The sequence below is a fragment of the Misgurnus anguillicaudatus genome, chromosome 23 (genome assembly GCF_027580225.2).
Source record: "Misgurnus anguillicaudatus chromosome 23, ASM2758022v2, whole genome shotgun sequence".
NCBI classification, from domain to species: domain Eukaryota; kingdom Metazoa; phylum Chordata; class Actinopteri; order Cypriniformes; family Cobitidae; genus Misgurnus; species Misgurnus anguillicaudatus.
This window is the reverse complement of record NC_073359.2, coordinates 12,967,182-13,039,270: the sequence shown is the minus strand read 5'-3', so window position 1 is coordinate 13,039,270 and position 72,089 is coordinate 12,967,182. Positions and strand designations below refer to the sequence as shown.

Sequence of the window (72,089 nt, the reverse complement as noted above, 5' to 3'; positions counted from 1 at the left end):
GTCAATATCTGTGCTCGGATTAAATGAAAATCATCATTGGGTAGCTGATTGTGTCAGCGTTCTGTGATAGGCTAGTAGTAACAGCGCCACCCCTCCCCTACACAAATACAGATGTATTGTGTTGCTGTGTGTCCCGCAGCTCCGCTCTGCTCATTCACACACAGAAAAGCTCTCTGTCTCTCTCCCTCAGTCACTCGGGGTGTGCGGTTCTTTTCTGTTAAAGTTTAGGGTTTCTTTAGCTTTTTACTTCGGGTTGTAACGTTCAAATACGTACTAACCAGCAGAGTTCTGGTAAACGTGGGTTCGTTCAGACGTGAATGGGACGCGCATCGCGTCTCTGCCTGTCGGAGATTTTTTTTTCTTTTTTTAAACCTTCAGCTGGGAGCTGTCTGTGTCCCGCTCTGCACACTCATACACAGAACAGCTTTCTGTCTCTCTCTCCCTCAGTCTCTCGGGTTCACGGTTCTTTTCCATGAATGTTTAGGGTTTCTTCAGCTTTTTACTTCGGGTTGTAACGTTAATACATACTAACCAGCAGAGTTCTGGTAAACGTGGGTTCGTTCAGACGTGAATGCAACTCGCATCGCGTCTCTGCCTGTCAGAGAATTTTTTTCTTTTTTAAACCTTCAGCTGTCTCTAACCAGTAACCAGACACTGAGTGTCTGACACGTATTTGCTGTATTTCATACAAAAATAAAGGTATTAAGCTATAATATAAATATTACAAATTAATTTAAGCTACTCTCTCTCTCTCTCTCTCTTCCGGTAGCGCCGCCATTTTAGAGTCATATGCATTCAGGATGAGCGCTTACGCAGCATAGACAGCGGTTTCTCTGTTGCTGCTCTGCCCCGTCCTCCGATTTGTCATACGTCACTAAGAAAAGTGCGTACACTACGTACACACTCTCTCCTGAGTCTAAGATGGCGGCGCTACCGGAAGCTAGTTAATAAAGTTAATAACATTTTAAATATGGATATTTCTACAACAACACCGCACGGATTACCCCCAGAAGACCTTTGTTTATCATCCTGGAGCCGTTTGGATTTAATTTGTGAAGGATGGACGCACTTTTTTTGGACTTGAAGGTCGTGGACTAATGCTGGACCCCGTAACATTACATTTAATCAAAAGAAAGATCTAAAATATTTTCTAAAATATCCGAAAATGTGTTTGTCTGAAAAACGATGGACATATGCAACTCGGACAGCTTGGGGGTGAGTAAATCATGGGTTTAATATCGTTTTTGGCCGAACTATCCCTTTAAGTTGATTTCAGCTCTTTAGTGTTTGTTCATTTTTATTTGCTTATAGAAAAAGATAAATTCCCACATATCTGCAATGCCTTTGATTATTTTATCAACTTCTCTGATGGCACACACACAGACGCACACACGCACACACACAGACAAGAAGTGTTTTAATGCAGTTACTTGCAATGGTCAAGTCAAGTCAAGTCAAATTTATTTATATAGCACAACATTAATACAACCACAGTTGATCCAAGGTGCTTTACAGAAGGTTGCATTAAAAGCAGCAAGTTTAAAGAGATAAAAGAACATTGAATAAAAAAATACAGATAAAATGTAAATATATATAGTAGCAAAAAAGAGAAAAGAAGGAGAAAAAAACACAATTAAAATATCAGTCAAAAGTAAGGGTATAGAAATAAGTCTTTAAATTAGATTTAAAAACACTTAGGGATGGAGAGGCTCTGATGGTAAAGGGTAAACTATTCCAAAGTTTAGGGGCAGCAACAGTAAAAGCTCTATCTCCTTTGGATTTACAGCGAGAGCGAGGAATCGACAGAAGAAGCTGGTTGCTAGATCTCAAAGACCTAGAAGCTGTGTATGGTTGGATGAGGTCACAAATGTATTGTGGAGCCGACTTATGCATGGCCTTATAGGCAAAAAGAAGTACCTTAAAATCTAACCTGAATTTGATCGGAAGCCAGTGCAATGGTCTTGGTCTTGTTTCGATCTCGGCCTGTCTTGGTCATGGCTTGGTCTCAGTTTAGGTGGTCTTGACTACAACACTATCAACACACACATTTCTGCTACAAATGAACTTTTAAAGTTTGTTTGTGGGACCTACCGTTATCTTACAATTACACCGAAAGTGACAGGAGTGAAAAGGTTACAACTTACCCCATAGGTGAGGTTCATTGTAACTAAAAATTTTGTTTAAACACAAATAATTTTATTATTTTATCATTTTAGGTAACAAGACCATGGGCGATTTGGCCATCTGGCAATTCTGGCAAATGCCAGAGGAGCTGGACCATTTTTTTATGTGGGCCGGTGAGATTTTATATAGACCATTTCAAAGGATGTGAACAACACTGGTCCAGAAGCACTTCCTGTTTCCGTTTTTAACACTAGATAAACGTTGGGATAAAATAAACCAACAGAACATATAAACCTGAATTAAATGAAGTTAAACAAACATCTTAAAGATAATAATATATGTGAAATAAAAAAATAACTGTCACAGACTGTGGCGGGAGGTGTTTCTGGACCAGTGTTGTTTACATCATTTGAACTGGTCTATATATATATACCTGATCAGAGCTTAAGCAGATGCAGGGGCGAACTGGTCATATGGAGCAATGTGGGACAGTTCGCTGTTATGGACGCAAGTTATAGAGAAATAATAATAACGATTACAATACTGTGTGTTTTATTTGGACCCACTTCGCTGCTGTCGTTGCTGCCTCCTTCAAAACACACACGGTCGCTGACTCGCTGTGCCATCTGGCATACCAGGCATTTTCCCAGTGGGCTGCGGAGTTATTTGGGCTGACAGTCCCGAGTCCGACACTTTTTAAATCTATATATTATTGTTTCTTACTGGCCCATAAATCCAGACAGTTGATCAGCGGCCCAATTGACATTAAGCTGGCCCAATCACATCAGTAAGCACGAGGCCCGGGTTCCTGCCGTCGTAATACATAAAAAAATAGCGCAAGAGTAACCACCAGCCCTTGACACATGATCTGCGGCCCATAGGCTATTTTCTTCAATGACAAATCAAGTTGACAAATAAAAATGAAAGAAGGCGGGAGTTTCTGTTCACAGAAGCCGTCATAAACGACTCCCAACCAATCAGATAACACGGCCGAGCAAGATTTTTTTTTTTAAGATAAACGTGAATTCCAACCAATCACATTACAGAGCTAAGCAGAATTCCAACCAATTAAATGAAAGTAGGCGGGAGTCTCTGTTCACTAAGTTTTAGCGTTTGTATAGTGCTTAATGTCACAGGGTGACTATGATGGGGCGGAACCAAAAGCAGAGGAGATTGGTTCCGCCTGAAGATAGTTTCCTGCCAGACCTTTTTTTTACAAACACCATTTTACTTCCTGGTCTCCTTGACAACACAAATGAGGAGTGAACGAGCTACAGATGTGGCAAATAAATGCAGCAGCCCATGATTGGAGGAGGAGTAGAGACAAGACACATAAAAAGGCCCAAAGAAGCACAATGAGAGAAGTTGTTTTCGGGCATGAGTCCCTTTTATGCCTAGGGCAAACCTAACCACACGCTCCGTCCCTGGAGGAGCCGAAGGGCGCCGTTGATCCGCGAATCACTTATAGTGTAAGGAAAGAGTGCGGCTGCCAAAAGAGGCAAAAAGGACGGGGCTGTGAAAATTAAAGGGGCACCACACCGGTGTGCTTTTTGTGTGCTTTGTTGCTGCTGTGCAGACCTGTTGCGTTGGCCCACACCGATCCCTTGGGGAAGACAGCGGAAGCCTGTTTACGTGTTTAGTGGAAGGAAAGAGGTTGGAAGTGACTGGGTGAAGAGAACAGCTGATGATTTACTTTTGACTGGGCTGAAGACAAGGTTATTATATACATTTGTGCATGGATGTACTTACATACACAACTGTTCTGAGGAATATCCACCAGGGCCGGCGCGGCTGAAAGTCGAGGATGCTGGGAGAACTGTGATAAGGAGAGAAGACCGACAGTGTGTGGACAAAGAAGTGTGAGTAACAGCTAATGTGTTGATACGAAATATTCAGAAGAAGAGTTACCTGGTGTGTATTGTGAGTGTGTTGAAGGGTATCGGCCCCACTGCGGAAGGAGACGTGGGCGAGCCGCGCAGAAACCGTGGAGCAAGAGCGAGGAAACCAGCTGGTAAAGCACCCTCTTTTTCACCGGTCTGGCCCCACTGACCAAGGAAACGTGGGTGAGCCGGGAAGGTACTTGGGGCATATAGGGGTCTGTTTACTATACCTACGTGCCAGTAATTTCTCTCTGTGGCAAGAACAACTCCCAACCAGCCTCACGAGGGGTCAGAGTCAAGCCGGCCAATCACGTGAAGTGTGTGCAGAGTGCTGTGGGTGAGTTGCGACTTTCATTGTGTGTTTACACTAAAGCTTGCTGTGTGATGCTGTGCTTGTAGTGACTGAAGCCGCCCCTGGCCCAGTGCAAATCGTGAGGAGGTAACAGCACGTTGAGGCCTGAACCACATGAGAGGAGGCAGTTAAAATTGAACCCCCTGTGTGCTAGTGAGAGCCCACGCCGATCCAGCGAACTGGCAGTGGTGAAGCCCCGCTGTGAGTATCTGAGTGAGTAGTGACTAGCGTGCACCGTATGGACCGAGGGTCCCTGTTGTGACTAAAACCCGCATAGGAGAACCATCTGTGTGTGTGCAGAGCCTCGTCGAGAGTTCGCCCCAGCTCAGGACCCCTGTCATTGAAAGGAGGGGGAGCCAGGGAAGCGTCCGGCTCCGCGCAGCCTGACCCAAAAGTCCCCACGACACCCAAGCAGTCTAGGTGGACGGGAAAGTACCCTTGTCGCCTGGAGGCCGATCGGGTGAAGGCATACCGTGCACAGCTGTCACTGTGAAAGCCCACTGCCTGGAGGAGTGTTGGGTGAGTCCAAGTCTTGTGAGTAACTTGCCTTTGTGGTGTGTAACCTACCTTTGCTTACAGCAATTACCTGGAAGAAGAACGAAAAGACTCAGTAGTGTGAATCACTTACCTCTGCTCTAGTACATGCCCTGAAGAGAACGAAAAGCCCCAGTCTTGTGAGTAACTTACCGTTGTGGTGTGAAACCTATCTTTGCTTACAGCAATACCCTGAGGAAGAACGAAGAGTCTCAGTAGTGTGAATAACTTACCTCTGTTCCAGTGACCGCCCCGAAGAGAACAAAAAGCCCAAGCCACTAATTGTGTTCTCCCTGTTCTGCCTCCATGAAGAAGCGGAGGGCGCCACGGGTTAAAGAAAGCCCTGGAAAGGAGTCCTAGCCCCCCGCTCCACAGTCGAAATAGTCCTGGAGGCGAGAAGAAGAAGCTTGTTTAAAACTGCCCTTCCCCCTTCCCCCTTGCTTTTAAATATTTAATAAAGCTGCATTTTAATTTATAGTATACTTGTCTGTCTGGTCATTGGGGTGGTCTTGGGAACCTCCTCGGGGTGGAAACTAGGAAGGGGCGTGACCCTTTTAGCTATCTCGGGTCCGCTCCGACCTGTGACACTTAACACATGAATGCATATTGTTTCAAAGCTGCATTACAGAAAATGCATCCTTATATTAAAAAATACAGACAGTTAGCAAATCCAGAGATGCAAAATACTTAACTTAAAAAAAAAATCTTTTTAAAGCTACTACCGTTTTTTTATTAGATTTTTTTATGTTTTTATTTTTGTTTGTTTATTTTTTTGAGAAATAGATTTTGTGTATGTTGTGGTTGGTATACGCATTCAAGAGACCAAAAAGACAGAAAATGTGTGCGTTATCGAATGAGGGGCCGGTCTGGTCCAAAATGCCAGGGCTGATTTTTTTGTCCCAGTCCACCCATGAACAAGACAGTGATTAAAATAACATAAGGTTGGATTTGTTGACTTACACACCAAACTCAGAAATAAACAAACATAAGATTAAGAAATGTACTTCCTCTTTGTTCAATATCATATCCAAAACACATCAAAACTTTTTAAAAATTCACAGTTGATCATCTTCTGACAGTAAGAGAAAAAAAACAAAAGTACAGATTGCTCAGCCCTGTATAAATATGTAAAGCAGCTGCTTACAATTAACCCTGCGTTAGCCCCGCTCACAACTAGTTTTCAATTTGATTGTTTGTTATTGAATAAGTATTAATAAGCTACATTCCCTCCAGTTGTTCTCTGGTGGTACAGCATGTACATACAGTTATGCCCCTAATAAGCTAAGTAGATTTTTCTGTTGGCAGGAAAACATAGTCATGTACAGTGGTATGACGCTAATAGCTAATGATCTAAACTGGGAATCTACTGTAACTCATAGTTCTTTGTTTTCAAGGGTTTTAAAATCAGATTTCCGCTTTGCCACAAACGGAATCTAATGATGCACATCAAATTAATAAATCAACATTACGCATGGTGTGTTCTGGTTACTGAAGTTACGTATAGCCTTTACAGAATGACACACACTTTAAAACACCCCTCCCTATAACACTGCTTCCTGCATTGTAATAAATTGGCGAATGTTCAGTGCGGCTCTCTGTTATCTCACAGGCAAAACCCTCTTTGAATAGCTGGCCGGGATTAACTAGCAAGCTGTACAGGAAAGATTATGGAGGAGGCGGACACTGGAGTACCATGTCACTTGAGTGGGTGGTGCACGGAGGAAACCCCTTTGCTTTAATGACCATGATTCAGAAAAAACTCAATTTGTCAGAAGAAAAAAATATCTGGGGCCACAAGCAGATACATAAAGTATTTGTAGTCCCTACATACCAGGGAACACACATACTGATAAATCAACGTATAGTCTGAATACAATGCAAGTCGCTTTGGATAAAAGTGCCTGCCAAATGCATAAATGTAAATGTTAAACACATAGTGCCAGTTTCCCGGACAGGGCTTACCCTAGTCTGAGACTAAAATGCATGTTTGAGCTGCCTTTGAATCTGAAACACCTTGTTCTGACATATCTTTACATATATCAGTGCCATTGATTTGTCTCAAGATGCATACCATTGTATAGGTACTGTCCAAAAAAAGAAAAGTACAAAACATACAAATGTACAAAAAGATAAACACTTATAATTCATTTGCAATCATTTACTCATTCGTATATTACATTTTGTTTTAGGATTTACTTGGACTCCTTCAATTTCCATACTTGTCAACACTGACCAGAATCATTAATCAATCAACTAGACTAGGGTGACCATACATGCCATTTTTCCTGGACACGTCCTGACCAGGATTTTGGGTGTGTCCTCTGGAAGTCGCATTGGTCCACCGCATACTGTAACGAACTCTGTCTGGTTCCCCTGTCCATGTATTTTATTTTGAAGTTGTGTCATTGTCTTCCATGTCTGTAGTCTTTTGTAGTTCTTTTGTTCATTGGTCCATGTGGTGATTGTTCCCCAGGTGTGTCCTGTTACCCTGATTACCTTGTGTATTTAAATCTAGGCTGTTTCTCAATATGAGTTCTTCAGCGATCTTGGGTCCTTGTGTTCTCGCTCTTCGTCAGCATTAACCGTCAAAGTTAAATTCCAATTCTCAAGAACGCAAGTATGAAATCGTGTTACGCCCCAGAAGTCATTGCGGCAAAACAATGGCTGAGGTCAGGTGATCGCACACATCTCAATTTTCACAAGTGCGTTCTGTGTTCTTGCGACCTTCTGAGTTCGTTCTTTCGAGGTCGCCTGGCAAGACCGATCTCCACGAGAACGCAAGTCCGTTCTTTGCGTTCTTGGAGAAACAGCCCTAGTGTCTCCAGTGTCTGATGTCGATTGTTGTATATGTACCATGTTTTATGTTCCTTGTTGGATTACCTTGCCATGTTCTTGCCTGTTTGTTTTCATTTTTAAAAAACTTTAACTGCATTTGAATCCGAATCCTGTCCAGTCTTACCTGGATTTACCCGTAACACATCCAGCCTTAATATTTCAGGTTCTATTTCAGAAGAGCAACGTTAAATTTCACAGAGGTGGAAAAAGTAATAAAATATTGTACTCAAGTAAAAGTAAAGTTACTTTAATAATATTTTCCTTAAGTAAAAGTAAAGTTACTTGTCTAAAAATCTACTCAAGTAAAAGTAAAATGTAAGTCATTTTAACTTTACTCAGAGTAAAAGTTACTTTTTTACAGTGGGAGAGGTGGAGGATTCGAGTATAGTTCAAAAACGACAAGGGAATATAAATCTCAAACTAGTTGTTTTTAATTGTAGGAACATCTTTACAATTAAAGTGCAATAACAAAAAGTTAATAAAATAAAAAGCTTTTTTAAACTAAGAAACATTAATGGAATTGTTTAATGATTTTTACATGTGAGTTATGCACTTTTGAAAATGGTCAGCAGATAGTAAATACAATCACTATAGCAAGGTTGTAATTGATGTATTGGTGGTAACATACATTATTTTATTAAACTATATATAGTTTAAATGAGCATATAATGAGATGAGTGCCATGTCTTACTTTTGAGACGTTTATTGTCTTCTAACTTCCCTAACCTGCTGTCAGACCTTTATTCTTCTTCTCTCTTTCTCTCTCTCTCTCTCTCTCGCTCTCTCTCTCTCTCTCTCTCTCTCTCTCTCTCTCTCTCTCTCTCTCTCTCTCATGACCTGCACATTCTCGAGGACGTTCTGAAGTTGTGTTTGACTTGCCCAAAGCTGCTAGACCTCAGAAGATATTGCGCATGGTATTAAAAACGTGTAGTGCAAATGAGCGGTAAAAATCCGGTCGGCAATTTCGTACTCAAAGCATGAATCCTACCTTTCATAGGAATGAAACACTCGCTTTGCGTCAGTGGAAAGTGGTCACTTAAATATAACCAGGGGTTTCTTTCATACGATTTGAACTGAGGCGGGTCTGCATTAGCGCGCGCCTGTCTCGTCCGTCTCCATGGTTCTTTTTGCGCGTTCCCCGGGCCCCGCCAATTTACATCCGTTTCGCGTCTTTATCACTTTGCTTTTTAAAATATTTTTTACTCAGTAACGGATATGATTTAAAATGTAGCGAAGTACAATACTTTAAATAAAACATACTTAAGTAAAAGTAAAAGTACAGATTTTAAAATCTACTTAAAAAGTAAAAGTACACAAAAAAACTACTCACAGTAACGTGAGTAAATGTAATTCGTTACTTTCCACCTCTGAAATTTCAAGATAAGAATAAAATTACAATGTATGTATGTCTTAAGAGAAATAAATATTAATTTTATGCAACTTCCGGGAGTCACACCCTAAATCAGGAAAAATGGCACGTATGGTCACCCTAAACTAGACAGTCAAAAGTTGATAATGCTAAATGAGTGTGGATTTAACAATATCTATTAAATGAGTGTGTTTACATGCACAGTCTTACGCCGATTATGCTTAATAAACTGATAACACGTGGGGTCATGTAAACGCGTAAAACGGTTTTCTTTTATCAGGGAAAGCCCAAGCAAAAAACGATCGGCACAGGTAGTTTTTTGATCATTACCCCGATTTCGCGTGGCATTTAACCGGCTTTCTCACGGTTTTGTCCATGTGTGCATGTCTCCGCGTATGAAAGATAAACGTCACATGCGCAAGTAGGTGCAAAGTAATGCATAAAAGTCTCCACTCGACTAAAGGAGTTGGCAGAGAAACTGTGAAAATAAATGCTCATGTTACATTTACAGGTTCTGCAGACACGAGAAGAGATTCAACAGTACATCTTAAGGGGCCAGTCACACCAAAAGCGTTTATGGCAGTTGCAGGCGCCTTTTTTGAATGATATTCTATGGGCAGGGCGCGTTTGTGCGCTGTTTATGCGCGCCGAGCGCCTTGCGTTTTTTTGCCGCCTGCTGCGCACGCGTTTTTGAATGAGCGCTGAGAGCGGAGAAGCGCCCAACGTCATTTGCGTCTTTCCATTGTCCAATCGAATGAGGGGAGAGGCGGGCCTTATGTTGTGGTGAGGGAAGTTTACAGTTGCTTTGAAGAACCGGACTCCACTCGCTCACGCTCTCCTGCGTGTTTGTGCACCTCTCACCCTAAAACAAGGTCAGAGCAAGCGCCCTCTTTTGAAAGTTTCTGCTAATATGACAGTTAACAGAAAAAGAGCGCTCACGCTTCAATATTTGATTGACAAGACAGCTGACTCGGTGGTTGATTAGCAATATGAAAAGCCGCGTCGCACTGCTCTTTTTTTTAAAAAGGCAGTGTGTCACGCTTTGCGTTTGCAAGCGTTTAAAGCGCTTTTGGTGTGACTGGCCCCGAAGACAGATATGCCGTTGACTTTTTGAACGACTATTATGTACTATAGGTGGTGACATCACTGCCTGCAAGAAAACTGATAATTATTCAAGTCCCATGTAAACGCAGTTGTCTGCATAGCCAGCTTGCTGATTTGCATGTAAACGCATGAAAACAGTTTTCTGTAATAAGCAGATTTTTGATAGTTATCCGCTTATTCTGTGCATGTAAACGTACTCAGTGTTAATCTGATAAAGTTGTGGACCATTACCAACTAAATGCTATACTATTTGATTTTTGGGTATACATGAAAAGTAACTAAATCATAAATATTAATTTTATTTAATTTTAGCTAGCTTTAGCAACCATAATATGAAAAGGGTACCATACAAGTCTCAATATTTAGTACACTAGCATAACATGCATATATTATATGGTCGATGACACTAACATAAATTATCTAAAGCTACAAAACTCCAGTTGTGTTTTTTTCTCCATTTTTATGCTTTCAACCATTGACATTATCTTACTTACTCAATATGAAAGATATCAAAGTTATATTTTCACTGTATGTTCTTCACATTATTTATAATGATTTTATGTAGAAAACAGTAAATCACAAAAATTGACTGAGTTTTCACAGACTGGGTCACCCACCACTTTCTTGGGTACGATGAAGGGGCTGTAAATCCCTGACCTTATATCGGCTGGAGGGACCAGCTCTATCACGTCCCTCGTCATTAGGACCACGATCTCTTCACGCCAGATGTGGGCATTTGCTACTTTCACCATAGTGAAGTGGATGTCAAAGATCTTGGGGGGGCACCGGGCAAACTGAGTAGCATAGCCGAATCTTATTGTGCCAATGGGCCAACGCGAGGGGCTGGGTAGCTCAAGCCAGGCTCTCAGAGACCGTGCAAGTGGGCGTAAAGGCACCCCAGATGTACCCAAAGTGACCAGCCGAGCGGAGCAAGATCCCGCCGTGGTGGGATGTTGGGTTCTCCGGACGTCAGGTCGTGTTTGCTGGCGACAGAGAAGAGGGAGGATATGTCGCCTCTGCACCACCCATAGCACCCAAGATCTTCTGAAGACCTGGAGAAGAAAGGAGAACTCCTCTTCATTAAAATAGGGTACTGTCCGCTGAAGGCCAGCAGCGGAACATAAATGGAACAAAAGATGTTTTTCATTGGTTTTGGCGGAGGCCTGGAGGGGCTGGGTGTCCTTACGTCCAGCACCTCGGTGCAATTTTTGGGTGACCGAGAAAAACAACAAGTCCTCAATCGCATCGCGGAAGACATTGCACGGCCCAGACTGCACATTGGCCTTCATCACTCATGGTGCAAGGTCCGTTGCAATACTCAGTTCTTGAAAACTGTTGGGCCATGACCACCCTCGTTCAGATGCTTCAGTGCCTTAGCCTGATTGACCTGCAGTACTGCTACAGTGTCCTGGGCAGAGGCGGGCAGCCAGTCAGGCTGGTATTGACAGTCTGTGAGAGGGAGACTGTCAGGTGGCAGCAGCAGACAGACACAGTTGCATCACAACTGACCACGCCCCCAGGGAGTGTTATGTATTTCCAGTCTTTCCGCTGTCAAGGGTGATGAGAGGGGGAGTAACTGGGTCTATTTCGTCACGACCTAGTTAAGTCCTCATGCACTTCCGGAAAGGCATCGGGGCAAGGTGCGGCATCTGCCAGCACGAGTATCCTGAGAATCCAATTTTCCCAGAAAGCACAGCCTACATCTCCGACTGAAAGGGAACTTGGATTGCAGAATGGTTAGTTGGTTCTTAGTATTCTTGGGACATTGCATGAGCAGGTATTTAACAGACCATTTATACTGTCATTTTCTTCATGTTTTTAGTTAACACCTACCAGTTCAAACTGGGTAGCCCACTAGTTTATCATGGTATCGCATTCCCTGCACATTTAACTCATTTCAAACTTTTAATAAACATGTTTCAGTCTATGCTAATAAATGTTCCCATCTTTAAGTGAAAAGTTCCTGTTTGGTAAAGCTTTGCTAGAGCAATGCAAAGGTCATGGGTTTGAACTCTGGGAACACATACTGATACTCTGAATAGCACTAAATGCAATATAAATCACTTTGGATTAAAATGTCTGCCAAATGCATAGTTTTGTTATAAACTGACTCCGCATGATGAACATGCATTTTGGAAATGCACCCTGGGGGAATTTTAGTTGGGAAGGATGGTGCCCAGATCATGTAATGAAAAATAAAAAAACCTGTTTGATAGTTTATCTGATTTCTAGATAAAAACCACAGATGACAAAGCAAGTCTGTAATTAAATTGTTGGGATTGTGTTAGATGAGAAAAAGCCCAGAAGCATATTGGCATCAAAGAACAACATTAAAAAGATATATATACATGTATATTATTGATTAAAAAGATTACAGCAAGAAAGCGTTGTGAGAAAGTCTCGGCAGTGTTGAAGAATTAGAGTACAGGTGTGAGATGCCCTTTGGGAGATCAGAAGATCAGACTGACATGATGCAACATGGGAATAGTACCCAGAGATTGTGGAAATTATCCAAGAACATTTTTTATGAACATCTCCATGATCCAATTACAAATGGACAGTGCTACTACAGGTGTGCACACGTTCATTTTGTTATTTTCTTTCTTTACTGAAATTAAATTATTGTTATGGATGAGGTTACCCATAAACATTTAATACTTTTTCCAAATATTTAATCGTTTGAACAGTTGTCATGTGAGTTAGTAAATCAAATACAGAAAAATGCATTTTTGCATTAAATCAAGTGCATAAAAGTCAAGTTGATTGACATGAAAGTTTATTACATTTTAAAAGCACTATCAAACATACATGGAGTTCCAAATTAGCCTCCGGTAAGAACCTATTGCACATACTTCAATTTAAGGTCTTAAAGAGAACTATGGTCTGATTCATGATTTAACATTTTCTTTGGTGTGTCAATGTGTTTTTAGTACATGTTAACGATATGCAAAAGGTACAAACCCCTAAGGAGAACAATGATGCAAGTTATCGGGGCCCTATCATACACCCGGCGCAATGCACAACACGAATGTCTTTTGCTAGTTTCAACCCAGCGCAATTATGCTTTTCACGTTTAGCGCCACGTTGTTTAAATAGCAAATGCATTTGCACCCAATGTTGCACCCATCGGCATTCTGGTCTGAAAACGAGGTGTGTGCAGCAGCACAAAAAAGCTTTTAAATATGAAAAATTAAAGGATTAAAATGTAAAAGATTATTATTGAGTCTCTTGGACACAAATGAGGACTGATTATGAGACGTTAGAAGGCGTAAAGAGCTGCTTCACCTGTAGCCTGGTAAGTAAATAAATGCTTTGCTTTAAACAAATGCATCTGTTTTAAAATGTTTATAAATGCTACCCCACTTAGTGTATCAGTTTACAAATTCCGCTTTCTAAATAGGGATTAGGCATGGCGCCAGGTGCAACTTGCTTTTAAAGGGGATGAGAGCTGAGACTCTCATTGGTTTATTGCACGTTATGCCCAAAACACACCCATTACTCATTAGGAGAATAGGAACAACCCTTTTAGGCCATGCGTTTGGTGCATAAACCATTTTTCCTGCCGTTAAATTAGCAAAAGTGGGTTCGGACACGTCCGTTTAGACTGGTACACTTAGATTATTAAAATAGGGCCCAACGTAAACCTCTTTTCTTGGACTACAACAAACACACGGATTGTAGGCAACTGTTAACTTCCTGGGCCTGTTGACATGGACACAACGGTCATTATCATAATTTCTCCCGCTTTGACTCACAGCCTGTAAGTTAACTCCAGTCAGCATTGCATTGTGAGCGTCCACATTGCATTGTGTTGCCAAACATGGCAAGGAGCGTAACATTTCGGCTGACATCGAAGGTATTCAGGCCAGTCACAATGTACAGATTAGCTGGCCAATCAGGGACACTTTGCTTTTCAGATGGATGAGTTTTGTACAAAATCAAAATGTTTGAGGAAGGCATGATATCTGGAAGTACAAAAATGTACAATATGTGGAAAATATTTTTAACCCTCAATCAACCCTACATTATCTATCTAAACATACACAAAACAACTGGGCTTGATTCTCGGTTGTTCTGAAGGTATGTAATGTTTTTTATTAATGTGGTCTCTAGGGTCAATATGACCCCAATTAAAAAAGGAATGGGAAATGCAAAAAAAAATAAATAAATCCAGCATAAATCTGAAAATGTCCACACAGAAATGAAGGCCTGGTACTTGTGCACAAATGCAATGTAGAAAACACATGCTCACACAAACACATACAGGTATGACTGCCACAGAGAGCATTTGTATAGAATTTGGCAATAAAATCAGCCACAGATGCAGAACAAAGATGTAAAGTGGTGGGCTTTAATGTTCACACAGGTACATGTACACACGCGCACACACACACACAAACAGACTCAGACACACACACAAAGACGCAGTACACTTACGGGCTCATTATAGTTGTGGGTACGTCCTACGGCGTAGCCGCGATGGCGTAGGATAAGCGTTGGTTTTCATATATACTTCTGCGTTGTCGTCTGTGTCGATGTGCAAACACACACAGACAGCTGGTAGATAGTATCCATGTGGTAACCACAGTAGCAGCGCGACCGTCAATGAAGAAGCTGCTTTGCCAGTTTAATTCACAGCAGCTTGTTATGTATGTACAGTATTATATCCCAAGGTGCTATTGTATAGGCTACCTTAATGCCCAATTTTGTACCAGTTAAATTTTAGGGGTACAAAACAATTAACTGTACCTTTAAAGGTTCTAATAGATACTTAAGGTGCAGTAATATACCCAAAAAAGGTACAACATTGTATGGCAGTAAAAGCTGACACTGATGATAACGTGGAAATGACGCCACTGACAAGTGACGCAATATGGAGGGACGTTACAGTGGATAAAATTGTGAATTGGGTAAAGTACACAAACAAAATATTTCCAAAATATATAACATTGTGCTAGTGTTTTTTTTAACATTTTAACATTAGTTTTATTGGGGCAGTTTCCCGGACAGGGTTTAGATTAATCCAGGACTAGGTCTTAGTTAAATTAGAACCAGTGCCGGCGCCAGCTGAGCGCTGATGAGGGGGCGTCTTAAATACCAGAGGGGGCGATCACGCAAAATGCATTTAATTCCCCAAGCTAGAAAATACATATAGCTTTGGTACGTCCCTTAAGCTTTAACGTGTTATAAACAAACATCTCTGTAATACAACCACAAAAACTACAGCTATAGTGAGCAACGTACATGATCTGAACACTTTTACTATATACAACAACAAAAAAGCATACATAACGTTACTTAACAGCACAACACTGCTCATTTGAAGTTCAGACCCAGACGTAGTCCGTAGTGCAAATAATTTTTACGTAATGGTGGGGGACAGTGTTTGCAAATGGTTTCTAGCGCAAAAATGGTCCAAACGCAACATTTTATCAAAATTTAGGTTCAATTTGACAATTTAACGTAGTTATTTTAACTGCCACAAGTAATGCACCATAAGCTAGCGATTAAACACCAGCAGATAGATAACCTCTATAGCAATATTTCAATAACTCGTTTACACATTTAGTTATGCTTTAGGATATGATAATTCAAATACCTATTCGTTAATTATTAATTCAATGTCTTTTTTTTATCTATTTATTTTAATAATAATACAAGTATTTTTGTTCTGATAAACCGGTGTGTGTGAGAGGGAGATCGTATGCTTACCTTTAACGTTAAATGCAGAACAATAATAGGTTGTACTTTAACTTGCAAGGATGCTGAAGAACAAACATCTGAACTTTTCGAAACTATGTACAGTCTGGCTGAAGTTCATGGTGCCAGAATTGACATGACAGCCGAACATTTGGTTCTGTGCACCTGAAATGCTCCGATAATAATCCACGCCACGGCATTAAATGATGTGTGGTAATCCGGAGTCCGGTTTTCAGAATTTGCAGCGCTATTTTACATATATATCCATTGCTACAGGGCAGGCCCGGGTCACTCTCCCACTCCTTTCTGTAACTTTTGATATACTTTCGCACTTCGACATCTTGATTTACAGCTGAGACTGAGAACGCGGGCTCATTGTCGACGTGCGTCAAGCCGTCAACACAATAGGCTTGTTCAACTCCATGCGGCGCTGCAGGAACCGACAGCCGGATGGCGTCAAAGTACCGCGAGAACGATTGGAGAAATCATGCAAAGTGTAATTTCGTCTCGCTCTCGCGGCGCTTTGACGTCATCGCCTCACAGTTCTAGTGGCGCCGTTTAAAGTGTAACAAGCCATGGAGTGGGCGTGTGTTTATGTCACGGTAGAATACATGCACACTTGATTTTTTTTGTTTTGTTAAATAATTAGACCGTAAAATTCACTTTAGGAAGACAATACACAAGGCAAATGTGATTTTTCAATAAAATATTATCATTAAAATCCCATTCAACATTAATGGTGATCTGAGGGGGCGAGAGAGTGCCGATGAGGGGGCGACGCCCCCTTACGCCCCCTCGTGGCGCCGGCCCTGATTAGAACAGTGGTTCTCAACTCCAGTCCTCCGGCCCCCCCCCTCTCAGAATGTTTTAGATGTCTTCATATATAAAACACCTCATTCAGTTCATCAGTTGTTAGTGTGTTAATTAAGGAAATCTTTCAAACATTCTGGAAGGAGCCTGATGAGTGGAATCAGGTGTTTCATATAAGGAGACATCTGAAACATTCTGGGAGGGGGGGCCCGAGGACTGGAGTTGAGAACCACTGCATTCGGACATTTAAGTCATTTAACAAACAAACCTTACAAAAAAATCAAGGCGGCACTGATATATGTTGAAATATGTCAAGGCAAGACGTTTTTAAATGAAGGCAAATCAAACATGCATTTTAGTCTGGGACTAGGATAAACCCTCACAACCCAGTCTCACCCCATGTCGTCAATATTTGACGACACTTGACCATTCGTCAATATGTGACGCGGAGGGTATACCTTTCGCGTCATTTTTTGACGAACTGGGGACTTCAATACTATTACGTCCGTTGCATTCTCTTCTCCTATTTTCTTACCATTTTCGCGTCGGTTTAGGGTTAGATTTACATAATGACATCCCTACCCAAACCTAACTCTAACCCCAACGCCAGGTGACAACTGTTTCTAACCCCAACGCCAGGTGACAACTGTTTAATTTCGCGTACACTGTTTAATTTCGCGTACACTGTTTAATTTCGCGTACACTGTTTAATTTTGCGTAATCTAACCCTAAACCGATGCGAAAATGGTAAGAAAATAGGAGAAGAGAATGCAACGGACGTAATAGTATTGAAGTCCCCAGTTCGTAAAAAAATGACGCGAAAGGTATACCCTCCGCGTCACATATTGACGAATGGTCAAGTGTCGTCAAATATTGACGACACGGGGTGAGACTGTGTTACCCCTCACTGTTAGACTTTTTATTGTATATATGCGGTAACTCACTGCCCCATTACAGTACCATAACTTTACATGTTTTTTACAGTGTGATGCCATTACCGCAGTTCCATTTTACAGTATAATACCCTTACTGTAACCTAGTTTAAAAAAAATATATTGCCTTGAAGGGGAATCAAACCCAGGGCGCCCGTATAGTAGGTCCATAACACTATCACAGTGCCACAGAGTCACAAAATAAAAGTTACTCGCTACACACCTCAAGTAGCCTCTTCTGTCACTCTTCCGACACTCCGATGAGCGAAATCTTGGTGTCGCTACTGTTTTGAAGTCTTGAGGTCAAATTCAAATCTGACGGTCAAGCATTATCAATAATCCCTTTCTTGTTTCTATCTACAATTCACAATAAATTATTTACACTGCTGAAAAACAATTTACATTTTGAAATTTGCATCCCTGCTAAAAGCATAACAAATAAAATGTATTTAATTTCATAGATATATTTTATTTTTCCATTTTATATGCTTTTATAACACAGTTTTATTCAACTACAGTAGCACTACTGCTGTTGTTTTACAGCAGTCTACCGCAAATTCAAAACATACAGTAAATCATGTAAATTAAATGTTAATACCCATAATGCAATGCATATTACAGTAATGAACTGGAAAATAAAATGATGGTATTTTACTGGGCATTTTGTGGTAAGTAACTGTAGAAATTACAGTTAAGTCTAACAGTGCTGTCCGGTAAACTGTCCCATTGTGTAGGTGCACATTATTCTGAAGATAACCTTAAGTTATAAGCCTTGTAACCTTAAGTTGCTTTAGGTTCTTACTATTCAAAAAAAGTTTCAGATTTCAGCTTTAATTTCACCTGAAAGTGTGATCATTATTTTATAAATCAGATATATTGTTGTGGGAGCAAATAATTTAATTTACCACAACTGCTTTCTATGTTTCTAGGGTTGCAAGGGTGTTACAAATAGTTTTTTTACAGGTCTGAATTAAAAATGCCCACATTAAGTATTCAAACACTGTAGATTAATCTGGTCTCTAGATATGGCTTAGATCTCTCTCCTGATATAAATCTATTCACCCATGAGGTTTTTATGAGGTAGTAAATAAAATGAAAGTATATACACTTAGGAGATTTCTCCTCAAAAAACTACATTTGGGGCATTGTAAGTTCATGAAAGCATCACCTGACACTCGCAATCTTGAGCTATTGGTCTTTTATACCCCCTATATATAAAGGCTCAAGATTGCGCATGCCAAGGGAATTCTGATTGTAAAAATGCTTTTTAAAAGTCAATTGCAGCCTCTCAGGATGGTAGCCAGTCGCTAATGTGATGACAAATTATTGTAATAATTTAGAAAAGAAAAACACTTCCAGAAGAGATGCTGGGCCTTAAGTCTTATAAAGTTGAAAGTTCTTAGTTTATTGCTGCCCACGTTCCCGGTCACTGCAAGGTCTTCCGCTCCTTCAAAATACTTTACTGGCTAAACATATAAAACATTAACCCAATTTTCCCTTTTTTTTCCTGCCTAAAAAGTGAATTTGAGCTATTGTAAGACACACTGCATGAGTCATGGAATATATGAACCAGAAAAAAATGATCAGACCGCATTAAGTTAACCAAGATTGTTTCTACAGGCCATTAATAAGGAATACATATTTTTAAAATAAAGAGAATAAGAGTGAAAGTACATATTAAGTAACAAAAATAACAAAAAAAAAAGTGTACACTAGACATTTATCCTGTCATGACTATTGTGTACACATATTATACGTAAACTTATTATTTAGTTACATTTCACGATACATTAATGCATAAAATTAAACTGAGCTTTCATACAGGTTTGTTAACAGAATTTTAATGTTTGGATCACTTTTGGCCATACAAAAGTAAAAAGCAAAACTAAAATCAACAGTAAAATAAGAAAACTGGCTTTAAATTGGATATAATGTAGGTTTTATAGTTAATGAAGTAAGCAAAAACCATCCGTCGAATCATAGTCCATGAGAGTCAGCTATAGTGTGTGGTCTTAACTTTAACTTAGTTTTGACATTTTTTACTATTGCAATACTCATTTATTGTTGTTACTCTTTAAAAGCAATCTAAAGTGCAGCCCATACATTAAATGTGACTTAAAATAACCTGCTATGTTAATAATATCAGTGTTATATCAAATAATTTTCTATATTGTTAAAATAATATTTTACCCAAAAATGAAATTAACCCATAATTTACTCACCCGAATACCATCTTAAGCATATACTGTATGACTTTATTTCCTTATCAGAACATTTTGAGCTATACAGTATTAAATAATGTCCTGGCTCTTCCTAGCCTTGTAATGGAATTGAATAGTTGTCATATTTTTTATAATCTGAAAGCTAAAAAAAAACACAATTTCAATTGATGTACAGTATGGGTTGTTAGGATAGGACAATATTTGTCGAGAAACAGCTATTTAAAAAAATCTGGAATCTGTGGGTGCAAAAATCAAAATATTGTGAAAATTTGTCCAAATTAAGTCCTTAGCCACACATATTACTAATGATAAATGCATTATTTATATATTAATGTTAGGAATTTTATGAAATATCTTGATTTTGGCATTAAAAATGTTTTTTTATAATGGTGGTTTTGTGGTCCAGGGTCACAAATATTAAATGTATTATTTATTTATTATCTCAGTGATCTCCTAGTTTAGTGAGTTTCTGAATGGGTCTCAATATGCTATCAGCTATTATTATATGCTTTATCAGGATCTTAATTGATCTAAAAGGATTTCTATTGAATCAAAATATCAGAACTGAACAGTGGATTTCACATTAAAAGTATACCTGTATAGCTGCACGTTTTTTTTTTTTCATGAGGAGAGGGTCAAGTTGATTTCTCAGTCTGAACTGATGAACTATGTTTTGACAAAGCTACACTCTTAGAACAGATGTGTTAAAAACAACGCAATCAGTGTTACACAAATCTCTGTTATTATTGGAATCACACATTTTCAGTTACTTTTAACACAACTTGTGTTTTATTTTAACACAGAATCAACACAAAATGACACATAATGTGTTAAAATGACATATAATGTGTTAAATAGCATAACACAATAAAAAATTTATAAAAATTAACACGTCCTTTCTTAGAGTGTGCACTTACAACAGTCATATTCTTCGAAAGACCTATTGGAAACTCAATATTGCCATAGAGTCACCATAAATGCTTTTCCATGGAATTGCCATGGTAACCCTAAGGCCAAAAGATGCCGGTTTTGAACCGCAGCACGTGTTTGCCATAAGTAATCTGGTAATCTCAGCGTAGTGGTTAACCAGAAACTTCAGTCCTTCCTACTGTAAAACTGAGGTTTAGGCAACAGACACCAACTTTGCACCAACAGACACAAACTTTACTCCCATTCTAATGCCAATGCACATACTGTATTTCAACAAAACTTTGTTAAAACTACAGACCACTTATGTGTATAGGAAGACTTTGACTTTTGCATTTTATAACTTCAATGGAAGCTAGCCTTGTGAGTTGTTTGATTTGAGTTCATACTACAGTTTATATCCTTATTTTAGTTTTTTAAACTCTTAACTTATAAAATATTAATTTCAAAAAATGCGTGCCTTTGCAATTTAAAATATGTGCCTTGACGAAGTGAAACCAGATTTAGGTGGATTAATATCTTTTTTTTCTGTATTATATACCTCCAGAGATGACTGCAACTGCATCATCATTTGAAAATTTTGGTAGCACTTTTGACATTTTTGCAATAAATAAATTACTGATTATATTTGTAGGTCTGTTATGCTTTTATTTATAATGGTTCATGGTTTTGAGAAATAGTTTTGGGTAGGTTTAGGGGTAAATTTGAATTAGCAGCTGAAAATATATTTTTATTTTATTTTCTCTTTTTTTTATATATTGTTATTTAAATTGCCATTTCTGTCCATTATGTTGCAGAATATTCAAATTTTTTTTAATTTTGAAATGCAGTGTTGTAACACGCATTACTAAGACTGTAACGAGTACAATATTACCAACATTTTATTAGTAATGCATTATATTACTGTGCTACAGCAAAAACGAATATATTACTGTAATTATATTTTGTAATGCGTTACTCCCAACACTGGTCAGGAAAAGATCCATGGAAATGCTATCTGTCGATAGGTCAGAACAATATATGGAGCATGCAGGCCAGACTGGCTCAGACAGCCTATCAATTCAATATTTGTCAAATGTTTGTGTTGACAACACAGAGAGGAATTTTTCTTTAAACTGTGTTTAGTAACTGCATGCAGACTCCAGACTGCACACAATGGTCTGTGTATGTAAAAGGATTAGAAACAGAAGTCACAGAAGCTAAATTGAAACCAGTGATCATTTTGTTAATGTTTTATAATTCATAAAGGAGGCAGCTTCAACTGACTTTAATTCCAAATAAATATGATGCATAGAAAAGACAATTCAAGCACCTCGCCCACATAGTTTTAAGATGATTAGCACCAAGTACTGAAGTACGTATGCATTTTGCAGTTCAAACCAAAGCCACAGATTTCACGTGAAATGAAGTAATGTTGGGTGAGACTAAAACCCAGGACGAAGTCCAGAGACGTCCACACAAATCTAAATATACTGTATGTGAAAATGCAGTTATGTGAGCTATTAAAGTTAAAGAATATGGGGTGGCACAGTGGCTGGCACTATTGCCTCACAGCAATACGGTCCCTGGTTCGAGCCTCGGCTGGATCATGAGTCATGATCTGTATGATGTCCCTGTTTCAGTGTGGGTTTCGTCTGGATACTCTGGTTTCTTTCCACAGTCCAAAGACATGCGGGTTAGGTGAATTGGAGATGGCAAATTGTACTTGCTTAGGAAAATTAACTATTTTTTTGTAGTAACTATGGTTTCTGGTGTATTGATTACCATTGGCAAAACCATGGTTTTACTGTAGTAACCATGATTTAACAATAGTTTTTGCAGCACAACCATGGTTATGTTGTGGAGCATGGTTTACATATAGATGGGTTTTTCGGCGACGTCATAACTGCTTGTCCGCGCAACCGAGAGGCAGAAAGAAGAGATGTGCCTTGTGTTGTAGGCTAATAGCGGTGTCTGTAAGTCAAAATGCCAAGGAGTTGTTGCAAAAATAAAGACAAAAAACAGATCCAACTAAAATCAAGTTTTATTTATATACAAACAATAAAGAACGCTTCAATAATTAAGGTTGTTGCAGTAGCGGACCAGCTCACCAATCAGGCTTTCTGCCACCTGGATGCGCGCTCACCCTGTAATTGTCACAGGTCGGAGCAGACCACAGTGACCACAGTCACGCCCCTTCCTAGTTTCCACCTCGAGGAGGTCCCAAGAATACCCCAATGACCAGACAACAAGAGGACAGGTAAGTACTGTTAAAACAAACTTTATTTAAATTACTTAAAATGCAAATAAAGGGGCGGGGAAGGGGAACTAAAATCAAAACTCTCGGTCCAGAGAGTACGGTTCAGAGATGCTAAGGCTCTGTCACAGGGACACGCTGGTGAGTCTTTCCCAAATAATTACTCCTCTTCGTTGTGATGTATTTCCACTGCTCCCAGTTAATCAATCTTTCTGTGTTACGGGGGGCCGTCCGTTGCTGTTTCCCGTCCTCCTGAGGCAAGAGAGAGAAATAGGGTGAGTATCACCAGGGCAGAGGTAAGTACCTTACACGACTGTGTCTGGGTGAGGCCGCTAGAGTCTCTCACGGCAACTGGGCTTCCTCCCAGGCACAAGGGTGGTTAACAATCTCTCCACAGTGGGTGACTCTTGCTCTTAACACACACGGGGCGTATTCAAGTGGATGACTCTCTACGGTGGGGGCATACAGGTACGCATCGACAGGTGAGTGGCTCTTAGCTCCTAGCACCCGAGGGGTGTATTCAAGTGGATGACTCTCTACGGTGGGGGCATACAGGTAGGTATCTACAGGTGAGTAACTATTCACTCGCCTCGATCGTGCATATACGGAGAGACAAGGAGCTTTCAACTTACGGACCCTTCTGGAAATGGATGGATATGCCTTAGCTTCGTTTGGGGTTGGAGGACTGGTGAAGATATGGTGCTTGCAGAATGCGTCTCCTTCTACAGGGGTAGACTTCCCACGATGATGTCTGGCCTCTGACACCACTCTGCAAAGCTAGCAATAAAACAGTTTCACAGCAATACTGTATAAGGTCAACAGTTCAGTAGCCTCGGGGGAAAAGACAATACTCCACCTCCCAGATTGGAACAGAGACAATGGGGATGTATCTTGAACACTGCTGCTCGTGAGTCCTACCACGTCCAGGCCGCCGCCACCTCTCTAGGTGGGTTCAGGTCAGTAGCACGGATCACAGGCCTGTATGCTGACGAGTACCGGGGTCGTGACGCTTCCCTCTTCTCCTTCCAATCCACAGAACAAGAGATCTAGACAGGGGCGCACTTCCAGAAGGACTTCACAGTAGTCAACACACACACAACAGTCACTTCATATCACAACTATTCCTTCTTCGCACTATTCAGTGTACTTTTCGTGCTTTTCTCACCTCGCCGCTTTCAGCTGGAAAAGGGGTCAGAAGTTGTGAGCGGGCATGCCGGAAAAGGTGGTCACTGCTGGCTCAGCGTACGTCCTTCCCCACAGGATCTCCCTCCTCGGCCTAACGGAGTAAGACAACAGGGACACGGCACAGCACTGCAATCCTCAAGTGTACACACTTCAATAAAAGACTCACACAATGCGCTTCACTCACTCAGTGTTTTAGGGTCCTTACTTTTGGAACCGAGGGCTTCGTCCAGGGGAGAATTCAGAACACGAACACAGCAGATGGCCCACGGTTGGCGTCACAGGCGCAGCAGAACAACTTCCTCCCGCTCTGGTTGGTACTCGGCTCGCCCACCAGTCTTTCCTATGGTGGGGCCACTTTCACACTGCCTCACAACAATATTTGGTGTTCCATACTCATGCAAGGCATATAAGTATTGATTGATCTTTCAATGTACTCACGAATTCGTTGGTGTTAACTCTCCTTTCCTTATCCTTGCAGTTACTCACACATATCCAGCAGGACAGAATGGCGTTCGCTAGGCTCCACATCCTCCAGCAGTTTTCCCATATGTATCTCTCCTTCCTTACAGACAGTACAAGTCAACACAGTATTCCATGTAATCAAGTCTCCGCTTCCAAACCTGTATAGTTCAATAGCCCCTTTCTCTCTTCGCTTTGCAAAGCTCCAAATCTACTCGGCATCCGACTCTATCTCCTCTTCAATCGCCCCAAACGTTCGGTTCGCCCCACAAGAAGAAAACACGACTCCTTCCTATATTCCTAATGCCCTTTTTATAATCCTCTTTCCGGCTGATTTACCCAATCATTGATCGCCACGTTTAACAACACACCTGTTGTCAATCCTGCCCCAATTTCGGTCTTGCGGAGTTCCCGGAAGTGACTGGTGTTTGAAGAATAGCGTCCCGGCGGAACTAATCTTCGCCCACTTTTGGTTCCGCCCCTTCAAAAAGTCACTCCGTGACATAATGTTTGTAAACCGGCAACCCGTCTATAGGAACCGTGTTTTTTATTTTAGTAAAACCATGGTTAACTTTCATAACTTGTGTGAGGATTAAATTGTGTATATATTTATGTCTAGCAGTTCTTGTCATAGATGATGGAACGGTGTTAGGAAATACAGTAAGTAACCAATTTGGTAACCGCATATTGTAGTGTTGTTTTGCCTGTTATACACTTTTGTTAAATACATAAAATACCCTTGATGGTATGGGAAATGTAATACATTATAAATAAACCTATGAAATTGCTGCAGGACCATGCTTCTTTCACTTTCTTTGCCTTCACTGGGTATTTAAGCGTTTACAGACCTTTCAGTCTAGACAAATGTGCTTTCTTTATGTACAGGTAATGCTATGTAAAAAAGAAGTTAAAACAACAATTAAAAAAGAAAACACTTTGTTGCATCCCCATTAAAGTGTTAATATTCATTTCCAACATGATCTGACGGCAAGTAATTGTTTTTATTAATTTTTTGTGTCCTTGGCACAAAATTCAGCTTTTTTCCAACCCTGTATCACAAAATTATGTACCTATAGTCACGTAATTTTGTTAGTGTTTTCTGTGAACTTGTCACTGTCATGTATTTGTTACTCAACTGTTTTGTCCTATTTTAAAACCATTGCTTCGGTTTAGGGTTAGATTTGGTGTTTGCGTTAGGATATCACTTTAAATATTGGTTTATACCTTTTTTTCATTATTTATTTTTTAAAATTTTTGATTTTTAGACCATTGTCGCCTGGCATTAGGGTTAGAGTTTGTTTTATGTAAGAATGTCATTTTATGTAAATCTAACCCTAAACCGAAGCGACAATGGTAAGAAAAAGACAAAACAGTTGAGTAACAAATACGTAACAGTGACATGTTCACAGAAATACGTGACATGTTCACGCAAAAAGGCAGAAAAACGTGACTATAGGTACGTAATTTTGTGAAAATGGGTTGCTTTTATCATACCATTAGCACAAATGTCTTTTTCGTGTCACGTAGCACAAATTTTAATAAATAGTTTTTCATGTTGGTGGCACGACTTTCTTTTTCGTCATTTATTGTTTTCCCATATTATTTCCCCCTAATTTTAAATCATTGTCACTTGGGGTTAGATTTGGGGTTTGGGTTAGGATGTACTTTTATGTATGGGTTTCTACATGTTTTTCTTTCGCTTTTAAAACTATTCTTGCCTGGAGTTGGGGTTAGATTTGAGGTTTGAGTTAGGATGTCTAAAATGTAACAGAAAGTGATTCTAACCCAAACCCCAAGCGACAATTGTAAGAAAAAAGGAAAAAACAATGAGACAACAATACACAAAATGACATGAAAAAGAAAGTTGTACCATGGACACGAAAAACTATTTGTAGAAATTTATGCGAGTGACACGAAAAAGACATTGGTGCTCAAGGCACGGAAAAAAGTTGAATTTCGTGCCATGGACACAAATAAATTAATCAAATTTTTGTGACTATAACACAACTTTCCATGAGATCAGTCTGTGCGTTAATTTCACTTGGTGTATATCATATTAATATATAATGTAGGTGATAAGCCCTTGCCATATAACTGGGTGCTTCTTGGCAAGAATTTGCTACAGTATGCACAAAACAGTATGCAGATTGTCAAAAGGTCGGTTTACAAGATTGTGTTTAAATGTATCTGGTACATCAACTATAAAAACTCATGTTTTTCTAGCACCATAGATATAGTAGATGATACCTTGGGACCATATGGGAATATGAGTAACCAAAGTCTTGTCCCTGCAAAAGGGATTTTTATATTACCATTAAACACATTATTAAATTCCTTAACTTACAATGACATAACTCCTTGAAAATGTTCCATTTGCATTTCGTTTTTACAACATGTTTCACCAAAACCTTTAAAATATGAGTTGTTTGACAGGGTTTAGAAATGTACAAAAAACATCCAATTGCAGGACAAGTAACGGAATTCAAACACTAAAATGTTCAACAACACTTTACAATACTCTCAGCCAAAAGTTACAAGAACACTCTTAGAAAGGATGTGTTCATTTTTCATCTTTGTGCTTTAAGCTTTTAACACATTATGTGTAATTTTAAAACATTATGTGTCATTTTGTGTTGATTTTGTGTTAAAATATAACACAAGTTGTGTTAAAAGTAACACAAAATGTGTTGTTTCAATTATAACACAGAGATGGGTGGATTCTGGGACAACACATTTGTTCTAAGAGTGAAGGTACAAAATTTGTCACTGAGTACCCTTTTACTTTTTACTAAGGTAGTAAAAAGTACCCTTTTGTACCTAAAAGGTGCATATTGGTACCTCAAAAATACACATTGGTACCTCAAAGGTACATATTTGTATCAAAATGGTACATATTAGGAGGTACCGTCACAGTGACAACAAGTAATATGAAAAACAAATGAACAATACTTATCTAACGCATTGCTTAGTGAGTTCATGTTAGCAAATGTATTAATTCATGTTAATGAATGAAACCTTATCGCAAAGTGGTACCAAATGTTAACACAATACTTAACACACAAATAGTTTTGGTTGTTTGTTATTAAAATTATGATGATGTGGTAAAACTGGCTGTGACTTTTGATTTAAAACTATAAATGTATTTCTCGACAGCATTTGGATTAAAACAGTGCATGTTAGCCATAACAGATGCTTTTGCAGTTATTGCTAACTCCTAAACACAAACCACACTAATATTAAAACCAGGCAACTCGACTTGAGATGCAGCAGGCAAATTAATATTTGCCCTGGAATAGCTGTTGACCTAACCGTAGCGTACCACTTTTTCATCTTGTGGTGACTTTTCTCAAGTTTGTTCGACAAACCAATGAAACACCTCATTAAATTGTGAGTTGGGCACTAACTTTAGTGTTCATAATGCAGAGGATTTGTCAAAGTTGTCAGCAGTTAAATGAGTTCAACAATGTTCAAGGTCGAACTGACAGTAATTAAATATACTTTTTTTATACCAACACAAAACATTATTTATTCCTTTCGAACTTTCGAAAGTTACATGTTGTTACATTGTCACTTTCAAACACACTTTTTAATGACAAGTTACGTTTGCGAAATGACATTAAAATTTCATCGACTAAAAATGATGGAGGGCCCAAGCCTGGTCTTTGGGGGTTTGAACTTTTAAACCTGGACCAGTAAGTGCCTAGCAACTGTCCAAAAACCCTAGCAACACACTAAAAACCATTTGGAACAATCCGCTACTTGGTAGGGTATTATGATATAAATTCAAGCGATAACACATTACTCATTATTTCCGAAAAATTGCATAATCCATGTTATTTGTAACCATTACCCCCAATAAGGATTAGGTCATTGAGTAAGCTTGAACATTTGGTAGTTACATTTCTTTGGACAAAACCTATTTAGGATCACTTACAGGACAACATGCTCCCCTTTCTGAAATAAAGGAACCTGTTATTTGGATTTAAGAGGAGGGACTATACTGTTCATTCTGTTATTGTTTTTTAATATATACATGTTATTTCAGTCAAACTGATTCGTTTGGGCACTTTTGTATGGAAATATAATTACAAATACAAAATAAATCCAGGTTTTTAGCAAGACAAGACGTTTTTCTCATTTGCAGATCTCGGATGTTTAGACATTTTCCAGTTCCCCAATCTTCCATGTTGTGTTTGCTTATACCAGATTTCGTATTATATGATTTTAAAGAAAGTAAACATTAACATACAGTATCAGAAAGACAGACAAGTTTGGTTTTGGGGTATGAGTATTGTGGTCTATCCAACACAGAAATGACATTATTCGTTACCCTCACTTTGTGACAGTGATGGGAATAGCAGTTGGGCATATCCATGTGCTTTGTATCACACTATGAAAATATCCTCAGCCTGGGTACGAGCGCAACCGCTGCGCTGACCCCTTACATCACCGTTCCTTTCCCATCCTGAATGTAGCAGCCGCTGAACAGTCCCACATGTGAAAGCTTTTAGAGACACACTTTGTAAAAAGCATTCAGAAAGAGGCATAATAAAACTGTTATTTATAGCATTCTAACAGACATGTAGTTTGTCTTGAACCAGCACCAAACGGGCAGCAAGTCGCTGCTTGCTAAAACACTTAGCATGGAGCTGAACCGTACACTGCATGCTGCTTGCTGCTCTGCATACAGATCTAAACCTCTCTGCTTTTCCCGCCACATGAAAGCTGAAAAGTATATTAAAAATTAGACATATAACATTTTGCGGTTAGGGTTAAAAAATGCTCTTAGATATTTTTTTATGATGTCATTGGGAAAAATCGACAACATCATTAAACGTATGAGAATATGTCTAATTTGGTATTCTCAACTTTAAACATGGCAAAGAAATTTGTCTGAAGCTCAATAAAACTTAAATTAAAATAAATTAAAAATAAAAATCTTAGTTTAGAAGTGTGTAGGACATGTTTTCATGTATTGCTATTGTCATACGTAGGATTTAAACTATAAACAGTAAGTGAGTAACTCTAAGTTTGGTGCATAACGTCTCCCACACCGTTTGTGAATTGACATGAATGAAGAAAAACTGAACTGTATTTCTAAGCTTCTGCTAAACTATGAACTGATCTACAGTATCTATGAATTTTACTATAGTAAATACTAAAGCATACTACAGTAATATTATAGTAATACTAAAGTATTCACAAACAGGGGTACCTTTAATGTATATTACACTGTGAAATTGTAAGTATTATAGCTTGTTTATATTGACACCAGAAATATTATTGCAAGAAAGCTCCTTAGATGTGAGGCGATTACATTTACATGCAGTAAGAAAGTGACTCTTTGTGATCTTTTTCAAAAGTCTTCCAATGGGAGGTTAAGCCAGATTAGTCTGGCAATTCTTGGATCTCCTGCGACAACTCTCTCAAATCCACAGCAAAAATCCCTACTGATGGGAATGACTAGGGTGACCATACGTGGTTTTTCCTGGGACACGTCCTGGCCAGGATTTTGGGTGTGTCTTTCGAAAGTCGTTTTTGTCGACCCTATACGTCATCGAGGTTCTCGCATTTCAGTTAAAAACATAAACAATCATTGTAGTTTCATTCTTACCTTGAAATGAAATGGTTGCTTTTCTGAAAATAACCTGAAATAGTAAACCTCAATGACGTATGCGGTCGACAAATACAACTTCCGGAAAACGCAACCGAAATCATGGCCAGGACGCGTCCTGGGAAAATGGCACTTATGGTCACCCTAAAGGAATGACTCTTGCAAAAAGGGCAATACTTGTAAACTGGAAATCACCAGACCCCCATGTCTTGTAGTCTGGATGAGTGAACTGTTTCATGTTATACAATTGGAAAAAGGATATGTTCCCTGGACCCTAAATCCCAACGGCAATTCTAAAAAGTATGGCAACCCGTTGTGGATCTTCTCAAACCACAACAGAACATTATTTAGTATATTTCTTTGAAATGTAATTTTATACCCATGCAAGACCATCTCCCCACCCTTTTTAATACTTACATGTATACTGTAATATGCAAAATAAAATTTAAAAAGTGGACAAAAAGATTGATTTGTGTCAGAAAAAAGTAAAAAATACAATATCTGTACTTTTTTCTTTTCATTGTGGGGTAGACGTATTCTTGAGATTCACCTTACTTATGACATCAGCACAAGACCGGTGAATCCGAAAAGCAATTCATATGAATTCGGCAGGCACTCCAGTGAGCCTGACCACAATGTTTTTTAAAGAAGTTAGAAGCTTAAAGACAAGAAGCTTAATGTAAGGGGCATAATCATTCTTTTTAAGTGCAACTGGTGTCTCTGAAGATATGTACACTGATGCATTTATCCAAACCGAGTTCATGAAGTGATTCATCATAAGGAGACAGTAATGCTGGAAAAGCTGCAACACTAAGTTACGGGGTTGGCCAGAGAAGTATGAGCTAGTACAGAGGATGTACGTATGACGTTAAAGGGGTCTGCAGAGACTCTTGTAAGTATATCCATAGTCGTGTGTTTAAATGTTTGCTTGAAGAGTTTAAAAGTTAATGTTACTTGAAAACAAAGTATTTTATGGGCCAGTCAGGCAAGACTTAGGGCCAATCTCATTTCTCTGTCTTACCCCTTTCCCTTTGTCTTCGTCTTCCCCTTGCCCCTCGAAACCGAGTGAAGGGGTAAGACAGAGAAATGAGATTGGCCCTTAGTCTTGCCTGTGAATCGTTCGTCTAAAAAATGAGACACCACTTGATTACCGTTTGCGTCACCTTCCTTGCCGCTAACTGGCTGCTACGTAAACAGACAAGCATTGACATAAACAACGGAGATGCCGTCGTCTCAGGTTGTGGTATCGATTGCCTGAGCTGAGCAGTGGTGTCAAAAGTATTCATATTCATTACTCAAGTAGAAGTATAGATACTAGGGTTTAAAAAGACTTTTGTAGAAGTTGAAGTATCAACTCAAGCTTTTTACTCAAGTAAAAGTGAAAAAGTACTGGTTTCAAAACTACTTAAAGTATAAAAGTAAAAGTAAATGTAAGGAAAAAAATGTCATTAGAGAAAAAAGCCTAGGCCGCACCACAGGGGCCTTTTGGGCACTACCCATCTCCTCTAAAAAATGTTTCTAAAGGCCATAATAACTATAGTGTTATTAAAATGTTAATGTTAAAAAATTTGGGATGCACTAGGGGGTAGGCAACGTCAGTCCTGGAGTGTCGATGTCCTGCAGATTAGCTCCAACCCTTATAAAACCTTGATTACCTGTAGTTTCAGGTGACTTTAACCTTTATTAGTTTGTTCAGGTCTGCTTGATTAGACCTGGGGCCTCATTTATCAAGCGTGCGTACGCACAGAAGTGTGCGTAAAGTGTGCGTAGGAACAGTTTTACGCAAAGTGTGGAATTTATCAAATTGCACTTATACTTAGAAATGTGTGTAAATATACGCACACCTCGGAGTATGCGTACGCAGAGCATCTAGTGGTAGAATAGCGATACTACACAGGACCCTGTTCCAGTGAGTAAAGAAGTGTCTATTTATTATCCACACGCAGGTGTTAAAAATGATTAATGTAGTATGGTAACAGCAAATAAGTATAATGATTTATTTGTGATATGTATCTGTATCTGCGAAAGCTCTACATGTGATTTGTATAAATGAAGTCTCCGTCAAATGCTTGACACAGTGCAATGGCTTATCTTGTGTTATTGGAAGACTTGGCAAACAATCATTCCGCAGGTAGCGCGTTTTCAAAGCGCTGGTTATATGCTGCTGTCCAAGGTGGAAAGTTGTCTGTCCTCCTCCAGTTGCACTCGTTTCACGTCGGTGTGCTGTGACGCGTTTTTTTTTTTTTTTTTTTGCTGATAATTTAATGTCAAACGACTTTTTTATTTCTAGAAGTGTTCTCATACCCAAACGAAATTAAACTCACTGGTAACATGTTCCCATTTGTTTTCTTTTGTTAGTCATTCCTCCCATACTAAGTGAACCAAACAGGATGTGTTATTATTTAACCTCATCCACCAGTAACTCAATTTCTGCGTCTGTAAAGTTCCTCTTTTACGCTCTCTTTGTCATTATTGCGATGAGGGAAAAAGCACAACCACGTGACATATAACGGGAGGTGTTGTCACCATATATGGTTCATTGGAGGCGTTTCGAAATGCAAATGAACATGAACGTGCACGAGCATGGTGCTTAAGAACAAGTGGGATTTATCATCAAGGATTACTTACTGATGTGCGTACGAACCACGTGCGCACGTTTGATAAATCCCGATTTTTTTGTACTTAGGCACATTCTAAATTTTATTCGTAGGTACAAATATAGAACATTTTCTACGCAATGTTGATAAATGAGGCCCCTGGAGCTTAATGCGGCTTTCACATAGGATGCGGTGTGCGCTGCGCTGCGCTATGAAACCCATTCATTTCAATGGCTTGCGCCGCGCGAGGGCGGTTTGTTGTTGCGCCGAGCAAAGCGCGAGCGCAGCGGAGCGCAGCTTGCGCTCACTCCGCGGTCAAAGTTCAACATAGTTTAACTTTTGCGCTGCGCTCTGTGACGATTACCCACGCGGCCAATAGAAACGGGGCATCCAAACAAGCAAAATGGACGATAGCTTATACTCGGGATTCTAAGGGCTTTATAATACAAGTTTATGCTCCTACAGAGACATCGGAAGGAAAGCCGTCTCATGGAAACACGTAGCAATTCAAGTTGGCATGTCAGGTGTGTTTTAAGTCAAGCAGCTTGTTGTAGGTATGCTTAAAGTTACGTGAAATGGAGACGAGCAACATCAGTCTCTGTATTCCTCGTCGACTATTTAACGCAAATATAAACACTGTAGTAATTTATTGAAAACCCCGCCTACTTTGGTCTGGCCATCAGAGCACAAATCGCTTGGCTGCGCCGAACCCAGCGGCGAGCGCAGCGCACACCGCATCCTATGTGAAAGCCGCATAACACTGCAGAACATCGGCACTCCATGTTGCCTACCCCTGCACTAGGCTATCTGTTTCAACCACATACGGTATATGCCCATTAAAAATTAACGCATTTCAATATTATGCAAACAAATACATTAAAGCAGTGGTTCTCAAACTGGATGTCGCCAGATGGTGCCAGGGGCCCCAGTTTTATAATATTTTATGAAATACATTACTTTATTATAAATTCTGTGTAATTAAACCTCAGAAAAATAAGGCTACTAAACAAAAGCAATAAATTGTATAATTTAAAATGTTTTGTTTAATTCAAATTTTAAGTTTTAGAATGTTTATGTCAATCCACTGTACACATCAACAAATAGCGCATAACTTAGCTGCTAGCTAGCACCTTAACTAGCGATTCAAAACAAAAACATTAAAATTAAAACATTTAACATGAACATTTTATTAAAAGTATCAGAAAATATGAATGTCAAAATATAATCTCAATTAAACTGCTGAAAATAACGTTACTTTCAATTTGTGCGAAGTTCAGCCATAAAACATCTTGATGCCGGGTCTCCTGAGAAATTCCTACGTTAACGTTTACCACTCTCTTTCAAGTGTGGTACTAACCCTAACATCACACTTCGTTTCAAGGACTATGTATCCCTACGCCTTGGCCCTAGCCCTTGATCAAACTGAGAATTGAGACAGCACTTTGCCTCACATGAACGCGCAAAACCGAGGGGTAGGGGGAAGGGGTAAGACAGAGAAATGAGACGCACCCTTAGGCTATCTGTAATTCTTATTTCTGAACTTGTGATTACGAGCTTGTTCTGTTCAGGTGCTTTGTTGTTGGAAAGAATGAAGGTCTATGGACCCTGTATATAGCCCCTCCCCCAGGCAATCTTCAGTCTTTATCGATTGCTGATTGGTCCTTTTAACTGGAAGGTGGGACTTCTTTTACTAGAGTGGCCATTTTGAGCATTGCATTGTCCCCTATTCATAGTATTAGCACTGTTCAGTCTTGCTATATCTATTATTTTGAATGAAAGTTTTATGGAAGTTGTATTATGCAAATATTCATCAATAATATGATAATTTGTCACTTATTATTTTGTTATCAGCAAAGCCATGAGTTCACTGAATAATGAAAATGTGCTGTTTACTGACTGTCAGGCCATTTAAAATGGAGGTGATATTATGGAACAGTTAAGATTATTTTTAGCTGCAACCTTGGTCCTTAGTGATTCATAAAATGCAAACAGGTGCCATTTTTTTAAAGAGTAAAAGAGCACAGAAGAGACTAAATGAATCCCTGACAATATGTGACCCTTCATGTGAAAATCTGACTAAAAATCCAGAAATCAAATTCTGAGAGAACAAGCAACAAAGTTTGATTTCACCTATTAAATTCATTATGATTTTTTGACCTTGCTCAGTAAATATTAAAGTGCCCATCTTATGACTGCTTTTCCACAAGTTAAATAGGTGTATGAGTTCCATAAAGCATGTTTCAAAAGTTGTTTGCTCGAAATAGCTTGTAGGAAAAGATTGTTACCCATCTCTAGGAGCCTCTGTTTCAGGGCATTTCAGATTGTGTGCCGTTTTGAGCTAGTCATTACATATTTATGAGCTGCTGCTCCTTTGATCACGCCCCACTACTAACGTCATGTGCGCGTGCATAGTGATATCGTGAGCAGTACAGACCATACTGTGTTATTATTTTATATATTATTATTATTAACGGTTTATGTTGCCAACAGACAAATCATGCAGAAAAGTATCACTAATAAGTACACTACAGGAGAAGAAACTCATGACACACAATGATTCCAGAGTAAGTTGTGATGTAGCAGTTTCAACAATACACTCGTTTTCCCTGGACAATGCTAACATATTCCCGTTATAAAACATTTTCAAACGCATTATTTTCGCAAATTACAGAAATTAAGACCCGGCGGGGATGTATACTGCTTGTGGACCGCGTGCTAATTGCTAGAAGCTAGCGGGAGGTCCGGACCGTAAAGTTATGAGAAGCTCGGGGGTTAGCCTCGTCAGAAAAGCCGGGGCGGTAAGGCCCGGTCTCGGTTAGTTTGGTAAAAAACTTTTAGTTTGGCAAAGCATTATTACTTAGTTCTTGTAGAATTGTAAAATAAAGCCGTTAATTTTTTTTAACTTTCGAAACCATGCTGTAAACTATCTAGCCTGCAAAAATAACTATGTAGCCTACTATTTACAACCAATTTTAACATCACTATACATTTAAAAGGTATAATTAATGGGATTAGCATCAATGTATGATCTCTGTTTTGAGATACAGATGCTCTAGCATCATAAATGTGGTATTTTGTGACAGAAGATGACAACATGCAAAATATAACGTGACTTCTTACCTTTTGTGTTAATACAACAAATCGAATCCAGTCTATTTCAGATGTGTGAATGATCCATGAAAGTCCAATAAAATACATCCAATGACCATTTTTGTCCACAAATGCGTATAATCCGTGAAATATAGATACATAGTCTGTTGTTTATATCAGATTTTGCATGAAGGTCTTATCGCCTACAATCTGATGACTATTTGCGTCGTAACACACTGTATATAAGATTACTCCGGGTTCCAATAACCACGCGTTAAAACTTTGTTTTTAAAAGTAGGCGGGAGTATAATCCATAATATCCAAATAGCGCTGTTATTTCCGTGAGCCATGATAACAGCATAGAGGAGTGACTGCTCTCTCTGTGCTCTCTCTAGCTCCTGGTGGGTGGAGACCTGCGAGTGGGGTGGTGGGCGGGAAAATTCAAACTGAATGTGACGAAACGGCTAGTTACGTAGCAACGGAGCTGAGTTTGAACTCGCGCAATCTGAGACTCAAGGCAGAGGACATTCAGAAACCTGTATCTCACAACAAAAAAATTCCAAGTTTGTATGCATGTGTGAACATCAGAGACACAAAATAACACCCCAAAACCCAGAAAAAGTGAGTTTTTCATAATATGGGCACTTTAAATATATCAAGGTTATATTTTCACCGGAAATCACAAAAAGCTGAGTTTTTACATGCAGGGTCACATTTAAGATTTTATAAAGCAAATGATTGGTCGATGCAAACATATGAAGATTATTTACAACATTATAACCTGTAAGATTTGAGAGCCAGGAAGAATTGTTGTATAGTTTTAATTTCTTTTCTTTTTCTATATAAATGTTAAGATTTATTTACCATCAAGAGTCAAGCTTAATCAGGCCCACTTGTTCCACATTGTGATCATTTAACATTAAATCTGTGATCTGTATCATTTCCTTTTGTTAAACAAAACCACCAAATATCTTGTGTTTCCATTTTAAGACTGCAGAAAAGCTTTTATTCATTTTACATCTGGAAAATTATCGGACAAAGCAGTGTGGATTTTTCAAAAACTTTAGTGGACTTAGTCGTAACTATTTTATGAAAGGAAATGATCAAGTCTTTATAAGTCATATTTTGTTCCTTTCCATTTTATAACAACTGTAATAAAACATTGACAGTCTTAGTGCTGGATGATTATTGGTGTGTGATGTTCCAGTTATTCTTTAATATATAGTATAGCTATCCTATTAAAAAAAAAAAAACACTTGTTGACCAACCTTTAGTGTACATGTCAGACACTGGATATGGCGCCAGTAAGAGGGCTTTCACACTGGCAGTTTGGTTCGAAACAGGGAGGGCACGCAACCAATGTATTACGAAATTATGTACCTATATGTAAATTTGTGAGTCCTTTCTGTGACACTGACACGCTTTTCGCCTTTTTGCGTGAACATTTTTGTTTATGTGTCACTTTCACTTATTTGTTACTCAACTGTTTTGTCCTATTTTCTTACCATTGTTGCTTCGGTTTAGGGTTGATTTACATAAAATGACATCCTTACCCAAACCCAACTCTAACCCTAATGCCAGGCGACAATGGTTTAAAATTTTGAAAATAAATAAAAAATAAATCGTAAAAAAGGTATAAACCAATACTTGAAATGACTTCCTACCGCAAACACCAAATCGAACCCTAAACCGAAGCATCAATGGTTTGAAAATAGGACAAAACAGTTGAGTAACAAATACGTGACAGTGACATGTCAACAGAAATGCGTCACATGTTCACGCAAAAAGGCGGAAAAATGTGTCAGTGTCACAGAAAAGACGCACTAATTTACGTCACTTTAGGTACATAATTTCGTGATACAGGGTTGGGGCACCGGTTGCATAAAAACTTGTAATGTGAAAGCAGTCACGCGGTAGCCTACCGGGAGCGCACCGAACCTAAGACTACCTGAAGGAGGTGGTTTGAGTTCGGGTGCAATGGAACTGTGGCACGGTTTGCATGAATGTGAAAGCACCCCGGAGTCGGGTGTGCACTCATCCAGGAAGCAAAGTAACCTGCGCATGCGTTTTTTGCCAATTGCAACGATTATTAGTTTTCTCAACACACGATTACCATAACAACTGATGAATTCCGCATTCAGTAGCACATATACACAGCTGTCGTTCTCTCTGCTATGCATGAAAACACCAAAATATTTAAAAAAGCTAAACATATGCTAAGTTGCATTGTGTTTTACATCCTCTTGTATGTGCATGTTGATGATAATGTGAGATTAACGCAAGTGCACCAGGGTTTGATAGAATCGAGTGAGTCTGAAACCAGACCAGTGCTGCGGAGGGCAATGAGAACATTACACAAACGCCCTACGTTACATAAACATATCTATTTGGCTACGATACCTACACCTGTGAGAAATGAAGGGAAAAACGCGTTCATGAGCAGGCTATGAATTCACACCAGGATTTCTCGTTGCTTCCTAACTGGTGGTGAACTCATAGTTTGCTCATGAATGTGCAAACAAGGAAAACAAATAGTTGAATAAAGTTGTTAGTTTTGTTGTCTTAGCGCACAAAGTTTTCTCATCGCTTCGTAATATTTTTATTGAACTACTGATGGCACATGGACTTTTATGGAGATGTTTTTATTCTTTTCTGTGTTTAAATAGCTACCCAGGTACCGGTACCTAGTCACGTAATTTTTTTATTCTTTTTCATGATACTGTCACGAATTTAGTGGTGGTTGAATAGCAATCTACAGGACACTCACAAGTTTTCATTAAAAATATCTAAAAATGTATTCCAAAGACAATTGGAGGACTTACGGGTTTGGAAATGACACGGGGTAAGTGATTTATGATTAAATTTCTTATCTGGGGTATCTCTTTAAGCCTTTCATTTATTATTTGTCATGTGATATTTATGCTGTTGTTTTATTTATTGATTAAATGACGCATCATTTATTTAAAGGTGACATAGAATGATTGAACGGAGTATTTATCCTTGTTCTGTGATGTGACATGTAGACACATTTTTTTTTGTTTGGGTCTGTCATGCCTTAGAAGCTTCCTAAAAACCTCTCTCAGATAGCTCTATTAGGGTGGGGGATTTTAAACAAGTGGTTTTGCACCAATTTGGCTCCCCCTACTGGCTTAAGTTGCAATCTCATTATTAATTGGCTGACTTTGCTGCCACTCAAAAAATGTAGCCAATTATTTTAAAGTGGAGGGGCAGTTAGAATCCTGTGATGTCATAAGCATCAGTTTTTCAGATTGGGCTGTTTTCTGGCTGACATTTCTAAAAGAGGAATTTCTATGAGACTGAGATGTTTAGCATATTTAGCACTTTTTGTATGTTTGTGAATGTGGGTAGACTACCATTATTCAACAAAGATAAGGTAAAAATGGTTTTTCATTCTCTGTCCCCTTTAACTTGTTTTTCTGTGTGACGCAACTAAACCCCGCCCTCTCAATGTGAGGTGTGGGTAATATCAGCCGGATCAATATCATGGATCTACACTTTAAATTTTCACTTAAAACAGACCATCCGGGAACTTTATGGATACTCATTTCAACATATTGGGACATACTTATTCTAATTTCAAATACTATTTAGGATGGAGAGTATGTAGATTGGGACACAGTACAAGCCTTTACAGAGTTGAGGTATTTTCATGGTTGGAGCTAACCTCTCTAGAACCAAACTTGCCCACTACTATCTTGGATCCATTAACTCTTTCCCCGCCATGACAAGTTGTCTCCTCAATTTAAAAAAAAAACATTTGCATTAAAAAAGTGTTGCTGATGAATTTTTATGTTAATCTGCAATACCGCGAATACCCAATTTATGAAAAAACTGAAGCAAAGAAGTTATTTACTAATTTTAAACTCTGTGTATGTTTTGATAATCGTTCTGAATCTGATCTCTAACAAAAGTCCTTCACAAAAACGCAATTATTTCAGCTTTTTGCTAAAAAATATTTTTAAAGAAAATTACACATATTTAAGAGTTTATAAGCAGAGAAAAAAATAAATATAGGATGAAATGTTTTTTCCCGTTTTGTTTGTTTGTTTGTTTATTGTTTGTTTGAAAGCTAAGGGTCTGTTCTTTTATTTGTATTTTTATATATTTTTAAAAGAAAATTTTCCTGGAAGGCATTTTGTGAAAATTTTGTGAAAATCAAAAACAAAAAAAATGCTGGCGGACAACTTTTCAAAAAATGGCTGGTGGGGAATGAGTTAAGCTGTAAACAGGCATTATTACACCATTTTATAAAGTCATCAACCACTTGACCATGACACATTTCATTGTTTTCCAGTAGACTTACAATAACTCTTATCTGCAAATTTAAAGAAGTACCTGTTATTATGTTTAATCTCATATTTTTTTGTATAGTTTTCTCTATAATAAAGGGGGACAAAACACAGCCTTGGGAAGAACATGTAGATGTTGACATGTGGGCTGAAAGACTATTGTTTACTCTCAAAGACTATTGTTTACACTTTCAGTTAAAAAATCTAAAGACTCAACCCACTAGATTAAGATCAAGGCCAAAATTAGTTACTAATTTATCTCCTGAAAAATTAGGTTGTAGAGGATTAAAAGCAGATGAAAAGCCTAACGTGTTTTGTTACCATCCAAATGCTTCAAAAACTATATTTAGTAGAGTTGCTGTTGTAACTTCAACACCTCATTTTGTATAACCTTGGCATACACAAAATATAGAGAGGGCAACACCATATACCCAATTTATATTCAGAAGCCCAAATAGAACCGACTATGCCAACCCAAAGATCTATTACTGGGGAATTACTCTAAACAAAAATTAAGCTCATGGGTTCAGCTCGGTGGAGGCATGAGACACAAGTACTACTCAATACAATTTATTATTAATAAAAGTCACCATTTAAAGAGTACAAATTCACATCACATCACATAAATAACCAAAACTCTAAAGAATTAAATTTTAATTCACAAAACAACACATCATTTTAAAGACAGTACTTACAGTAAATTGTGGTTCTGCATCCAGCTTCTCCCAGGGATGAATCCCAAAACTCTCTTACTAAAAAGAGAAACAGCATAATTTACAGCCACCCCACGTGCACACAAAGCACAGTCACACTGCACCTCAATATGAAGGCCGAGTGAAGAATACCACCACCAAAATGAATCTGAAATCTCCTGCCTTCCGCCACCCTAATTCTAAAAATAAAACAAAAACAATATCAAACACCAATACACAAATACTCACACAATAACATTCCTTACACCTTAAACATTCTTAACAGGCTGCAATACTGTATAAACAGCACAATGTCCAAGCCAACGGAAACCTCAGCACAGCTTACAAAGCTGGGTAATACCCCAAATAATGCACCCAATGATAATATTGCATACACATTAATGAAATGCGCTCCAATGTTATTTGGACCAAGAATTTTTGGTAAATCCTTCATTGGTACATATTGCATCCCTCAAAGACTTTAAATGGCACACATGTATGCCGTCCATCGTTTTCTACTTACAGCTAAAGTGACCAATGTCTCCTAAGCATTCCAGATGTTCTGGTATTGGATGAACATAAGAGTCTTAATTTTTCCCAATATTTCAGCAACTGAGGACGCAGTGGATTACTTTTATTCTTAAAGGCAATGCATCCCTAAATTAGTTTTTGTCTGCACAAATCATTTCACCTTTTTAAAGGTATGAGGAGATGCAACACAGATTGTTTTGACCTCAGGGAGGGGTTCTAGCTGGCCAATCACAGCGCTTCTGGTCCGCATAAAATTAACGAGCATTTATATTTTTGGTCAGGCGGTGTAGGCTTCGCGTCTGTGCAAAGGCTATGCTATACCAGTGGTTCCCAAACTTTTTCAGCGTGCGGCCCTCCTTGTGTACAGTGCATTTTTTCGCGGCCCCCGAAAGAAAATTTATGACAAAAACAGTTTTAAAATGTAATATTTTAATTAAACAAAACATATAAAATTATACATAGTAGTGCTGTTGGTTAGTTGGCTTTTTATTTTTTAGGTTTAATTGCACAGAATTCATGATAAATGAATGTATTTTATAAAATATCATAAAACTGGGGCGCCCCTGGCACCATCTCGCGGCCCCCAGTTTGAAAACCACTGTGCTATACAATCGACGCAGAAGTATAAATTATGCACATAAGGGTTAGGGAAATAAAAACTGATAAAAGCTATCTAGTTGGCTACTTCAAACTATAACTACTAATAGTAATATTAATAGTAGTCTACTATGCAAAATAAATAAACTAACTCATTCATTACATCACATTACCTCTTTATCCTGTTTTTTCTTCTTTGTTTCTTCCATGGGCAGCAGAGTCTTTGGGCTTTTTGACATAATGATAATTTAATTGAATTCAGCCATCCATCACAATCCGGTAGCGGATGTCTGTGCAAGTGCAGCTGGGTGGGAGAAGATTGATGCATTGTCCCAGGTCACTGGGATGAGTCAGGAGAGCAAAGTAGTAATGTTTCTGTGGGCATTCGCTTTTTTGTAATATTTTAAATTTATAGTACTGAAGTAGACTTCATTAAAAGAATTGTTTAAAAAAAGGAATTCTGTGATACGGATGTCCTTATATGGTTGCACTGAGGCATCACACTACGTCACCTGACCTTGCGTTGGCCAAAAGATTTGGCCTGTTTGCACTGCTTTGGACATTGGTTCCCCAGTAGGCGTTCCCATAGAGAGATGCAGGAATGATGTATTTTTGTAGGCCAACCCAGAAGTTAGCTACATATGGGTTTCCTTGGCAAAAGATCAGTAGGATTTTTCCATTTTGGATTATCGCAAAAAATCTGAGATCATCAAAAGATTATGACACTTACACATTTTGTTAATTAAGAAAATCTTTAGAGATTAATTTTAAAGTCTTAATGCATTTACTAGTAATAAAAAGTTTACATTAGGCTATAAGCGAACTTCACCACCATCACCCAGCTCCCAACAACTCTTTCAAACTTTATTAAAAAACATTTATAAACATGTTCCCTTACTCTGTGGATTAATCTTCATTATAACATAATCTATGTTCATGTTAACCAAAGTATAAGAATAATAAACTAACAATTTAATGATCTTCGTGAATTGTTAGTTAAATGAAGACCTCATATGCCTTTGAAGAAGGCTGTCCCTGCAAACAGTGTATAGTGTAATGTCACTTGGAATAAAACATGTCTACTAAATGACACTTTTCTCAGAACATATGCTCACATTTATGAAGACCACATTTCAGGCTGTCAGGACTCATAATATCAGAACTATTGTGTTACTGTATATATGAACCCCCCTGAACCTTTCCACCAAAATGATTCATTTGAGACTGCCAAGTAAAGAGCTAAGATTGCTGTTCTGTGTCTGCCTGGCACCCCATGCTTTCCAGACATGTTTCATATATTCCTGTAGTGGACAAATGTGTATAACATTTACATTTGAAATCTCTGTCGCTGCAGTTTTTCTTATAGTTGGTCATTTTTACTGCTAGATTATTCGGCTTACTAGCCAGAGAAACATAACCACACACGAGGTGCATTGTTGGTAAACATTGGACATAATAAGGTTTGTATGGATATCGCAAAAGTTCTAATTAATAGTAAAATAAGCATCATATTGTACACAAGATAAGTGAATATCAATGGTTGGATCAAACTCTTAACCTTCTATATCTTATCTACAGCTTGTAAACATTCAGTTGAATGTTGGGTTTCTTCACTGAAATATCACACATAAGGCTTACTGTTTCTGTATAGACACATAAGAAAAAGTCTTGTTTTAAAAGAGCTACTAGATCATTCACCATTATTTATCTCATGTTGAACTGTATTGTGGCATGTTGTCACCTTCTAGGAAACGCGTTGAAACTACAAAGGGAACCTGCTGTTTATTAACATAAATTTGTTTATACCCTCTTGCAAAATCCGAGCATTGTTCAAACAAATTGCAGTTATTGTTTAATATTGTTACTGTCCTGAAGAAAAAAAATCAAATAACAGATGTTTATGAGAGTCACAATACACAATAGCTGCATTTACAAAAATGACCCAGTTCAAAAGTTTACATACCCATGATAACTAATTGATGTTTCTTGGTTGATCAATTGTTTTTATGTTTCGTGATTGTTTATGAGTCTCTTGTTTGAGACATTAAACTATTACAAAAGATACAAACGTTCACTGATGCTAATAAGACAACACAACACATTAAGAGTAAGGGGTAGCAACACTTTTGAACAGGATGGGTAGGTGTAAACTGCTAATATTTTGTTTTCAGGGATACATGTAAATATTTATTTTGGTAGCTTTAATGTAAAAAATTAGCTGTAATTATGCAGCTGGTTGCCAGTAACTTACTGTAGAAGATAAAGACTGAAAATGTTTCATGTTCATTTAACTTTAAACAAACTTTTGCCAGTAAATAACATAAATGTAAAATCTACAGTAAGTTACTGGCAGCTAGTTGCCAGTAATACCCAGTAATACTGTAATTTCTACAGATTTTTTTACAGTGTTCTAAATGACATTATTAAATAAAAATCAAATATTGGCATGAAATAATATTTTGTATATATGTATTTGTAAATAATGTATATAATGTAAAATTGTGTATTAACAGCTGGCTTAAACAGTCTGAAACACTAAACTATTTATGAAACAGCAAAATTTGAAATGAACATATCTGTTGTTTTGGCTAAGATAAATTGTAATTAATCATTTTATAAAATTACAACATAAACACACAACAATTTGCCCCATACTGACATTTCTAAAACATTTATAGACATTTATTTTATTAATGATACATTTATATAATTTACCTAACATTATAATGAAATGGAAAAATATCCTTGTCTTACAAACACAGTTCGACCTTTTAGATAAAATCCACATTTGTTATTGTAATCCATGCATTTTCTATATCAAACTCTCAGAAAATACATGTAATATAACGTACAAAAGTTGTCACTGGGGCAGGACCTTTCAAAAAGTACACTTTTATACCTTAATTTAAATTTATGCATTTTATCCAAACCGACTTTATCACTATGTGTGCTCCCATGACATTTACCACTGAGCTAAACAGGAGGTATAAACATTGTTACCCTAAAAGGTACACATTGGTACCTTAGAGGTACATACTGGTACTGTACCTCAAAGGTACATTTCTGTACATGTTATGACCTTTTTAAAATGTACCGTCCCAGTGACAACCTTTGTAAAAAAAATTCTGAGAGTGCACTTGTGTAGGGTCACATGGAGTGCTTGATTCTGTCCCATAATAATTTGGGCCAAAGACAGGGAAAGACCCTGGACAGGTGCATGGCAAGTCCATAACAGGACTCAATTTTTTAAGTGTTGTTCATTCAAAGACATAGAATTAAATTAAAGTGTTATAAACCAAAACTAAACATTTGTGCATTTGATGTAGCCATATGACAGAGCAATGCTTCTTTTAAAATGATGGGGATATGAATTTGAAAACTAAAGTGATGGATTGATGCAGTGGTGGCTGAAACCTTTTCAAGACAGCATATACTGCCACACAGTGTCATGAATGAGAAGGTGCTTTCAGATGTGACTGATGGTGCTCCTTTAATACTGTGCAAACCATATTTGGTTTGATTAAACTGTTTAAATAAAAAATAACGCTTATTTTAATTAATGTAAATGTTTAATATTTAAGCACCAGTTTAGTTTCAGTTTCGATTATCATGTTTATCACAATACAAACGTTTATTTAAATTAATTTGGTGCACTGTGCTCTCAATGTGTCAAATAAAATATCGTCAACCTTATATTCTTTGTATTTGCTTGCTGATCTTTATTTGATAAATGTAGATGACTCACCCCTGTTCCATTTTATTTTACTTTATTTATTATTTTCGTTAGTCAAGGCACACTAATTCTCATTTAAAATCTAAGGACAAATTTATCACAACCTACAATAACAACATATACGTTTTACCTAAATGTAAAAACAATTTTTAAAAAATGAGCACTTTGGAAAACAATGACGTTTGATGCTGTGAATGATTTTACATCCTGTTCAGTTTTATGGTGATTTATAGTTAATCACAAGATTTATTCCTGTCTGTATTTTACTGGCCGTTGCAAATGATGACTAAAATTAACATCAAATATCCTTTGATCAATTAAAAGCACTGTATTGCTTTTCTATTGGTCATTGATATAATGAATGGTAACCTATGACGCAGGTAGCCTACCTAATGGAGAAGCTGGCAAAAGGTGAGGCACGGAGGGGGTTGGGGGGTTCTGAGACGTCACCGAGGTGATGTCATGACAGCTAGCTATAAAACCTTGAGCGGGGATTGCGTTCATCTAGAATTGAGCTGGAGACCTCTGGAAGTAAATGAAGGGCTGTGATTGCGTTTAAACTTAAGATCAACTCAACTTCAACACGATGATCATCTCGCATTTGGTGGCTTGTGGACTTATTGTGACACTCCTTACAGCCAACACAGAGGCAAAACCATTAACACAGGCAGAACAGAGGGTGAGTATTATTAATACAACTTTATCGAATACAATAGAGTTTGTGTAACTCGGCAAAGAAACGCGCAAAATGCGGGAAATGGCGTTACGCGGATTTTTCTGATCGGTAAATTGAAACGAACAGTTTAGTGAACAAAACCGGACGTGTTTAGGTAATAATTCACTATTTTATAGTCAAAATGATTCATCAGGTCGTATATTAACCTTCACGCAAAAACGAGCTCACATCAGCATCACAGAGAGTCAGAAACTCGTGGACACTTGTTCACAATGCTTGTCTTAAAACTTTCTGTAGCAAATGTTTGCTTTTTATGACTTACATATATGACATTTAAACAAGTCAATACAGTTTGCTTTTTTACACATTTTTTTTTCAAGAAAGAAAACAGAGCGTTTTAAAGACGCGCTGATATGCGTTAAGGAAAGAAAAGCGCACGTGAGATTACTTCATTATCTTAATACTTTCTGTTATACGGAAAAACATTAAACAATGAGAATAAGTTAACGGACTGTTCTGCTTCTCAAGACCAACGAATTTTAAGGTTTACTTCTAGGGGTTCAGAAGAGACTGCAATGTTTCGTCAAACTGTGATCAGATTTGCCGTGATACCCAAAGTATGCTTTTAAAATATTTTAGTGTCAACTCAAATACTTATCAAATTCATTCAAGAACAAATGATATCTTAAATTCGTTTTAAGGGTAACACTAAAATTTAAATGTATGTATTTTAAAATCTATTTCTTCCAAGGCATTTTAGTAAAAAAACATCTTATTGTTGGAACTCAAGCATGAGCTATAAAAAACATCATCTGAGCCATAAAATTGTGCTTGTATTTGTCTTCATTTAAGTTTAATATTGGACTGGGAGACAAGTTACTCCATGTGCTTGTTTTTAATGGTTTATGTCACTTTGTGTAGTGATTAAAAAATGAGCATCTACCTCATCTGACTCTTAACAGTCAAGTGTATTCAATTCGATTTAATTCAATTCCAGTTTATTTCTATAGTGCTTTTCCCAGTTTTGCATTGTAGCAATGCTGCTTTACAGATTTACAGAGTGGTACAAGTAAATGTATAGAGAAAAACGAAATATATAGAATGAGTATAGGTAAGATGCCATTTTTCTTACATAAAAACTGTGGAATTAGATGTTACCACGTTTTGGATGAAGATCATTTCACTTTTTAAGGTTTAGTTGTTCTAAAGGTTCAGATTTACAATAGTAGATGTCAATCTGGTGCAAATATTTGGTGCAAGGCATATCAGATCTGAACCATTAAAGAATAAAAACTTTAAAAAAGCCAAACACATTTTGCGATAAATGCTTCTTTAAGTTAAGAAAACAACTGCACAATTTTGCATTTACAGTGTAAATATCAGCATTTAAGTAAAAGCATTTAACCCTGGAGAACCCATGGGTCAAATTTGGCCAATGTTAATTAATGCTAAGAGAAGGGTTCTTGGGTTCTCCATGGTTAAAATGAAAAATATGGACAGGTAACAATGTAAGATCTGTAATAAATTTGCAAATTGAGGACAAGCTTCAGTATCAGCAGTTAAACACTGTTTTTATATTGTAATAAGTTTCTGTATACCTGTATCCCATAGTCCCTAAGGGCGCTGCTTGGAGAGGAGCTGTCAGAGTTCCTAGAGTCGGATGACAGTCAGAGGAGGCTGGAGAACAGACTACGTCTTCTCCGGGACATCCGAATGGACACGCGTGCCAAAGGCATGTGGGCTCGGATCCTAAACGATCAGCCCGGATCACGGAGACTCAAAGCTGGATCTAAGAAAGGAGGAGCGACAGGCAGGAGTGGATGCTTCGGACACAAGATGGATAGGATAGGGACCATGAGCGGGATGGGTTGTCAACCGTCTCACTACCCCTCTGTGAACAATCTCTCGTGGTGAGTATCTGTAGTAATCTTACACAAGATCTTATCTCTTTTGGGGCTATTTAAAGCATTTAAGGTGTAAATTAAGAGTTGCATTGGAATTAGTTATGCCATGTGTATGCAGGGATGCAACTGGGGTACATTAGCACATTTGTCTTTTAAAGCCCTGTGCATTAAGCATTCTCTAAATGACTAAAATTACAAAGCTTCTTAAGGTAAAAGTCTTTAAATAAGGCAGGTGATATGATTTGATTAATAGATTACTGTGTAATAACTGTGTACGTTTACTAGTCAGCTACGGATGAGGCTTATTTAAGTTAAACTGATGATAACAATATCCGACTCTATGATGCAGAATTTTTCGTCAGTTGCTTGTTCAGATTATGACGTCAATGACATGACGCGTGTAAGATGCTGAAGTGACGCATCAGCTGCCTCAACGAATTCATCTAACAAAATGCCATCTTGTCTTTATTTCAGAGCGTATCCCAGACGTCACTGATTTCGGATAGAACGGACTCATATGTTCTTCCTCTACGGAAAAACAAAAAAGGAACTAATGGTACGAAAGCCACTACGAGAAGCATTTGTGGGGACAATAATGAGACGTACAGATGAAATAAAATAAAATAGATTAAACATATGCATAAAATAAAAGACTTGGCAGATAATGTTGATAAAAAGCTGTATATTGTTGCTGCTACTGCTGCTGTATATTCATGTATTTCATTCTTGCATAAATGTATTTATGTTCTAAAAACTATTTATATGTTTATAAAAGAGATATTTATACATATGTGTTTTATTTATGTAACATTTCGAAATGAATGCAAACTGCAGGTCAATTCCGTTTGTACCTTTTATGTCTCTAATAGTTGTAAATGTTTTAAAAACCATTAAAAATGCACAAAAAGAACAAATAAACGCAGCCGTAAAGTTTACTTTAGTTTTCATATGAAGAGCCATGGACTGCTATACAGATATTTTAACATTGATTTTTAAAGTTTGATAACCATCAGAAGATACCAGTATGATGGTTAATTCAGTTGCTTCTACGTTGTCCGAAAAAAAAAATTGGCCCAAGCTGTCACTGGTGCCCTTTCAAAAGGTCTTAATATGAACCATTTAGGTACCTCCGATGACCTCTTTTCGTGCAAATGTGTAGTTTATGAAAATGTACCACCCCATTTACCGCTACAGACCACTTTTTGATTTATTTCTGACAGTGTATATTACCTAACCCCATTATTTAATTGTAAATCTTGTACAGTAAAATGCATTTACATTTATGTATTTGGCAGGCATTTTTATGTACATTTTATTATGTATGTTTATTGGGGATCAAACCCATGAGTTTTACAAACAACACAATGCACCAAATTTGCTACATGAACTAGGTGGGGGAATCGAGTAATGGCCCAGAGGGCCATTTACTGAATTGGCAAACCTGGTTCAGTATGAGATTTATTAATGTTATTGATAAAACATAGGGTGGTGTCCCGGACAGGGCTTAGTTCCAGACTAAAATGCATGTTTGAGTTGCCTTAATTTAAAAACATTTTGATCTGGTATTTCTTAACATATATCAGTGCAATTGTTTTCAAGATGCACACCTGTATTGTTTTTTTGTTTTTGTTTTTGTAAGGTATGTTTGTTAAACTACTAAAATGTCCTAGTTCTGGATTAATCCAAACCCTGCCCCATTAAGTGATAAACTATATGTTAATGGGTTTTTAGGTTGGTTGAGATGAGAAAATGCCAGCAGCCCGTTAACATCACATGTGTACCCTTTCCCTTTTATCACAGTGATTGTAAAAAGTAAACTTAAAATTATCTACAGTAAAAAAAATATGTCTCCTTTATCGGCATGTTTTCAATTGTCATCTCCTTAAGATTTTCAATGATAATAAGAATAAAACTGAAACAACATCAGAGGGCAGCACTGAGACTCTGACGCCATCCAAATACTCTGAAACACCTTTGCTGAATTTAAACTATAGCTGAAATAACAAAAGGACACCAAGTACATCACTCACCACAGTTATGCAAGTCCCATTAAGGGGGTAAAATATCAGATACATTACCATGAATGAATATCGATATGAGCTCCTGTAAATGATCTCTGCAGTGTGCTTTTAATGGAGAATTCAACAGGGGAAGAAAAATCCACATCATGTCCTTGAATAACAATGCCTTGCTGTAGGTCTGTATTGCAGAGACTGTGATATTGACTATTTTAACTTATATTATTAGTATCTGTTATTAGTATTTATTAGCAGATCACATCAACTCTCCAAAATCTTGGAGGTATCTCCTTTCAAAAGTTCAAGAATTGTTAAATGAAATTGTAAATGTTACTCTGCTTATAATGTTATTTATTTCCTCTAGGTGTTTTAAAGGTGTTGCGATGTAAAGCTAGCAAAATTTCAGGAAAATGTCTGGGCTGTTTTTACATGCGACTGTATACTGTAGGTGACCATTGGGAAGATTAAAGGACAAGTTCTGTATTTTACACTTAAAGCCCTGTTTTCAGATTGTTTATGATGAAATAGAACGGTTTTGACTGAAATTTGGACATATGATGCTGTCCCGAAAATTTTCGGGTGTTTATTGTATCACCTCCCACCTCTATAATGGCTGTATAGGTGCACAGGAACAATCCTTTTTAAAATGCATGGAACTTTCATTTACAAAGAAAGACCTGAAACTCGGGGTGTTCACTGATATGCTCACACAAACATCGCTGCAAAAGATACTTTCCAACAGGTGTTTTACCATTCGTTGTAAACTTGTGGACCTTTTTTTCTAAACGCCTCACACCCGTACATTCTTCCGTTGAGAGCTTGAATAATAGACACTCCAGCCCAGTTGGTGGTGATAATCCACCTTTGCCAATTGAAAGAATACAAACAAAATTCCCGGCGCGGAGTAATACCGTACCTCACAGCTAATTTAACATCTAATACAAGTCAATGGAGTTGGACAAAACTACGATAAAACCTGTTGGAAAGCATCTTTTGGAGTGATTTTTGTATACCAGTGAACACCCCTGACCATTCGGTGAGTTTCATGTCTTTGTAAAACGAAAGTTTAATGCATTTTAGAAAGTATTGTTCCTGTGCACCTATAAACCCACAATAGAGGTGGGAGGTGATACAGGAAACACCCAAAAATTCTCGGGCCAGCATCATATGTCTTAATTTTAGTCATAAACAATCTGAAAATAGGGCTTTAAGTGTAAAATACCGAACTTGTCCTATAAGTACATTAAGGCTTTTGTGCATTGTGTATTGAGCAACATCTTATTAGTAACTTATGGACTTTAATGACCAGAAAAGCAATGGTGTTTTACTCGAATGCACAAGAGTTGCATTGCATCTACTTAGCCTATTTTCTGTCTTGGGACTTGTGATAATTGATTTGTTAAACAGTGCTGAAATATTTATATTGTATAGAATAATTATGTGATAAAACACAAACCAGTATTAAAGAGCCCCTATTTTCCCATTTATGTTTTTACATTTCCTTTGGTGTGTAGTAGTACATGTTAATGATATGCAAAAGGTACAAACCCCAAAGGAAACAAAGACGCGAGTTATCGTCTCCAACATAAATCTCTTTTCTTGGACTACAACAAACACACGGATTGTAGGCAACAGTTTCCTGGGATTAGTGATGTAGAGACTTTCTATCGATGTAGAGAAGACCGACAAAATCATAATTCCTTCCGCTTGGACTCACAGGTTGTACTTTAACTCCTGTTAGCATTGCCTTGTGAGCAAATCTTTTAAACATGGTGTGTCACATTTCTGGCTGACATCAGAGGTATTTATGCCAACTACAACGTACAGATTAGCTGGCCAATCAGGGACACAGAGCTTTTCAAATCCGTGCATTTCAGGAAGAGAGTGAAATCTGGAGCTACAAAAATGTACGGTGGAAAATAATGTGTTTTTTAGCCATAAACCACACTAACACATTGTATTATACCAAATACACAAAAACATTGTTTTTTAGTAATGAAATAGGTGCTCTTTAAAATACAAACCAGAATTAGTCCAAACAATGATGTACATAGGTGTGCGGAGGGAAACCTGCCTTTAACAACCAATAAAAATGCGCTGTCGCCATCTAGTGGCCATATTAAGCTCTTTCCAATTGTAATCAAGATGTTGATGGTGTGCATGGAATAAAAATGAACATGTAGGCTAGAGTAAATACACAAAAGAAATAGGATAACAAAACCAGAGATCTTTCAGACTGTTAAAATTTTAACTAAACTAATGTAGTGGTGTTGTTTGTGGTTGCTCATGGCATGATTTAAAAAACAACCCATCCCTATTTTTTTGTAAAGTTACTGGACCCAGCAGTATACCCGGGCCAGAAACCCTGGTCTGGAAAAAGAAACAGCAACTTTAGCTCAACCTTGCGAATACTTATTTTAGAAGACATAATAACAAAATCTATTTAAAAGATACAGCCCCATGCTTTTCTTTTCTTTACTTTTGCTTTCTTTCTTTCTGCCATTCCAGAATCTATGGCTATATTCATGGCTAGAACTGGTTAATCCATACAAAAGTTTATAAACACAAGTTAAGTTAATCCAGAGACAGGTTGTAGGAGGGACAATTTGGCATCTCCAATTTGCTTAACTTGCATGTTTTTGACCTGTGGGAGGAAACCTGGAGTACCCGGAGTAAACCCACGCTGACCTAGCCGGGGCTCGAACTGGGGACCTTCTTGCTGTGAGGCAACAGTGCTACCCTCTGAGCTTACTTTTGCTTTTAAAACATTTTCCCTCAAATATTACAAAAGTTTTACCTTTTTGTCACTGTGATGGTACCTTTCAAAAGGTCCTATTATTAGCATTGACGTACAGATATGTACCTTTGAGGAAATAGTACCTCTAGTACAACTGTATACAATTTTTGAAAAGATAGTGCCCCAGTGACAGCTTTTGTACCTAGATGTACCTTTTTTGTGTGGAAGAATCATTCAAAAGTTCTTAGAAGAATAATTTCTTTCTTACCTTTATATAATTGAAAGAATCACTGAGAACCTTTGATGAAACAGAAAGGTTCTTTGGATGTTAAACTAAGGTTCTTTTTGGAACCATTTAGACAAAAACAGTTCTTCTATGGCATCGTGACACATTTTTTATGAGTGTTTGACTGTAACTTTAGACCAGTGCTTCCCAACCCTGGTCCTCGAGGACCCCCTCCCAAAAAGTTTAGAGGTCTCCTTATTTAACACATCTGATTTAACTCATCAGCTTGTTAGGGAGACCTGTTTACCATTTTGGAAAGATTCTGATTAGTTGAATCAGGTGTTTTAAATAAGGAGACATCTAAAACCTTTTGGAAGGGGGTCCTTGAGGACCAGGATTGGGAAGCACTGCTTCAGACTCTTCAATAATTATTGGCTCTTATAACAAAGTGCTCTCTCAATGTAAACTGTGTTATGTAAATGTAGGGAATTTTGTCTGTTTTTAACTCTCTGTCAGGTGGAAATCATTTAGAACCCAGTCGACTTCAGAAACAAGACATCTTTTCTCACATGGTGACATCTCAAAGTTTAAGTATTGGGAATTATGATATGAATGCTTGCTATATTTAGCGTGAGGATAGTAAATAGGTGGGCAAAACAAATCTTTGGGCAGCAGCATCTCTGAGTGAATCCTTAATGATTAATGCCATGAGCGAAAGTGTTCAGACTGAAGCATGGAAGAAGTAACTAATTATTTGGGAAATTCATTGAAGACAGTGACCTGTAGCATATTCCAAAGAGCAGAGGATGGAAGACTTAAAGGTCTGGATGAAATGACTCAGATTTTGGAAGTCCTGATCTTTGTCTGTTTACAGTCTGTGCAAGTGTTGTTGACTAGTGGCAATCACATCAAACAAGTCAAGTTACCTTTATTTATATAATACAGACTGTTTCAATAGTCAGATCAATGACAGCATTCAAATGTGTCAATTATGAAAGTTGAATAATCTGCATAACAGTGGGATCATCCTCCATGTCAATTCAGTTTGATGATTAAACAAGTTTAATGAAAAAGTTGTTTTGATTGACGTTTATTCCGCCCACAGGAATATGTCAGTCGCCAGCTAAGCTAACGACAAGCTAAGCTGTTATCAAAACACAACACACAAGCTACACAATCAGAACTCGATATGTATTTCTGAAGGAGGGACTTCATAGAACAAGGAAGACATCATCCCGTTTTGAGGACAGTGAAAACAGCGGTATTCAGAAAAGTAAATTGTGTGAAAAATACCGCATTTTTTTACACGTGAAACAAGAACACGTGTTATATTGCACACTGTAAACACAATCAAAGCTTCAAAAACACTCAAAGAACGGGACCTTTAATGGGCGGTATTATTATAAAAAGAGCCCCTTCTGATGTCACAAGGGGAGACACATTTCAATGACCTATATTTTCACATGCTTGCAGAGAATGGTTTACCAAAACTAAGTTACTGTTTTTTTTTTCATTTTCACATTTTCTAGGTTGATAGAAGCAATGGGAATCCAATTATAGCACTTAAACATGGACAAAGTCAGATTTTTATGATATGTCCCCTTTAAAAGATTATTTGGAGACTAACATCTAACATATTCTACAATGCTTATTGATAATTTTTCTTATATAATAAAGACTATTTTAATGATTATGTGGCATTGAGAGAGTAAAGAGACAGTGGTGTGAATGACACAGAGTTGGGTGTTTGCACATCTTACATCAATAAAGGCAGAGATAGTTATTTCCACAGGAAATGCTAACTGAACTTTTTTGGTGATGGCATCCATGTTGCCACTGAAAAGAGAAGCCGGTGGGCTGATTCATTACAGTGGTTCAGGGTCCTATCGCTGGCTACTAAAAACCATGAAGGAGAGGATACCAATACAAGTGAGAAACAATCAATTCCTCTTAGGATCTTATGGAAATACATGACAGAATATGTAACACTTCTATAAAAGACCTCCTGATGATGATGATGAGGATCTTTTTATATTGTTTTGAGAACATTTTCAACAACGCACATTAGTGTTTGTTAACAAGTTTGAGAACATTTTCAACAACGCACATTAGTGTTTGTTAACAAGTGTTGTTGACAAGTGCTTATACATAGATTCATATAATAATAACATATGCTAAATAATGACTCTGAGTTGTCACACTGAATAAAATAAGATATAAACACAAGTCTGATAAAGGTTGCATTTAATACATTAAACTTTATCACTTTATAATTTTATCTATACTACTGAGCAATACTTATTTAGCAGTATTAAGGTTTCACACATTTTTACAACATAAGCATATTGCAAATATGAAAAAGGCACTGAAGAAACCCAGTACAGATCTACAGTGTTTGTCAATGACAAAGACCACAACACCTCCTTGTGGCTCTGTCATCTCACTGCAAATGTAACTGGTAGTTTCCTGGACAGGGTTTAGATTAATCCAGGACTAGGTCTTAGGAACTTTTACCCCTTAATTGGCAGAAATCCCGTTTGAGTGTGTGGGGGGGGTGAAACTGTGGTGTACACCTTCAAATAATATAACTCTGGCATTTTTTAGAAGCCAAATCTTGGTCTTGTTTTAAAAAAGGCAATTTAAAGTTTTTCACATAAAATTATAAAAATGTAAATGTTTCACAAAAGTAATAATGTAAACATGAAACCACAAGTCTCAAGTAAGTGTGATCCAAATTTCAAGTTAAAATAACAAAAAATTATGTTTTTGTCACACTTTTAGTGGTTTTACCAACAACGGCCACTTAGTGTCAACGGTTTGGTGCATACTCAGAGGTGTACAAAGTACTCAAAAATATTACTCAAGTAAAGTACAAGTACTGCGTGCAAAAGAAACAGTAACAGGAAGAATGAAAACTAGAGAATCTTGTTTAAGCTTAATCTCTAAAAACATGAAGTGAATGAATCACATACAAGGTTTCATCCTGCTTTGCAACTGTTTGTATTTAATTATTTATTTATCAAACTATAAGACTACTACCTAATTTCAGTATGCAACATGCTACTCAAAGTTGGAAAACTTTAACTTAAGCAGAATGGATTTTTCAAACAATTTTTCAAAATTCAAGCTCTATCAAGCCTTTCACAGACAGCCGATGCAGGAAGAGGTGTATTAGACCTTGTTCACACTATCAGTCCAAATCCGATTTTGGTGCATATCTGATAGGAATCCAATCAATCCATTTAGAACGTGTGAACGGCCAAAAACCACATGAAATCAGTTTTTTTCTAATTCGTTCAGGCTACATCCAGTGTGGTTTGAAATGGTTTTTCAATTCGCAATTCCGGAAATCTATTTCATTCTGACTGTTCTAAATGCATTTGTGTAGCTTTCGGTTACGTCACGCTGTTGCGTCATGTAAAACATAAAAACGTCAGACGTCAAGGCAGATTGCAGTGGCAGCGAGACATTATTGCCATAACAGTGCAGATAATTCGGACAACGGCAGAATGCTACAGAACGAACAGATCAGATCTGAACAGTTGTGATACACAATATGGACAGCGAATCTGTCAAATTGGATATGCAGCAAAATCAGATTTGGACTGACAGTGTGAACAAGGTCTTAGTCTTGATAAAGAGGCTGCAAATAGCAGAGAACGTGTAACACGGGAACACACTTCATGTGTTGTTGGTTTCAAAGAAGCGAAAAAATCATCATCAGATGAACTGTTGGCCAAATCCTTAGAATGCTCCAAAATAAATAAAATTTAAATTAAACTGGCCTTCAGCTCAATTCAATTGGTTTGGTGAGAGCAAAATAAAATAGAATAAAGTGATCTCTAAAAAAGAAGTATTTTTTGACTGTAAATAAAATTGTAAGGAGTAAAGAGTACTTTTTTTCTTTAAAAAAAGTAATTAAGTAAAAGTTTTAATTTTTAATTGAACTCAAGTAAAGTAATAATCCCCCAAAATAATACTTAAGTACAGTAATCAAGTAAAATTACTCAAGTACTTTACACCTGCATACTCTTGTCACAAATTAATAAATTATCACATTTAAGATTGAAATAATGGCATTTTAGAAAATGGCTCTCACTTTGTCATTCCTTTACCAAAATGGTGATCTAAATGAAATCTACACTCTTAGAGCTTTCAAACGATATAAAGCTGGTCATGATTTGATAAGAATTCACATACAAAACACTTACTGTAAAACCTAACAGTTAACTTAACTCAAACCATTAAAGTAAACCGGTTGCATTAGACCATTTAAGATTTAAAAAACATACATTTAAGTACTGTGACCTTGAGTCGTGTGCAATTATGCACTTATATTTATGTAGTGTGGATTTAAATATAAGTGCATAACTGCATATGATTCAATTTGTTTAAGTTCACAGTACTCAAATGTATGTGTTTTAAAATAATGCAACCGGTTTACTTAAATGGTTTGAGTTGAGTTAACTTTTAGGTTTTACAGTGCTGAAGTAAACGTAGGCGTCCCGCTGGCAGGACAGTGACATTTCGAAGGATAAAAATGTTTTAAGGCACACACTTTTCATAAATGAATCAATTACTCTCCCTACATAATTTATTTTATAAGAAATTGTTGAAATATGTATTCTAGAGGCTTAGACCTTTCCAATGATACATAGTTTGTCGTGATAGATAAAAATTTACATGCAAAATATTGAAAATAAATCAGGTGTCCCGCTCACAGGACGGTGACAGTTAAGGTAAGTTTTTACAAACATACCCTACAAAAAAATACTTGTGTGCATCTTGAGACAAAACTATAGCACTAATATATTTTATGTGAGTGCAAGTTGAATTCAGTTAGGACAGCTCAAATATGCACTGCACCTATCTGAAAGTTTAGTACACAGCAAAATCACCAGTTAAATGTACTTATAGTGTATATATGGGTACAACCTGATAGGCTACCCATAAACACAAGCAGTGTACATTTAACACTGGTGATTTTGTTGTGATTCAAGCAGGGATGTAAAGTACTCATTTTCATTTTTAATGTACTTAAGTATTAAAGATTAAGTATTAAAGATAAAAAAACTTTATAACTTTAAATTTAGTGGGGTAAAAAGTGCAATATTATTTACCAAAATGTAACAAAGTAAAAGTTTGCCAAAGAAAAACACTATGATAAAGCAGGCTACAGAATACAGATACTTGAAAAATGTATTTGAGTAAAGCAAAAATACTTGAGTACTTTCCACGTCAAATTTCAAGTATATGCAAATGCCTTGCCTTTCTAACTGGCCAGATCTTGCTTTCCTGTTAGTTTTACCCAGGGCTTTGAACCAGAATTTTTTTCCCAATTGGTTCGTTCCGAACAGAAACAGTATTTTAACGTTTCAGGTTTTCGGTTCAACCCTAAAGTTGATGTTTCTGAACTGGTTAAAACAAAAAAACAAAGTTCCTGAATCTGTTAATAACATTCTATGTCAGCTGTGTGGGACATACAAATAAGTAGGCTGATCATTAGGACATTAAACTTAAATTATTAGTCTACATAATTTTCCTTAAGTCTCTTTCTTGTCATCAAACATTAAAAAAGGCTACATTATGTAAGCGGTACCTGTAATTCTGACATGCCTACATTTGTTGAGTGCACTTAAACACGTGCACACACATAGATGGAGGACGAATGCCAAACGGCGCTTCAGGAAGAATATGCAGCATAAACAGTCGCTCCACATAAAGTGAAAATTACGTTGTTTTTCATTGCTTTATTTGCCAAATGTATTTTAATGGACTACAGAGACACAGTAGCGCAACTCTCTCTCTCTCTCTCTCTCAAGTTTACACATCAAGAGTTCTGATCTTTGAAGGGCATAGGGATAATCACGTTTGATTGGAGTTGGACCGGACACATTCAAACGCATGTGTGTCTGTGCTTACGGGAAATTGTTCACTTTAGCGTCTTTTAGCGGTTAAATTGTTTAAAATCACTTAAGTGTTAACATTTGCAAGCCTTTGAAACACGTGCAAATTACCAACTTTCACCCTATTTAAATTTGCGTATTAACCCGCGAATCGCATGCGAGCCGAACCGTGGGTCATGAACCGTTACACCACTAATTAGTAAAAAACAAATATATTGAGATACTTGGTAGCCACCAATATTTACCTCTTATGATTGAGCATTAGAGACTTGGGCTTGAGTAGGCTACTTGCTGGTGGCAAGCTTCTCATTTCACCGATGAGTCAACGACGACCGGAAGTGAACTTCACCAAGTCATATTGCACAAATATCTTGTCAAAGAACGAAAAAATACCGGTATTAACCGGTTACCACTATTTTCAATAAACGGTTCTGTTCCTGAACATGTTTTTTTTAAGTTTCTGGTTTCGTTTCTGTTCCTTGCAAAACATCAAAAGTTTCTGGTTTTCTTTTTCGTTCCGTGAGCTGGTTCAAAGCCTTGGTCTTACCTGATTAATATTGCATAACATTTGGCTATAATTCTTATACTTGGGAACCAGAATTCCACATGAAAACATGCAAACCATATAAAATGGTATATGGAAATGATAAATGTTACATGTGAACTTAATATAAACATATTAGCTGCAGATGTAAAGGAGATACAGATGTAGAGAAGTAAACAATTCAGAGCTAATAAACTTGGTTGTTCCTTTATTGTAACAATAATATTACAGTAAGTACCAGATTTCTGTTACTTTTTAAAAGTTAATTAAAAATGTTGATGTAAATTTAGTAATGTTTTTCACAAAAATCTGTTGATTTCACTTTTGTATTATTATCACTGCATAATTTTGCATCATGTTTAAGATATAAATTAAAGTTCATGTTTGTACTTATATTTTATTCTGCAATGAAAAAATAATTTCACAATGTGTGTGGATTAGAAATTATCTTATTTACAAAGACAAGCCTGTAAAAATATACCCTGTACCATGAAAATGTCCAGTCAATTGCTCAGACTAAAGATTAAACCACATAGACAATGTCACGGAATCATCAGGCTCTCAGCTCACTAACCCACAACGATCCCAAACACCCAATTTCTAATCACCGCCACTTGATCCTCATCACCTCATCTTAGCACTATAAAGAGCCTGCACTCTCAGTCAGCGTCTGGTGTCGTTGGACTAATCTTCAGTTTATGCTCACCAGACTTTCTTTCTTCCCTGGAATTTACAGGATTTTATTCACACCATCTTCAGAGACCTTCTTCACAAGTAGCCTATGTTCTAATCATAATTACAGTAACATTGTCCTCCCACCAGAGACCCAGTGCGTGATCTAAGATGGCGGCTCCCGTCTGCTAGATTGTAAACAACTCCCGTTAAATATTGAAAATACTAACTTTTTTTGTAATTTCCTCCTCCACACTTCTCTTATTTCATCTTTTTTATCTGCTTCAAAACCCGGATTATAATATTACACAACCTGGATCATCTCGAGGATTATATCGACAAGCATTACAACACATTCTGCTGCACCATGAACAGGGACAAACCAGATCACAACAAAAGTAAAGGTAACCCCACTCCAAACTCCAAGAGACCTCGTCTCGATTCGCCTTTCAGCCCAAGTACAACACCATCCACATCATCAAAACCGCCATGCTGCACTGAGGTAAGCGACATTTTATCATCAATTGAAAAGAAATTCTCCGGACTCGATACCAGGATAGCACTATATCGGTAGCACTCATACACAAGGAATTCCAGGAATTGCGGCTCAGCTTAGAATTCAGCCAAGAACAGATAGACACTCTCACTAAAGAAAATAACTTTCTGAAGGACTCTGTTCACACACTTACTATTCAACTCACTTCTGTTGTCACTGAAAATAAAACCATGAAAGAAAACATTTTGGACTTGCAATCGCACAGCATGAGGGACAACATAGTGATGCCAAATTTAAGGGACGCCAAATGTCTAAATCCTCCCCAAAGCACGCTGGGCCCTGACGACAAAATAAGAAGGCGGATGTTCTAACCCGTATTCACTCTCTGGAGGAAGAAAACAAAATGCCCGAAACCATCCTCCCTCCTCATCTGTTCATTATCCCCTATCCATGCCCTATCCAGTGGAGTGCAGAAGAAACCATCCCTGAGAACCAGGAAAATACTCTACCGGGTTGTCCACCGAATCCCCAGTACATCCTATTCAAAGAACCCATCTCATCTTCAAAACCCACACCTCTGCTGGCACTGGTCATCCGGGTGTCAATCAAACCCTTTCACTCCTGAAAGATTCTGGTGGCCAAATCTGGCTAATGACATTCAAAAGTTTCTGAGTAGATGCAAGGAGTGTGCCATCGCCAAAACCCCTCGCCATCTTCCATTGGGTAAATGTCTTCCTCTACCATTCCCTCAACATCCCTGGTCACATCTGGGAGTAGACTTTGCCACAGACTTTCCACCGTCACAAGGTAATTCCTGCATTCTTATCATCGTAAACGGTTTCTCAAAATCCCCTTGTCTTATCCCTCTATTAGGACTACCCACTGCAATGGAAACAGCAGATCTCCTCTTCCGGCATGTGTTTCGTTACTTTGGCCTACCAGAGGATATTGTTTTGGATAGAGGACCACAGATAGAGGACCTTCCATGTCTGGAAATCCTTCTTTAAGCTTCTAGATGTAACCATCAGCCTATCTTCAAATAACCATCCACAGTCTAACGGGCAAACCGAGAAGAATATCCAGGAGATTGGGCACTACCTCTGAACCTTCTATCGTAGCCACCAGAATTCCTGGAGCCAATTCCTACCCTGGGCTGAGTATCCACAGAACACAAAACAACCAGCCATGAGTCTTACCCTCCAGTGGGTACTTGACAATCAACCTCCCATGTTCCCTTGGTCAGGGAAACCTTCCGATGTCCCCTCCATTGATTACTGGTTCCGGAAAAGTGAGCAGCTCAGCTCACCATCATTTGTAGGGAGCCATGCAAAGGTTCACTCAGCACACTTGAGCAACTATCCTGCAGTAAACTCCAGGACAAAAGGTATGGCTTTCCAAAAAAAAATCCATCTTCATCTTCCCTGCAGAAAGCTGAGTCCCAGATACATCGGACCATTTGATATCACAAAGGAGATCAATCCAGTTGCCTTCGAACTCAAGCTTCTAAATGAGTACCGCATTTACCCCACTTTTCATGTTTTCCAACTCAAACCATATCACTCACTTGTTCCTCTCTTTCCATTCACAGAGCCTGGTGATAGTGAGGTGCTTTCTCAGCATCGTGTGTGTGTGTGTGTGTGCGTGCGTGCGTGCGTGCGTGCGTGTACCTGGTAATTATCACGTAGGAATACCAGTATTTTTGTGACCTTGTGGGGACATTTTGAGGTCCCCATGAGGAAACAAGCTTATAAATGTCACGGCCTGAGCGGACCACGAACTTCGTGGGTCACTCTCTTACCACAGTTCCGCCTCGAGGAGGTCCCCAAAGCACCCCATTGACCAGACAAACGAGAGATAAATAAAAATAATAACAACTTTATTTAATTTAGTTTAAAAGAATCAAGGAAATGGGGTAGGTAAGGGGAATAGAATATACAGTTTGTGTGGTATAAAATGCATTACGCCTATGGAATGTCCCCACAAAACATGGAAACCAGAATGTGTGTGTGTGCGTGCGTGCGTGCGTTGATACTCACCTGTTGGTTCTTTAATCTCATGCCGTTCATTTTGCTAGTAAACCTTTTGTTATATCTCCATTATTATGTCTCCTCTGGTCTATAAAATTGACCACAGATAGTATTCAAACAGTTAAACTACACCTAAAATATATGACTGTCATTGAAATACAGTCACCTAAAGGATTATTAGGAACACCTGTTCAATTTCTCATTAATGCAATGGTGTAATGGTGTGGGGGATGTTTTCTTGGCACACTTTAGGCCCCTTAGTGCCAATTGGGCATCGTTTAAATGCCAAGGCCTACCTAAGCATTGTTTCTGACCATGTCCATCCCTTTATGACCTCCATGTACCCATCCTCTGATGGGTACTTCAGCAGTATAATGCACCATGTCACAAAGCTCGAATCATTTCAAATTGGTTTTTTGAACATGACAATGAGTTCACTGTATGTGCATCGTGCCCTGGATGTGCATCGCACAAATCTCCATCAACTGCAAGATGCTATCCTATCAATAAGGGCCAACATTTCTAAAGAATGCTTTTAGCACCTTGTTGAATCAATGCCACGTACAATTAAGGCAGTTCTGAAGGTGAAAGGGAATCAAACACAGCATTAGTATGGTGTTCCTAATTATCCTTTAGGTGAGTGTACAAACATATAATATAATAAAGCAAACTAAGATAAATATTAAATATGCGCCAATTGTCATTTATCTTTGTTCCTGGTGAATTAGTGAATTTTAAAATGATAGATATTTATAAACACTTTTTGGTTGTTAAATGTATATGACATTTTAATTGTATTTTTATTGTGTGCTATAGGCCTACACTTAAAATTGTAAAAGAAAGTTTACCTTATCCATCTGTACAAAATTAAGTGTTTGGGACATGAATATGCTCCTGTAGCTCAGTGGTTGAGCACTGTGTTTGCAGCGCAAAGGTCATCGAACCCAGGGAACACAACTACTGATTAAAAAAATGTATACCTTGTAAGTTGCTTTGGATAAAGCATTGATGTAATGTAAATGAATAATTTCCATTGGACAGTATGAAAAAGAGAAGTCTGGTCAGTATTTAATGCTGTGGTATTGGGAATTAGAGGAACGTTAGATTACATTGGCATTGTGGCATTTCTGTGTTTGTGTTAACCGTGGTATAAGCAGAATTCACATTTCTGTAATAGTAAACATTTTATAAAAAAGTAAAAAAAAAACATCAGAATATATAATGCAGCCTAACTTACCTATACTTTTTTGAAAAGTACTGCACAGTGTTTGACTTACGATATGTAATCAATACCCAGACAATATACAAATACACATTAGGATATTAAGCAGGTGATGGCAAAATTGATTATTATTTACAGTAAGTACAGTATGTGTACAGGTCATTATTATGTATACCAAGTTATCGACCTCCTTTTCAAGATAAATAATGTAAAAACGTTTTCCAGTTTCCAGTACGCCTGTATAAAAAGGTTGTAAGTTACTGGGGGGTTTAAACACATTCCAAGTCCACATGGCCTACACATGGTTCGTAGCGTTGCTTTATCATTCCTACTATGCATTGGTTCATAGTAGGGTTCGAAACTGTAAGTAAAGGAAACGCGATTGGACAGTGGGTCGAATGGGCGGGGTTCAGTTGCCTATACTAAAAGCGAAGTCGAGCCGAGCGCCGCTCTTGAGTTTTCACCGAACAGAGAAGCACGTGTGACTGAAGAGTTTAACGTGCGCAACGCTTTCGTTTATCTACTTAAGTCAAGAATAGAGTGCAATCATGGTGAAACTTGCCAAGGTAAGACATCTGCATGCGTATTTACGTCATTTCATACGGCGATTTAAATACAAAATTAGTACATTGCTGGAAAATATAGGTTTTCTTGCAAATTTTTTAATAGGCCTACGATTATTTTAGTGTGAACTTTAAGCTCGTACCGTGAAAATGGTTTTAAATGTGTGTTTTTTTTTTGGGAAGATGTATGAAGTAATTTGTACGTGTGGTCGATTTTATTCGTTATTCGGGGAATCTGGTTTGACCATGCTGCCCCGTTAGCAGGCCTCTATTGACATGCGTGGAAAAAAATATTCATTTTTTTTTATCCGTTTAACGTTACTTGTAACATGTGTTATATTAAACCACAATCAAGTCACGTACAACACCAAGATGTGTACCGCTTTTAGATCGTAGCTGTTTTGCGTTATACACAAGTTATTTAGTAACGCGTGTCGCTTAGCCATGTAGCTCCATGCTAAACTCCTCCATTTTGACTCGCGAAACTCAAGAAGAAGCTCGAGCGGATATTCATCGAGCTTGAATAAACCGCGGACCCATTTAACGAATATAATAATACGAATCTGCGCGAGTGTGACGTTAGGGTGCAACAATGGTTAATTATATTTAAACTAGTTTGTAGCACGCTTTTCGCTAGCTTTAACGTTTCGCACGTGTAACGTAAAACCCACGTGGGTACGTCCACGCGCGTAGTTGCGGTCGAAACTCTCGCTCTTAAACTGTCTGTGGGCCTGAAACAATAAACTATAATCGCATTTTGTTTTCTTTTCGCAGTAAAATAACTACCAAATACTGTATTTTTTTACTATTAATTTGCTAATAACTAGGCCACGCCTCCAAACATTTTGCGTTGCATAAACATGCCTCGTGGTGTTTAAATACACGAGGACACGTGCGATATTATCGAGGTGCAGACAAACTTCAGTGAAGGTGTTTAATTTTAATAAATGACTTTTTCACAGCAATAAAACTAAAATAAAACTTTAAACACCTGTTTTAAGTGACTTTTACGATTTTGCCTACTTTGTTTATAAAAGGCTAATTACAGTTGAGCAATTGGTACTTTTTACATCCCAAATGCATTACATACATTCTGTTAAGTAGGTACACTACACTTACCTGACTGAGTTACACAGTGACCATAAAATAATAAATTATTTGTGGTATGCATAATCTTTCATCATAGTAAAGAACATTTCCTTATTATTGTAGTGTTAGGAATTTTACAAATATAATTATTTTAAGGTACCCATGTTTATGAATATAAAACTTTGCCATAAGAGAAATATGGTCACCTGATTGATTTGCGTTAACAAATGGATGTCTATTTTTAGCAGGGGGCCAAGAAACAGACACCTCAGAAGAAGAAAGCCCCTCCACCTCCAAAAGAAGTGGAAGAAGAGTCCAGCGAGGAGGAGAGCGACGAGGAAGAGGTGAAGATTTGATCAGATGCCCATTAATATTACACGTCTAACAATTTCACCACTTTAACCATTTAACTTAAATTCTGCAGGCACCACCGACCAAACCCGTTGCGAAGAAAAACGCAACTCCTGCAAAAAATGCTCAGGTAAAAAACGGAAAAGCTGCAGCCAAACAGGAGAGCGAGGAGGAGGATGACGACGATGATGATGACGACGAATCTGGTACGCAAAATATTCATGGCTAGCTATTTTTTTAAATCAAGTTAGATGTTGTACAATGTGACTTCAATGTATTTCTCACTGTAGAAGAGGAAGCACCTCCACCAAAGAAGGCTACACCTGCCAAGCCTGCTGCCACAAAGAAAGCTGCAGCCACCCCTGCCAAGGCAACTCCTGCAAAGAAAGCGACTCCTGCAAAGAAAGCAGCACCTGCCGAGGAGTCTGATGATGGTACGATATAAAGTTCTTAATGAACTCGCCCTCATTCCATCTTAAATGTATATGTTTAACACAAAGATTGAGAAAATATGCCATTACTTTATGCCTTAATTATCATTAAAGTAATCCAAGCAACTCCAATCGAATAATGTCTTTTCTAATTAAATGTAAATAAAATATCAAATATATTAAATTTGGGTTTACAGATGAGGATGATTCAGAAGAGGAAGAGGCACCCCCACCCAAGAAGGCCGCCTCTGCGAAGAAAGCAACTCCTGCAAAGAAGGCCGCACCTGCTGAGGAGTCTGATGATGATGACGACGACGATGAAGGTATGGAGTAATTCATCTCAAATCTTAAGATATGCTGCTGTAATAACATGCAATGGTGTATACACACATGTAATTTTAATTTGGTGACACTAGAGGGATACAAAGCATGCCTATTGTGCGTGAATACAAGTTTTGTATTACAATGTCGTTTGCATTGATCTCTGTAAAGTCTGAAAAGTCTGAATTTTGTATGCCAGCTATTTACAGCAACTTTAAATGATCACAAACAATTGAGTTGTACAATTCAAAAATGGTAAGAGCATTAATAACAATGCATTTGATCTCTTGTAGATGAAGAGGAAGAGGCTCCTCCTAAAAAGGCAGCCCCTGCTAAAGCTACTCCAGCTAAAGCCCCTGCAGCTAAAGAAGAGTCAGATGATGATGAGGATGACGACGACGATGAAGGTGTGTATGAGCTAGTTTAGAAGCTAGAGCAGTCAAAAACTGCTAAGGTATTTGAATATTGGAAGCTGTTAATTTTTTACTAGACATGTGATGAACCACAAGGGACTTAATACTGAATGTTTTGGATGACACTCTTGTTCTGATGTCAGTGTCTCTTTAGATTAAGTTTTTCTTGCATCCTTGTCAGTTTTTTAAAGCTGTTTTTTTCTCCTTTAGACTCTGAGGAAGAAATGGATACAACACCAGCCCCCAAAGCCAAAAAGGCAGGATTGGTGAAGGCTAAGGAAGAATCGGATGAGGAAGATGATGACGATGAGGAAGATGATGATGAGGAGGAAGACGACGAAGAAGGTGTCCTTTTAAAATCCTGTTTAACACAACAGCAATTAGTCTTGTATCCATGTCTGCTGTGTTCATGTGATGGGTTGTGGCGATGACAGGATAATAAAAGCCTTAGTATTTACTACTGTACTAATTCGGTACATTTCGTTTTCCAGAAGTTCCCCAAACTCCAGGAAAAAGGAAAGCAGACACAAAAGAGAAGGGCACACCCCCAGCCAAGAAGGCAAAAAGTGATGGAGAAGGTGAGGGTTTCAGTTTGTTAGTTTACTCTCTATATATGAAGACAAAAGATGATGAACAACAAGGGACTTAATACTGATGCATGTGATGTCACCTTTGTTAAATTCTGATTGTCTTTACAAGAAACATCAATTTTGCCTACTTATTTTAGGAAACTAACTTTTTGGGTGATTTTTTTTTCAGGCTTCAGTCTCTATATTGGCAACTTGAATTCAAATAAAGATTTCGATGAACTTAAGGCGGCAATTTCAAAGTTCTTCTCAAAGGAAAACCTTGAAATTCAGGATGTGCGTCTTGGCGGGACCAAGTAAGGACATATTTTAAAAACATGTCTATTTTTTTAATTGAGGTTTGTACAATGTTACTTTACATCCGACATCAGTTTAAGAGTATTTGTTGTCGTTTTGTAGGAAATTTGGATATGTTGACTTTTCGTCCGAGGAAGAGTTGCAGAAAGCGCTGGAGCTTAATGGGAAGAAGTTAATGGGCCAGCCACTGAAACTTGACCGAGCCAGAAGCAAAGAGAGCTCTCAGGATGCCAAGAAAGGTAGTTGAGCAGACTTCTGCCACAAACATTAATCTAACCATGTTCAGAACTGATGACATCTTGTTTGATTCCTGAACACCCGTGTGGGCTAAAAAGATAGTCAAGTACTGATCTGGATGAATCTTTGTGCAGTGCTTGAAAATGTTAAAGTTAAAGGTGTCAACATTAAATTTTTTCGTCAGAGAGAGATGCTCGCACTTTGTTCATCAAGAACCTTCCATACTCCATAACACAAGATGAACTTAGGGAAGTCTTTGACCAGGCTGTCGATATCAGAGTACCAATGGGCCAGAACGGTTCAAGCAGAGGGTAAGGAACAACCACCATATGAATTACTAGTATATGTAAAACATGCTTGCGGCATAGTTGACGTTATGTTCTGTTATTTGTGCAGAATTGCCTACATTGAGTTTAAGACAGAAGCTATTGCTGAAAAGATGATGGAGGAGGCACAAGGGGCTGACGTTCAAGGACGCTCCATCATGGTAGATTTCACAGGAGAAAAGAGTCGACAGGGTGGCAGAGCACCAGGTTTGTTACGTTACAGTCTTGCGTTGGGCTAGATGTAAAGTTTATCCAGATGGTAATCGTCTAGATCTGCTCTTTTGTTAACGTTTGCTTGCTTTTCTTACCTGTAGGAGGCTCAGGTCCATGTAGTAAAGTTCTTGTGGTGAACAACTTGGCGTTTAGTGCGAATGAAGACTCTCTCCAGAGTGTGTTTGAGAAGGCGACAGCTATCAGAATACCACAGAATAATGGCAGGCCAAAGGGGTGAGTACCGGCCGTGTCAAATTTCCTCGAGTACAATTTGGGCTTGAGCATGTACTGAAAAGTGTATGAATCGCCTTAACAAATCAAGACACAAATGAGATGGTAGAGACAATTTAGACTGTAGTCTAGGGATGTAACACTTAAAGGAACAGTATGTAAGAAATTTATATCAATTAATCATAAAATAACCCTGATATGTCACTAGACATTAAGGGGTTGTATACACCAAAACTTTTAAACGTGGCTGAAAACGCCTGGACAACGCCCGAATGCCAGCTGTTTTTCAGCTGAGTGCCAGCTTTCTTCAGCTAAGTGCTTTGGTAGCTCTGATACGTCAGCTGTGAGACGGTTGGTTGCTGTGCTACTTGTCCCGCCCCTCCTCTACTGTGATTGGACGGCCGCGTGAGAACTGACATTGACGAGCGGAGCTTTTCATTCAAAGTTGAACATTTTTTCACATTCTGTGCTCAGCCCCAAGAAAAAACCCGCCATCTGCTGGCTTATTTGAAAAACTACAAATTTACAAAAATTACAAAGTTTCAAATAGATTTTACAAGTGCAAGTGCACTTTTGTTTGCGTAAATCAAATAAATACCATTTATTGTGGCAAATTGGGGTCGTGCCGTACATTTTCATCTAGTTCCCATAAATCGGATTTTTATAAAAACACCAGACAAATCATCGGCCTACCAGAAGTCTGGAGTACTTCATGACCTAGGAGAGAACTGCACGACACCTGCGCTCGCGCTTAAAAAGAAAGGTGCTTTAAACTCATCTGATCACATCATTAATGAAAACTGAATAGAAAAGATTGATCAGTCTAAAGAAATATTAAGTAAACATCCATCAGCACAACTAGATTTCCCTAAATGTGAACTTTTTTTTGGATTTAAATTCAGTCAGTGAAGCACTCTCATCAAACACGTGGGCAGCAGTCCTGAATTAATGCGTTTCTTACAAGTGGTTAATGATGGACAGGAGTTTTTGAGCCATGACACTGGTGATTAAAAAAATGAAGTAATACTAACCTTGGATTTTATTGCAGTTAACCTTTAAACTGGTAATCATTACATCTTTACTGTAAAAGTTGACATGGTTTAAGGCTCTGATAAAGTGAAACACGGTCTAAATTACACATCAAATGAACCTATAGCCTGTTGATATCTTTAGCAAACAAACACTAGTATTTTATTTATTACTCGGTTTTAAATGCATAATTAGACACACAGGGGTAATCCAAATAGTTGTATACTTGACAGTAGGTGGCAGTAATACACTGTGTATGAAACGTACCTGCACTAACTGCATTTATTTCAGTGCCATGCTGCATTGTCTGTAGATCAAGGGTCTTACAAACCCTGTCATTTAAACCCTTTTGGCTTAAACTATATACTTGAAGTACCATTTGGGATTAAGTAGTCGTAAATATTTCACTTATTTAATAGTACATTTGTATGTTTACTTTAAGTGTTTTTACATGGTGGTGGTTATTATTAGTTGAATCAAATCTAAATCTAATTTAACTAATTTTGTGTGGTGGGGGAAAAAGATTAAGTTTTTGTTGTGTAACACATGTAATGATGTTTTACAGATTTGCGTTTCTTGAGTTTGAGAGCGTGGAGGATGCCAAGGAGGCGCTGGAGAATTGCAACAACACAGAGGTCGAGGGCAGAACTATCAGACTAGAGTACAGTCAAAGCAGAGAAGAGCGAGGTGGAGGAGGAAGAGGCAACTCAGGTTTGTGTATTTTTTAAACTTTTTCCCAATTATTGTTTTATTAACCATTTCTATCCTTGTCATTTCTAACTGTCTTGTCTCTGCTTTTAGGACCCACAAAAACTCTGTTTGTCAAAGGCCTGTCAGAAGACACCACAGATCAGATGCTGAAAGATGCTTTTGACGGATCTGTCGCAGCCAGAATCGCCACAGATAGAGATACAGGATCCTCAAAAGGGTACAGACATTGCGTTTTATCTCTCAGTTTGCCTTTTTTGCTTCTCATGAGCTCCTCTCTGTCAATCCAGTGGCGGTGTACGGATTCGCACGAGAAGTAGATTCAAATTCACATTTAAACCGGTGATCCCACTATGTTTGGGGATTTACCTATGTCTGATGTGAGACAAAAAGATAGTTAATTACTCACAACCCTCAGTTGTTAAGGTTATAAAACTGCTTTGAGTGCTTTTTTGAGTGACATTTGGTTTGATGTCCACCTTACGACTAAATCTTGTTCCTCCAGGTTTGGGTTTGTAGACTTCGACAATGAACAAGACTGCAAGGCAGCTAAAGAAGCAATGGATGACGGTGAGATCGACGGACAAAAAGTGACACTGGACTACGCCAAGCCCAAGGGCGAAGGAGGTCGAGGGGGCGGCAGAGGAGGATTCGGTGGTTTCGGCGGCCGAGGTGGAGGAAGGGGTGGATTTGGTGGCCGCGGAGGTGGAAGAGGTGGTTTTGGCGGCCGTGGAGGTGGAAGAGGCGGTGGCTTCAGGGGAGGAAGAGGAGGTGGAGGACGAGGAGGTAGTTATCCACTAATATCTGCTTTTTGAATATACTGTTAACTTTATATGCTTGCGATAGCCAAAACCCGAAACAAGGTTTATATACAGCTCCTAATTTATGAAACCTTTTGAACGTTTTTCAGGTGGACGAGGTGGATTTGGGGACAGGCCACAAGGAAAGAAAATTAAGTTTGATGAATAAATCTGTTATTGAATGTACTTATTTCCTTGCTTAAATCTATTTTGCCAGAGTGTTTATAGGACA

The 72,089-nt window shown here is 38.1% G+C and overlaps 2 protein-coding genes and 2 non-coding genes across 9 annotated transcripts in view; all 4 read left to right on the top strand.

Annotated features, from left to right (window-relative positions):
- Window positions 1-46,329: 46,329 nt before the first annotated feature.
- On the top strand, window positions 46,330-49,331 carry nppc (natriuretic peptide C). The gene is made up of 3 exons (XM_055216611.2): window positions 46,330-46,512; window positions 48,121-48,419; window positions 48,888-49,331. Coding segments are annotated over exons 1-3 (393 nt in total). The 5' UTR covers window positions 46,330-46,419; the 3' UTR covers window positions 48,889-49,331.
- A 15,336-nt stretch (window positions 49,332-64,667) lies between these two features.
- Window positions 64,668-72,089, top strand: part of ncl (nucleolin) — a 7,985-nt gene continuing 563 nt past the window's right edge. The window contains exons 1-17 of one of the 6 annotated variants that reach the window (XM_073862301.1): window positions 64,668-64,827; window positions 66,159-66,257; window positions 66,338-66,470; window positions 66,555-66,677; window positions 66,980-67,018; window positions 67,310-67,423; window positions 67,640-67,774; window positions 67,921-68,007; window positions 68,189-68,312; window positions 68,416-68,552; window positions 68,735-68,861; window positions 68,947-69,083; window positions 69,191-69,323; window positions 70,915-71,060; window positions 71,151-71,277; window positions 71,563-71,843; window positions 71,968-72,089. The exon at window positions 71,968-72,089 is cut by the window's right edge and continues 563 nt beyond it. In XM_073862301.1, the coding sequence (XP_073718402.1) occupies window positions 64,810-64,827; window positions 66,159-66,257; window positions 66,338-66,470; window positions 66,555-66,677; window positions 66,980-67,018; window positions 67,310-67,423; window positions 67,640-67,774; window positions 67,921-68,007; window positions 68,189-68,312; window positions 68,416-68,552; window positions 68,735-68,861; window positions 68,947-69,083; window positions 69,191-69,323; window positions 70,915-71,060; window positions 71,151-71,277; window positions 71,563-71,843; window positions 71,968-72,026 (2,019 nt within the window). In that variant the 5' untranslated portion in view covers window positions 64,668-64,809 and the 3' untranslated portion in view covers window positions 72,027-72,089. Of the gene's footprint in view, window positions 64,828-66,158; window positions 66,258-66,337; window positions 66,471-66,554; window positions 66,699-66,892; window positions 67,019-67,309; window positions 67,424-67,637; window positions 67,775-67,920; window positions 68,008-68,188; window positions 68,313-68,415; window positions 68,553-68,734; window positions 68,862-68,946; window positions 69,084-69,190; window positions 69,324-70,914; window positions 71,061-71,150; window positions 71,278-71,562; window positions 71,844-71,967 lie in introns of all 6 variants that reach the window. The other 5 variants (XM_055217944.2, XM_055217942.2, XM_073862300.1 and 2 more) reach the window with 5 other exon arrangements.
- LOC129454359 (small nucleolar RNA SNORD82) lies at window positions 68,046-68,121 on the top strand. The gene has a single exon (XR_008647862.2). It is a non-coding gene; the product is annotated as a small nucleolar RNA SNORD82 (small nucleolar RNA).
- Window positions 71,316-71,448, top strand: LOC129454358 (small nucleolar RNA SNORA75). The gene has a single exon (XR_008647861.2). It is a non-coding gene; the product is annotated as a small nucleolar RNA SNORA75 (small nucleolar RNA).

Excerpts from the sequence above, each read along its gene's own strand:
- nppc (XM_055216611.2), top strand. The coding sequence starts at position 46,420 with ATGATCATCTCGCATTTGGTGGCTTGTGGACTTATTGTGACACTCCTT. Across the intron at positions 46,513-48,120 it reads TAACACAGGCAGAACAGAGG|TCCCTAAGGGCGCTGCTTGG; the intron begins GTGAGTATTATT and ends TGTATCCCATAG.